This window comes from Notechis scutatus, chromosome 4, assembly GCF_049901735.1.
Source record: "Notechis scutatus isolate UNSWTSFEM ecotype Mainland chromosome 4, rNotScu1.2, whole genome shotgun sequence".
Lineage (NCBI taxonomy): Eukaryota > Metazoa > Chordata > Lepidosauria > Squamata > Elapidae > Notechis > Notechis scutatus.
In genome coordinates this window covers 5,122,589-5,194,677 of record NC_142012.1, presented here as the reverse complement: position 1 = coordinate 5,194,677, position 72,089 = coordinate 5,122,589, and the positions used below count along the sequence as shown (strand labels likewise).

General features: G+C 40.6%; 1 long non-coding RNA gene across 1 annotated transcript; it reads left to right on the top strand.

Moving 5' to 3' along the window:
• The first annotated feature begins 26,105 nt into the window (after positions 1–26,105).
• Positions 26,106–70,001, top strand: LOC148130635 (uncharacterized). The gene is made up of 3 exons (XR_015749581.1): positions 26,106–26,178; positions 29,026–29,177; positions 69,902–70,001. It is a non-coding gene; the product is annotated as an uncharacterized LOC148130635 (long non-coding RNA).
• The last annotated feature ends 2,088 nt before the right edge of the window (positions 70,002–72,089 follow it).

Genomic DNA, 72,089 nt, shown 5'->3' with positions numbered 1-72,089 from the left:
TTTATGTTTTATGTTTTGTATGTTTGTGTATTGTTTTTGAAAGGCAATAAAATTCTAATTAGCAAGAAATATAATTTGGATAATAGAATGAAAAGGAGAAGTTGGGATAAGATACGAAGTTGAACAGATAACGTAAATATATATATTACAATTTGGAACTATTTTGTATGTTCTATTGGTTTTCTTAGAAAAGATCTTTTATGTTATTATGCCTTGATTGTTTGTGTATTGTTTTGTAAAACTAATAAAATTTGTCTTTAAAAAAAAGAAAAAGAAAATATGCAATCATCTACCAGAACATAAAATGGAGGAGGAGCAAGTCAAAGAAGTAATGATAAAATGAGTTCAAAATTTTGGTTACAATATTGAGTTAGACAATTGGCAAAAGTTATGGGAAAGGAATAGAAAATTAACTTTGGCAACTTTATATAAAGAGAACCAATATAAAATGTTTTACAGATGGTAAAGGAATGAAGATACCCCTACAGAAAGTGAAATAATAAGGAAAATATTAGTCTGTGCTGGGATGGACAGACTAACTTTAGAAATCAAAGATAAGGGTGAGACAGTATTATGAAGTCTGGAGTAAAATGTATCAATGTCTAGAGTCAAAGAAAAAGAAAGAAAGGGTTGATGCTTTATAGGAATGAAAGTTAAAAGTTTTGTAAACCAAAGAGAATGAAATATAATGGACAAATATGAGACAATATGAATGCATGAGTATAAAAGACGGTTGTAAATATGTATATAAATGTATATAAATCTAAATAGAAATAATATGCAGCTAGCAGTATACTAATAACATAAGGGGAAAAGGAAATTAACTTACGGTATGTCTATCTCTATAACATAGCTTGTATGGACAAAATGGTGGCCAAGAAATTCACACTGTGTTCAATTGTGTTTAATGTTTATTCAATAAAATTTATTTATTTTTAAAAATGCAAATCTGTCATTTTTCAGATTCAAAGGAACACCATGATGAGGAGACAGGAGAAGGTATGTACGCTTTTATAGCCAAGCATTTAATTTGGTGTGCAATTTAATATTACTCCTTTAACTAATTGGGAACTTATGGTTTAATCTGGTGTGCTCTCCTTGTGCTCTTTTGCTCTTCAATAGAAATCAGATTTACATTCTTGCAATATAGGAAAGCTTTAAAAACGCTGCTATTCCAAACAGGATTTCAGGCAACTGTTAAGTATCTGTGGTCATGGAACACATGAAGAACACAATATTTTTCATATTTCTTATACTTTTAGGTTATATATGATTTTGCACCTAAACATTTTGTATTTTTGTACCATATCATTGTATTTTTGTGTTTGTAAGTTACAATTATTGATGTAGTGTTATAGAGGGTAAGAGGGAGGGAGGGAGAGAAGAGGGAAGGAGGGAGGGAGGAAGAAGGAAGGGAGGGGAGGAGGAAGAAAATGGAAAAGGAGGGAAAAGAGGGAGGGAGGAGGAAATGTAGAGGAAGGGAAGGAGGTCAATTATTTGAACCATTTCCTAGTTACATCCTCCTGACCCACCAGAACAGGTGGGGGGGGGGGGCAATGCATTTATGGGTGCCCCCTGTTAAAGAGGTCCATCTAGTGAGACAAAGAAGAAAGGCCTTCTCCATGGTGGTTTCTTCCCTGTGGACCATCATTCCTGCAGAAATAAGGTTGGCTCCCACCTTGACATACTTTCAATTGCTTGGTAGTTTGCTGATTTTCTTGCTTTGTTTCCTGTTTTTTTATGTAGTTTTTCAGTCTTTCATTTTCCTGGTGTTCCCTTCCCTTCAGATCTATTTCAAATTATTGAATTCGGACAATCCAAATACTTACAACAACATAACCATTGTTCCTCTTGTATTTCTTGTCCCTATTCTGTGTATATATTAATGTTGGCCGCCTTGAAAGGGTTTAGCATGTGAGGTGTTCATGTAGGAATATTTTGAATCAAGGATAGAAAGCCCCTTGGGAATGCCAAAACCAGGTCAGAGGCATCATTTGCATACTGTAATACTTAAACTGGATGTAAACAAGCATTTGCCTTCTCATAGGTTCGAAGAAAGAGACTGATGAAAAGAAACGACATGAACGACATGAACGACATGAACGAGGTACGTAAGAGTTTGCAGCTCACCTTCTATCCTAAACAGAATACTAATTACTAGTTTAGTTGTGATGGGGGCACATTGACACAGCAGTTAAAGCAGGGGTGGGATTCAAATTTCTTAACCAGTTCTGTGGGTGGCCTAATTTGTGGGCATGGCTTGGTGGTCACATGATTGGCCAGGCATGGCTTGATGGTCACATGACTGGCTGGGCGTGGCCAACTCAACATCACTTCTTTGCCCTAATGACATTTTTTTTACTAGAGTTTTATTTGGGTTTTCAAATACAAATAAAATATCTTTTTTTGGAGAACAGCATGCTCCCGGGTTATCACTTCTCCATACAGACATAACTCAATTACATATTCACCTTATGTATTCTAATCCATATCTTATAACTATATTCGCAGTTTTCTCAATAGTTTTCCCTTTTCCTTGCTTTCTGTAACCTTATTTTTAATTATCTCATTCCTTTCTAAGTTCAATTACATATCTTTTTCTAATTTTCAGTATCTTTGTAATCAATATTTTTATACTTTTGTCTGTCCGGTTTACAATTTCATATTTTCTTTTCTCATAAAACAAATTTTCCCCTGTAATTACTAGACTGGAGTGTAACACCTTTGTACTTTTAATTATTATCCATTCAAATCTTATTTAAACTTTGAATTATGCCTTTCCAGTTATAACATTGATTTTATAACACATAAGTATTATCAACTGAATTCTGCTTGGTACATTCCCTGAAAAATACAAACTAAGTTCTTGAAATATATATATATTTGTTTTCTTAAGTTTTCGCGGGTACTTACATGTATGGCATTCAGCTTTGTTCGGGTATTTTCCCATGTCATTGTAGTTGTGCTTTTAAAGTTGTAGCAACGTTTCGGCAGAATTTCATCTGCCATCATCAGGCTTCTATATATGATGAACACTATACAGAAGCCTGATGATGGTAGATGAGATTCTGCCAAACGTTGCTACACCTTAAAAGCACAACTAAATGACATGGGAAATACGAACAACGAATAATATATATATATATATATATATATATATATATATATATATATATATATATATATATGGATCTTGGTTATTCGGGTTTTCTCCCGCGTAAGATTGGAAGTATCTAGGCAACGTTTCGATGAAGTCTCATTCATCATCTTCAGGCTTGTGTCTTCGGCTCTGTGCTTCTCAGAGTAATGTGAGCTTGCAGCTGCTTCTTCCTTTTAACTGCTAGTGGGGGTGTGACTTGATTGGGTTGGGGCTTGGCTGTGTTCAGCCAAACCTCAGAAAACATATATATATATAGCAGCCATCCTTAGCAACCCCAAAGATAAAGTTGACCTGGAAAACCAAGGCATATACGAAGTCCCCTGTGCATCATGCCCAGCCACATACATTGGACAGACCAATAGAAGAATAAGTACCCGCCTGGATGAACACAAAAATGCAGTCAAAAAGCTGGAACACACTTCCTCACTAGTCCAACACATGGAAGCCACAGGTCATAGCATCAACTTCAATGGCACCAAAACCCTAGCCACTATAGAAAACCCTAGCCACAGAATCATCAGAGAAGCCATAGAGATTGAAAAAAGACCAGAAAGCATGAATAGAAGAGATGATTCCACCAGGCTGTCAATCATTTGGAAGCCTGCACTCACAAACAAAAAAATCTCCACACCACAAGCCAGGCAAACACCTGGGCACAAACAGATCCCCCCTGATACCTCCAGCTCAAACACATCCCAACCAGGCACCCAGATGAAACCCAGCTTCCTAACTAATGATAGCCGTCCATTTACCCGAAGCCAAGCTGCACTAAAGGCCTCCAATAAAGTAACACAATGCTGCCAGCCAATCAAGATACAAAAAGAGCCAAAAAACAGACAGAAGATATTAGAGACACCAATCAAGCAGAACACAGCAAACTCCGAGACCAATAAACACAGACCAAGACTCCCAACCAATCAGGATGAAGAAAAAACCATTCTGGCACAGCAATAGGCTGCCCCAAATTTAAATCTGAAACCACTGTAAAAGTCTGACTCACAGACGGACACAATACAGAAGCCTGCAGGTGGTGACCACAGACCACTTCTCAGTTCCTATGCTTTCTGGCTGATGGTTTGGTCACTCTTGAATGCTGGAGGTGCTTTCACTCTTGTGGTAGCATGAGACGGAGTCTACAACCCACACAAGTGGCTCAGGTAGTGCAGTTCATCCAGGATGGCACATCAATGCGAGCTGTGGCAAGAAGGTTTGCTGTGTCTGTCAGCGTAGTGTCCAGAGCATGGAGGTGCTACCAGGAGACAGGCCAGTACATCAGGAGATGTGGAGGAGGCCGTAGGAGGGCAACAACCCAGCATCAGGACCGCTACCTCCGCCTTTGTGCAAGGAGGGACAGGAGGAGCACTGCCAGAGCCCTGCAAAATGACCTCCAGCGGGCCACAAATGTGCATGTGGCTGCTCAAACGGTCAGAAACAGACTCCATGAGGGTGGTATGAGGGCCGGACATCCACAGGTGGGGGTTGTGCTTACAGCCCAACACCGTGCAGGACATTTGGCATTTGCCAGAGAACACCAAGATTGGCAAATTCGCCACTGGCGTCCTGTGTTCTTCACAGATGAAAGCAGGTTCACACTGAGCACATGTGACAGATGTGACAGGGTCTGGAGATGCCGTGGAGAACGTTCTGCTGCCTGCAAGATCTTCCAGCATGACCAATTTGGCAGTGGGTCAGTAATGGTGTGGGGTGGCATTTCTTTAGAGGGCCTCACAGCCCTCCATGTGCTCACCAGAGGTAGCCTGACTGCCATTAGGTACCGAGATGAGATCCTCAGACCCCTTGTGAGACCATATGCTGGTGCGGTTCACCCTGGGTTCCTCCTAATGCAAGACAATGCTAGGCCTCATGTGGCTGGAGTGTGTCAGCAGTTCCTGCAAGACAAAGGCATTGATGCTATGGACTGGCCCCCCCGTTCCCCAGACCTGAATCCAATTGAGCACATCTGGGACATCATATCTCACTCTATCCACCAATGCCACGTTGCACCACAGACTGTCCAGGAGTTGGGGGATGCTTTAGTCCAGGTGTTGGAGGAGATTCCTCAGGAGACCATCCACCACCTCATCAGGAGCATGCCCAGGCATTGTAGGGAGGTCATAGAGGCATGTGAAGGCCACACACACTACTGAGCCTCATTTTGACTTGTTTTAAGGACATTACATCAAAGTTGGATCAGCCTGTAGTGTTTTTTTCCACTTTAATTTTGAGTGTAACTCCAAATCCAGACCTCCATGGGTTGCTAAATTTGATTTCCATTGATAATTTTTGTGTGATTTTGTTGTCAGCACATTTAACTATGTAATGAACAAAGTATTTAATAAGAATATTTCATTCATTCAGATCTAGGATGTCTTATTTTTGTGTTCCCTTTATTTTATTTTTTGAGCAGTGTATATATATATATATATATGTGTGTGTGTGTGTGTGTGTGTGTGTGTGTGTGTGTGTATATGTATATGTATATGTATATATATATATATATATATATATGTATATGTATGTATAACAATAGTAAATGAAATAATTATTCTATTTGAGTTCAGCTCAGCCATTAATATTGATAGCAATCTTTTACATTTCTATTTAAAATATTTCCATCTTTTAACAAACATTAACTAATAATATCAGTTATCATTCACTTTAATCACCTATATTTCATATTTTACTCATTACTGTCTTTAAACAAAAAACAAAACAATAGTTATTAACAGTGGTCAATAAAATTATTATTCTTATTCAAATTCATCCTGTCAACTGATATTAATTTCATTAAAAGTCTTTCATGTTTCTTTTCAATTATATACTTTTTTTAAATCGTTGAGAGCCTTATTCTCATCCTCTTTGTTTCATTTAATTACTAACAAATATTCTATTGCATATCAATGCCAATTTTATCTGTCACTTTAATCATCTATCATGTTTTCTAACTCTTTTCTATTTCTAGTATAACAATGCTATCTCATGTACTCTTGCAGAATCCTCTCTTTAAGTTAAGTTTTAACCATTGTCTCTATGTCTTTTAAACAGGCTTATACCTTTAATTCTTGTACGTTTTTCCTGTTTCTCTATATTTTGTTTCTGTCCTTTATAACTTTTTTCCTTTCCAACTTCCCCCTCATCTTCTCCCTCTCCTTTTTGTTCCCTTTTCTATCTGATTCTCCCTTCTGTGATCCTCCCTTCTGTTTCTTCCTAATGTTATAGTTACTTTTCAAATTACTCCTTTTTTTGGTTGTTGCTTCAAGTCTTAAGTTTTTAACTCCCTTTCCCCCCTTTCCCTTTTTTACCCTGCTTAAAATTGCTTTGTCATTGAAGATTGCTTCTTCTTTGTCCCGCCCTTCTTGTTCTGTAAGCATTTCTTGTTGTTTTTCATAGTTCAAAATCTCCATTTCTAAAAATTGAAATACGAAGCCAAAAGATCCTCTTCCCTAAAAGGAAAAAGCAAAGGAAAAACATAAGTGTCAATATGTAACAATAGCAGTAGTGTAACAAAAACATTTTCATTTATGTATTCATGTTTTCAGTATCTGTTCTATTTTCATGATTAATAAAAACAAAACCTATACTAAAAACTGTATTTATTTATCTCACTTGGCAACAGAAATTCTGGACTGAATTGTAGTCATAAGTCAAGGGCTATCTTACATTTACATTTCCTGTATTCATTTCTCCTAATGTTTCTAACTGCTTTTGGCTTATTTTGGCTCCATTTCTGCATTTTTTAAAATAATTTTGTTTATTCTGAAAGAGATGAATTGCACGAGGGATCTCCATGTTGGGTGGAATATCCGCTGGAACCGCCTCTAAAATCTCAGCAAGATGAAAATAACCCAAGCCTGGATTGGATCCCTCACTTGGTGGTCACGCTTCAGTTTCTATGCTATGCAGTTGGAGGGCGGGTTTTTACCAATTACCGTTTCTTTGGGACCAATGATTTTTTAAAGATATTAGTAATGAAGTAATTAGTAATTAGTAAAACTGAATGTAAAACAAAATTCTCTCATTTTTATAGGCCCAAAGAAAGCTCATGAAGCAAAGAAACATCGACCACCAAGTATGTAAGCTCTAGCAGACCAGCCAAATTATATGCAAACCACAAGATGGGCAACAAATACATTTAATAAGTAATAAATAAAATAGATTTATTGGTGTAGCATACAATGTAAGAGTATCAGGAGGGAGCTGCTGGGAAGCATTCTTGTTGAACGGGATAAATATTGTGGATCTTTTAGAGTAAGATGAGAATTCCTACAGAAAATCAAGATAAAAAAAATCTAACAACCATATCAACATTCAGATCTATATAAAAATGGAGCTTGTCCCTCCCCCCCTCAACTCTAGAGAAATTCCATCTTTGGTCTTTAAAGAGTTTGCAAGGCATGAGAAACGTTGGTCCTCCTGGATTTCAAGTTTCTGCTCCTTCCATCCCAGAACAGGTGGAAGCTTTGGCCAGGAGAGTCTTTCTACAGCTGTGTCAGATGCATCTGTTCCAGGATCAGGGGGCCACTCAGGTGGTTACTGGTGCCTTGTTTGCCTTGCAATTGGACTACTCTAGTGTGATTTACATGAGGCTGCCCTGGAATTTACACAATAACAGAGTTGGAAGGAACCTTTGAGGTCATCTACTCCATACCCCTGCCCAAGCTATACTATTTCAGACAAGTGGCTGTCCAATCTCTTCTAAAAAACTTCAATGTTGGAGCATCCACCACTTCCAGAGACAGGCCATTCCACTGATTAATTGTTCTTACTGTCAGAAAACTACTCCTTTGTTCTAGGTTGGTTCTCTCCTTGATTACTTTCCATCCTGCCCTCAAGTGCTTAGGAGAATAGATTGACCTCCTCTTCTTTGTGACAGCCCCTCAGATATTGGATATTGTTATCATGTCACACCTACTCCTTCTTTTTGTTAAACTAGACATACCCAATTCCTGCAACCGTTCTTCATATGTTTTAGCCTCCAGTCCCCTAATCATTTTTGTTGCTCTTCTCTGCACTGTTTCTAGAGTCTGAACATCTTTTAAAAATCGTGATGACCAAATTGGATGCAACATTCCAAGCAGGGCCTTACCAAGCATTATAAAGTGGTACTAACACTTACGTGGGGTATGATGGCTCAGCAGTTGAAAATGTTGGGCTTGTCAGCTGGAAAGCTGAGAACCCCAGTTCGAGACCTGAGCACAGTGCAATGGGGAGAGCTCCTGTTCCTTGACCCACCTAGCAGGTTGAAAGCATACAAATGTGAGAGAATAATAGGTACCACTTCTGTGGGAAGGTAATAGTGTTCCCTGCAGCTTTGCTTAAGAGCCCTGCTGGCCACCTGACCACAGAAAATGACAACACTGGCCAAAAAACCTTGGCCAAAAAACAGAGATGGGCACCGCTCCCTTTAGTTGGACATGACTGGACAGTGGAAACCTTTAACTCCCCCCCCCTAACTAACACTCCCACTGATCTTGATTCAATTCCTCTGTTAATGTTAGGGCTGCATTGGAAAACCTCTTAGATGCTACACCTGATCCAGATTGTAGTGTTGCAGACAGTACTGGATGTATCATAGTGTGCTCATGAGTCTCCCTCACTTCACAAATTGTGCTGGTTGCCAGTTGGCTTCTGGGTGTAATTCAAGATGCTGGTTATCTCGTCCTACGTCCTAACTGCCAGTGGAAATTGCTGGTCATGTGCCTATGTTTCAGCCTGCCTGGGTGCTCTGGGTCTTGTCAACTAAGTAATGTCATCCATATTGCTGGCACACATTGGTGCTTTACGTATTTCTGAAAATCTGGCCTTGGATGACCGGTTGAACATTTCTGGGTTTTCTCCCTTTTTTAGCTTTCTCTGTTATGGGTTTCCCAAGGGTGCTGTTCCAAAAGGCAAATGGACTTTCTTGGTTTTTGAAACCAAGGCCAGAAGAAACTGAAAAAAACTTCTTAGGTGAAAAACAAAATGTAAAAAACCCAACAATCAAGAATATCCTGTTGCCTTTGGAAAAAGCACCTTTGGGACAACCATGACCTGGATGAATGAGAATCTCCAGAGAGATCCATTATGGATTGTTCTTCTGGTCAACCATCTCTTCTTTTCTCTGACATGCATCACTTCTCAGTGTTATTCCTTGTAAGCCACTGAGAGCTGTTCCAGAGTGAGCAGCTTTGAACCCTCATTCAACTAAATATATTCTCTCCTGCTTTGGTTCCAATTCCTGGTAAAGAAAAGAAAGTGAAAGAAAAAAGAAAAGACAAAGAAAAAACACGAAAAGGTATGTAAGCTCTTGTAACAGCTGGTCATTTTAACCAGAGTGCTATTATTTCAACTGTTCTGGATCTTATGGTTTAAATGAGAATATTTGTTTGTTTGTTTGTTTATATCCTGCCTTTATTATTTGTACAAATAACTCAAGGCAGTAAACATACCAGATACTTCTTTCTCTTCCTGTTTTTCTCACAACTGTAACCCTGTAAGGTGAGTTTAGCTGAGAGAAAGTGACTGGCTCAAGGCCACCCAGCTGGCTTTCATGCCTAAGGCAGGTGTCAACCCTGAAGCCGTTTTGAGGCTTCAGGGCTGCCACACTGGAGCTGAGGGATAGGGAGGGAGGAATACAGATAGTTGGGGTGTTGCAGTCAAAACAAAATACTTTTTCTTGGGACTGCAACCAGACTGCACCTTGATTGTTTGGGAAAAGGGACAAATTTTACTTTTAATTAGATGAAAACCACGGGAATGTACAGAGTCGGTTTTCACCAGGTAGTGCCAATATGATACATCTAAATAAAACTAATATTTGAGGAACCTACTTGCCTCCCAGTTATGTTTGCACTGGAACTCTGTCACCTGGCGATTGACCCAAAGTTACTCAGCCAGTTTTCATACCTAAGGCAGGACTAGAACTTACAGTCTCCTGGTTTCTGGTTTGATGTCTTCATCACTAGACCAAACTGGCTCTCTTAATAACCCATATTAAGAGTTTACATCATGGCAATCATGGTGGCAAAACAGCATTATTTCTCTGCCCTTATCACATCTCCCAGTAGCCACCTATTGATCCTGTTTAAAGTGACCCAGTCCCTGGAGAAACACGAGTCACAGGATCATCTGCAGGGCTGCTGTGAGAAATATTCCTGATATTTGGCAAATAAAGTTGCTTGGATCATGTCAGAGTGTCTAGACAGGTCCTGATGAGGTCCCTATGATACGGCCTTGTACTTACCTGGAACACATTTGACTCTGTAACTCCTGGGGAAGATAAATGGGATCCTCCAGTTTGTCCGCTCAGCCAAATGTTGATTAGATCAAAGTCCCTCTCAGATGGTTCCAGCTGCCCAGCAAGTGGCCTGGGTCTGGGTAATGTTGTGTATTCTGCAGAAGGGGTGGTACCTTCAGCCTTGAAGGAGTCTGTGGTGTGCCTTTCCTTAAGGGGCAATTGCTGGACCCCATCATTCTTGAACATTTTCATCCAGTCTCAAACCTTCCCTTCGCACAGAAAGCATTTGGGGTGATCAGGCTTCCACTCTAGAGGACCTGAAGGAAATCGATGATCTAGACCTGTTCAGTTGGGATTCAGGCCAAGATTCAGAATGGAGGCAGTACAGTCCCATATGTCGAAGAGCAAAAATGAGAATGGTGCATCCATCTTGGTATTTCTTGACTCCTCGGTAGCATTCATTACCCTTAAACATTATACCAAGTCCCCATTTGAGGGAAACTTCAGGGACTGGGACTAATGGTTTACTGGCACTGCTCTCCTCCTTCCTCTGTGGCCTGTGTTAAGTGGTGTTGCTGGGGGCAAGAGGTCAATTTTCTCTCCAGTTCTGCTTAACCTCTAGATCAGGAGTCTCCAAACCTGACAACTTTCAGACTTGTGGGCTTTCTGGCTGGAGAATTCTGGAAGTTGAAGTTCACAAGTCTTAAAGTTTGTACGTTTGGAGATCCCTGATCTAGATGAACCATGAGTGTGGTGATCCATGAGTTTGGCCTCTGGGATCATCGTGATGCTGATCATACCCAGTTCTGCATCTGAACACTGGGACAAGTGACATTCTAAAAGTCCTGATCCATGAAGGAGGCTTTGCAAGCCAGGATGGGGAGAAACAGGCTCAAACCCAGTCCTGACAAGACCATGTGGCTTTGTTGGTTTGACTTCCCTGGGTCCAAGGACATCCCTTCTTTGGTTTTTAATGAAGTGACACTTCTCCAGCCAGGACAGGTACATGAAGAGAGGTCCTCCTGAACTTCCAGCTCCTGTTCAAAGAGGAAGTGGAAGCCCTGGCGAGGAGATTGATTCCACAGGTTGATCTGGTATCCCAGTTGCACCTGTTCCCAGCCAGGAGGCTCCTTAGAACAATTATGCCTTCTTCACGTTGCAATTGGACTCTTGTAATGTGCTTTATATGGGGCTGCCCTGGAAGACCACTCAGATGCTACAACTATCCAGAATGCAGCAGCATGTGCGATGGTGGCCATGTCAAGCCAGAAATTGACATATGTGTAGCCATTCTGGTTAGGTTTAGTATATAGTATATATTATTTTTCTTACTTTCTCTTTGGTGGCCATGGGGAAGGGTTTTTGGCTTGCCACATTCCTAAGCAGGGAGGAGTGGAGATAAAGTTGTTTAGGCTAAGTGATTCTTCTTCCCGTGGGAAAACAAGCTGACTGTGCTCAGGCCCCTTGAGGTACAAATTTATGACATCAAGCAATGTTAAATGAATTCTATTGGAGAATGGGGGGTTGTTTCTAACTTTTAATATTGTGGGGTAATTGTGTCAGATCCGGAATTACAATGGACTTAGCCAATTTGATGCTTTCCTAAGTAAAAGAAATTGTCTTGGAAGATGGATTTTGTTCTTTTTTTTTTTAATGGATTTCATCACTTGAAAACCTGACACCCAATGTTTCATGAGCAGCATTGGTTGTCAGTGGTCTTCTGGATGCAGTTCAGGCTGCTGATTATAAAGCTCTTCATGGCCTAGACCCCAGCCACATGTCTTCCTATGTTTTGACCTGCCCAGTGTGGTCAGCTACAGTCAGTTTTCTCTGGGTCCTATCAAGCACTGCCATACAGATTCAGGATGTGTATCTTCCCAGTGATGGCTCCTGCCCCCCAGAATGAGATCACTGCTCACCCAGAAATCCATACTTCGGACATCTTATTTATGTTTCAAAAATTGTTGAAAATCTGGCCTTGGGTTAAGATAACTGATTGAACCCTACTTCAGCCAATCCACCATCACCCAAGACTAGGCACGCTCATCCCCAACTACCTCAATTCAAACTACAACTGGCCTTAAATGCAAGCTACTCAATGCAAGAAGCCTTGTGAATAAAATACCTGAATTTCTCCTCTTACTAAATACAGCTAAATTCGACATCATATTTGTCTGTGAAACATGACTCAATGCATCTCTCCCTGACTCCATTACCTCAGTAAGAGACTATCATGTTTACCGATCTGATCGTGAAATCCGTAGAGGAGGTGGTGTTGCTATCTTCTATAAAAAGTCCTTATATCTAAAAAACATCTAGGTTGCCCAAGAGCTTGCTCTTCCTGAGAAAATTGTCTGTGAACTGACTTTAAATATCACATTTCGATTCTTACTATGTTACAGAGCACCTGATAATGACATCGAACATGTAAACAAGCTAAATTCACTACTAACATGGGCAGCATCCTGCCCACACGCTTTTATCTTTCTTGGTGACTTCAACCTACTTCATATTAACTGGACCCTAAACGAATGTACAACTGAACCCATACATGCAACCTTCAACAATGCTGTAACAAATCTAGGACTGGAACAACTAGTAATCAACAATACTAGGCTTAACAACTGCCTCAATCTCATCTTCTGCAATAGTTTGAATTCAACTTACAGAATACAAATTAAAGAACCTTTTTCCAACAGTGACCACAACATGATTGACTTTTGTCTCAACATACGTCCACACAAAAATCATCACAATGACAAAATCCCCAATTATAACTTCAAAAAAGGCAGCTATGATCTTATAATCAACGATCTCTCTTCCCTTGATTGGCAATTTCTATTCACTGGATGCAATAATGTTGAAGACCATTACAACATATTCTTACTAGCAATCAAAAGAGTCATCAAACTATAGGTACCAATAACAACTCCCAAAACCAGGAAAAACAGATTACCCATAACAATAAGGAAGCTTCAATCCAAAAAGAGATCACTTTGGCGAAAAAACAAATCTGGTCACGTTGCCAACTTCAAAAGCCGATACAAAAATCTATGCCACCAGATAAAAACTGAATGCACTAATTATCACATTAAACAAGAGGAAAACTTTCTACGCACCAATTCCACCCGCGTTTTCTACAATTTTGTAAACAACAAACTAAAAGACTCAAGGTCCATCCCACCCCTGAAAGGACCTAATGGCAAAGACTGCAATGATGACACCATCAAAGCAAACCACTTTAACACATTCTTTGGCTCAGTATTTGTAAACAGCAATGGTTCAAGTCCAGTACTTTCTAGTCGAACCACAGACAACTATAATGATCTAATACATATCGATTTTACAGAAGACATTGTTGAAAAAGCACTGCGCAATCTAAAACCATCCCTATTTATTGGACGGGATGGAATATGTGCCTACTTCTTAAAAAAGCTATCCACTGCCATAGCCGAACCTCTAAGCATAATCTTTGAAAAACCTTTCAGGACCAGCTCCTTGCCAAAACTATGGTCACAATCCACGGTCATCCCCATCTTCAAAAAGGGAGACCCCAGCCTAGTTGAAAATTACAGACCAATCTCCTTATGATGCATCACCTGTAAAGTAATGGAATCAAATTATTGACCAATCCATCATCCTCCACTTAGAGACAAACAAACCTACTCTCTAATAAACAATTTGGTTTCAGAAAAAAACTATCCTGTAATCTGCAACTCTTACACTGCAAAAACATATGGACTACACAACTCGATCAGGGCAAAGCAATAGACGCAATCTTCATAGACTTCTGTAAAGCCTTTGATTCAGTGGTACACGACAAACTACTACTAAAACTAAAATCTTACGGTATCTCTTGACACCTGCATAACTGGATAGAAGCATTCCTGTCAAACAGACAAGAAATGGTCAAAATTGGGAGTGTCCCATCAAATTCTGTGCCTGTCAACAGTGGTGTCCCCAAGGCAGTGTTCTAGGACCAACTCTTTTCATACTCTACATAAATGACCTCTGTGATCATATTAAGAGCAACTGTGTTCTCTTTGCTGATTATGTAAAGCTATTCAATACCACAGACAATACTGCTACCCTTCAAAAAGAGCTTGACTATGTATCAGAATGGTCAAACAAATGGCAACTTCAAATCTCAAATAAATGCTCTGTCTTACATATTGGCAAAAGAAATCAGAAAATAAAATACAAGCTGAATACTCAAGACCTTTTTGATGATCCAAACTCTGTCAAGGATCTTAGAGTACTCACGTCAAATGATCTAACTGCTAGAGCCCACTGTAAATACATAGCCAAAAAGGCATTAAGAGTTGTTAACCTAATCTTATGTAGCTATTTCTCTGGTAATATTACACTACTAACTAGAGCATACAAAACATTTGCTAGACCAATATTCGAATACAGCTCATCAGTCTGGAACCCACATTATGTATCTGATATTAACAAAGGTGAGAAAGTCCAGAAATATTTCACAAGAAGAGTTCTCCACTCCTCTACTCATTGTAGAATACCTTATGCCACCAGACTTGAAATTCTAGACCTAGAAAACCTAGAACTACACTGCCTTTGGTCCAATCGAGGTATAGTATATAAAATCATACATTGCAATGTCCTACCTGTTAATGAATACTTCAGCTTCAACCATAACAACACAAGAGCACACAATAGATACAAACTCAAGGTTAATTGCACCAAACTTGATTGCAGGAAATACGACTTCAGCAACAGAGTGGTCAATGTCTGGAATACTCTACCTGACTCTGTGGTTTCTTCCCCAAACCCAAAAAACTTTAACCTTAGACTGTCTACTATTGACCTTTCCTAAGAGGTCTGTAGGGGGCATGCTTAAGCGCACCAATCGTGCCTACCGTTCCTGTCGTATTGATTCTTTTTATTTTTCTTATAAGTATCCATCTCATGTATTCAAAACTATGTTTATTCTTATACCTGTATCTTGTAAGCGATTGACAAATCAAATAAATAAATAAATGAAAATAAACCCCTTTGTTTCTGTTTTTGTTGTTTGTTTGTTTGTTTTTTCCATTAGGGCCTGGTTTTCCATCAACTGTCTTTTCTTTGCTTTTTATATGTTACTTTTATGATACCCAGAGTTGTTCCAGAGCAGGCAGTCATGAAATTGGAATATTAAATTAAACTCAATATACTCTGGCATTTTCTAGCTCATACCCCTGATGATGAAGGAAAACGAAAATCAGAAAAACCATCCAAAGGTATGTAAGCTTTTGTAATGAGACATCTCTTTTAGGCAGAGTGCTACTAATATTATTTTAACTTTTTGGGGATCTTATGTTTTGAAACATAATTAGCTGCATGGCTTTCTTGAAGTTCTGGTGTTGCTTCACCCGCCCATCAGCCCTCCATCACCTAGTTGACTGTGGGGATGCGTACCAAGCAATGGGAAGGAGGCCCGTGTAAGAGAGGAAGGGACATTCTGGGACCCCTCTAATCAGGAGGAGGAATGGAGACCCCCTGCTTTCTGACAGGAGCCTGGGATGCTGTCAACTGTCTCTTCAGAGAGATAGCAGAGGTGATCCAAGGGCAGATCTGCAGATAGCAAGCAAATTGCCTTGAAGGATTTAGGCAGGAATTATTTCCTAGCCAAGAGAGGCTGAAACAGTTTTTAAGTCCAGAAAAGACCAAACGCTATTGGCCTCTCAATGGTGTTTATTTATTTATTTAGCGTACATCACTTGTTAGCCAGGAATCACCAAGGTGGCTGCCTGTCTCTGTGAAAGGAATTTTTTCGGGCAGTGCAGTGTTATCTTTACCTGAATGCTGGTAGGCAATCAGGGGATGCACGTTTCTTGTCCCACTGCATTTATTTGCTCATGGGAATTGAGCTGCCGAGCTGCCAACCTCAGTGGTGCGCAGGCCCAGAGTCTTACTACGTGAGGCACTGCTGCAGCCCCCTACGACTCTCAATGGTGTGTCCGGGGTCCAAAGTGTGGCCTCTTCCTTGGTAAAACCTTGGATGAGTCTTCTGCCAGCATCATAGGTCCATCAAAGAGTAGAGGGAGTTTAATCTACTCCTAAGATGAACATTTCACACACTACACAGATGATTTGAAGGTGGTAGAAACTTCTAATATAATTTACTGGATTGCCTGCATGGATTGCCTCTGTGACTATTTAAGACAGTCACAGATGGGGAGGAACCAGACTGTGAGAACACCAGTGAGTGATTAGACAGGGAGACCCAAACTCATTGATAGCCTCACATTGCAATGAACAAGAACATGCATTCAGTTTAGCAGCTACTACGATTGTGGGCTAGCCTGCCCAAGGCCCCTAGAAGGGATAGGGTTGTTGAATACCTTTCCACCAAGAGTAAGATTTGTGTCCTCGGCCCTATCTTAGAAGTTAAGTTAGTGACACGATTGTTAAATGAATCTGGCTTCCCCACTGTTTTTGCTTGTCAGAAGGTTACAAAAGGGGATCAAATGACCCTGAGACACAGCAGCGGTCACAAATATGAGCATCTGAATTTTGATCATGTCCCCATTTGGATGCTACAATGGTCATAAGTGTGAAAGATGGTCATAACTCGCTTTTTTTCAATGTATTGTAATTTCGAACGGTCACTAATGCAGCTGCTGTAAGTCATGGACTACTGTGTTTAATAAAGAACAAATGCCTCACTTATTTTGATGGTACATTAACAACTATAGCGACTAAAGTTGGATGTAAAAACACACTGTATTATTTTCTAGGTCACAAATCAAAACATCCACCACCACCCCCGCCTCCACCCAGTAAGTGAGTTTTGGAACCAATCCTTTCATATATGAAATGCTACTAATATTGCTTTAATTGTTAAAAAGCTTGTAACTAGATGTATTTGCACCTCTAAGCATCTTTCTAGCCCTGGTGCAGATTTACCCTCTGTTAGGGTTTTCATTTAATGAATTCAGTTCCTTATTCATTGCTGCATACCATTTTTCTTTTTTCCTTATTAGGATACTTTTTAATTTCTTCTACAGAATTAGGAACTTGATTAATCTGGCACACTGTGTTAGCCTGGTACCTATCAGGCGGTCTAGATACACGTGTAGTTCTTCTGGGAATTACAGGGCTTACAGGAGGACTTTGTTGAACTACTACCTGTTCATCTTCCTCATCCTGTTCAGCTATTGAGTCTGTTTCTTCCTTTATGGGCACTATTTCATCCTGTATTTGTCTCTTTACTTTATTTTTAAAGTTACAGGGATAACTAATGGGATTTCTATAGGATTCAATAATTACATCTTTATTGGCATCCTGTTCTAATTTCTCCCATCCTTCATGTTCTAGAAATTGGGCACTAGCACTACATAACACTTTAGATGTGCCTTTCTCCCAAAATCTATATGCCCTATGGTTTGCCTGATAACCAACGAAGAAAAATCTTTTAGCTCTATGTTGCCCTTTTTTTCTGAGTTGTGCAGGAATATGCACCCATGCTGGTGCACCAAATGTGTGCAGGTAACTTAGATCAGGTTTCCTGCCATGCCATCTGGTGAATGGAATTTCACCTGTTGTTGTATTAACAACGTTGTTCAATATGTTATTAGCACACATTGTAGCCTCCCCCACAAAGAATCAGGTAACCCAGAATCAGTTAACATTGTTCTAACCATTGCCTGTAGTGTTTGGCCTCTTCTTTCAATAAAAGCGTTATGTTCTGGCCTGTATGGAGCAGACTTCTTATGCTCTATTCCAGCTACCTTAAGTCTGTTCTGGAATTTGTTATTAATAAATTCCGTGCCATTATCTGTCACCAGGGTTATCAGTTGTCGTTTAGACTTTCTTTCAGCAAACCTAAGCCAATTGAAAAAATGTTGATATGTTTCAGTTTTGCTTTTCATTAAATAGCAAAACCCATATCTAGAATAATGGTCCATAATGCTCAGTATATATCTAGCACCCCCATACTGGGTTTCTTTGGACCTATTATGTCTGCAAATACTACTTCGCCTTTCTTTCCACTGCACTGCTGCAATCAGTCAACCCCTCATTCTTCAGTAAACTTGTACTTTTTACATATCTCACACTGTCTCCACCTTCTCCGAAACTACTTATGAATTTCCACCCCTAACTGCCTTCTCTTCAGATTCCCCCCCCCCCCCCTTTGACTATTTCTCCCCCCTCCCTTTTTTTTCATACACCCCCCCCCCCCCCCTGCACCAACTCTCTTTATTCTTTTAGCGCTCTGGAAGGAACCCTGAACAAAGAGCCAACCCACAGGAAGGGCCCCAGGCAACCTGTTTGTGAGTTCGTTCTGTCTTCCCATCAGTAACACTAGTTGGTCACTTTAATTCCTGGTTCCAATTCATAAACAAACACGACACGTCACCGAAACGAACTTTCCACCCCCCCCCCTTATCACTTAAACACCCTCCACACACCCTTCCATCACGAGATGGTTGTGGGGATGTGTGCCAAGCAGTGGGAAGGAAGCCCCACCGAGAGAGGAGACGTTTGAGGGAAGGGAGGATCTGGACCCTCTCCAAGCAGAGGAGGAATGGAGACCCTTTGCGAAGCCTGGGATGCTGTCAGAGGAAGCACACAGGGATGCATCATAAACATTGAAGTCCTTGGTGGTAATACTAAATATAAGTTTTTCCTTTGTTTGTTTTCCCCAAAACCAGGTACTAAAACCCAGATAATACGATTCCTCACAGGACACGAGTGTGCCACATTATGTCTTATACTTCTCTTCTTCTTCATTGTCTTCACTTTGTGGATGGCCCTTCTGGGTAAGTTTCTAACATTTCTGCAGGTTCCACACAGGATCATTTTCTACTCAGAACAAAAACTTGCAGAGTTGGCAATTTAGAAAGAATGGCTGCGGTGTCTTTATGGCATGCAGCTATTTGTGCCTTGAGTGCAACATAAAATACCAGCAAAAGAAAATCTCAGCCAAAATCGGTACCGGTGATGTTCCCACCATCTCTCTGGAATTCCCCAGGTACAAAGAGCTGAAGATGTAGCACAGGTACCTCTGCCCCCTTCTCAGGGATTGAGGGCTAGATCTGGCAAGGGTAAAAGCAGACAGGCTGAAACTTGTTTGGTCCATTAAATGGGTGTCAGCCTCTTCTCATGTGCCAAAGGGTGAGGCTCTGAGCCCATTTCCCCATCCAAGTGGGAGAAATTGGCACAAGAATGACTATTATTTTGGGTTGCTGGTGAAGGATGGTGACCAAAACACATCACTGTGGCAAACAGAGACGATGATGATGGCAAACACCGAAGAACCATGGGGAGTAAAGCATTGGTCCCAAGTCTTCCAAGAGCTGATTCAAAATATTAGATGAAAGGCCAGTCATTGAGGAGCATGAAAAACATGCCCCCTGCTTTGTTTTTCCTGGATGGACATGGAGATGGATGGAAACTAATCAAGGAGAGAGGAAACTTAGAACCAAGGAGAAATATCCTGACAGGGTTGACATTTTAATTTTAATTAGTGAGCGGTTCAATTTCAATGTAGATGGCCTCTTTGAAAGAGGGGTCAAAGGTAATGTCACAGCAAGGCAAGAGTTAAAAAGAGAGGTCAAAGAGGCCATCTATGTTAAAAATTGAACAGCCCTCTCTCAACAGAGGGACACAACAGCACCCATCTCCAGTTCACAACACAGCCCTTTCAGCAGTTCCAAGAAGGTTCCACATATATTTGACTATTCTGATGACCCCAAGGACACAGATAAACCTCCAAGAGGCCTCAATGACTTTCAGAGAAAGTGCAAACAGCCAGATGAGTGCAGGGCCTTCCATTTTCCACCATTCAGGTAGAACTGAAGAAGCTTTCTGGATGAGAAGCAAAACATCTTCAAGGAAAAACAAAGTCCAGTTGCCTCTTGAAAAAGCACATTTGGAACAACGATGATGGTGACTATACATTGAAAAAAACCTAATGCAACTTTGGTGTAAAACAATACTTTAACAACAACAGTGTTCAGCATTAAAAGTGTTTCCTTCTTTCAACAATCATTTTCAAGGTAACCGGAAGGAGATTGAAGAACCAAAAGCAATTTATTTGTTCCCAATTCAAGGACACCCAATGAATCACTCAAACCCATAGATTCCAATTTAAGATGAACTAGTATTTATCTTGGGTGTGCATGTATCACAGTATTATCTCACAGCTAAAGTCCCTGTATATTAAACTTCTCTTTCAGTGTGGCAAGAAAAGGAGAAACATGAGCCTCTTCGCAAGGCAATGAAGAACATTAGGAAGTTCATGATTTCACAGAATCCTGACTTTAAGGTACTTAATGGTAAGTTATGTTACAGTCTAAATGTACAAACCTGTCCTGAGGCCACCTGGCATCTTCCTCTCTCTCTGTCTTCCTCCCACCTTCCCTCTTTTGCCTGCTTAGTTTATAGAATAGAATAGAATTCTTTATTGGGCAAGTGTGCTTGGACACACAAGGAATTTGTCTTTGGTGCATAAGCTCTCAGTGTACATGAAGAAAAAATAAAATACATCCATCAAGAATCATAAGATACAACACTTGGTGATAGTCACAGGTTACTAATAAGCAATCAAATCATACTAGGAAACAAATGAAACAATATAAATTGTAAAGATACAAGCAACACGGTTATAGTTATAAGTTAGAAGAGATAGGTAATAGGAAGGATGAGAAGAAGAATAGTAATACAGTCTTACTAAATAGTTTCACAGTGTTATGGGAATTAGTTGTTTAGCAGAGTGATCGCATTTGAGGAAATAGCATTGGAAGAAATGACTGCAATGATGACGCTATTAAAGCCTACCTCTTTAACACATTCTTTGGCTCAGTATTTGTAAACAGCAATGGATCATGCCCAGTATTTCCTAGCCGAACCACAGACAACTACAATGATCTAATACACATCGATTTTACAGAAGACAATGTTGAAAAAACACTATGCAATCTAAAACCATCTCTATCTATTGGACAGGACAGAATATGTGCCTACTTCTTAAAAAAGCTATCCGCTACCATAGCCGAACCTCTAAGCATAATATTTGAAAAATCTTTCAGGACCAGCTCCTTGCCAAAACTATGGTCACTAGCCACGGTCATCCCCATCTTCAAAAAGGGAGACCCCAGCCTAGTTGAAAATTACAGACCAATCTCTTTATGGTGAGTCACCTGTAAAGTCAAAGTGGAATCAATTATTAACCAACCAATCATCCTCCACTTAGAAACAAACAACCTACTCTCTAATAAACAATTTGGTTTCAGGGAAAAACTATCATGTAATCTGCAACTCTTACACTGCAAAAGCATATGGACTACACAACTCGATCAGGGCAAAGCAATAGATGCAATCTACATAGACTTCTGTAAAGCCTTTGATTCAGTGGTACACGACAAACTACTACTAAAACTAAAATCTTACGGTATCTCTGGACACCTGCATAACTGGAGAGAAGCATTCCTGTCAAACAGACAACAAATGGTCAAAATTGGGAGCATCCTATCAAATTCTGTACCTGTCAACAGTGGTGTCCCCCAAGGCAGTGTTCTAGGACCAACTCTTTTCATACTCTACATAAATGACCTCTGTGATCATATTAAGAGCAACTGTGTTCTCTTCGCTGATTATGTAAAGCTATTCAACACCACAGACAACACTGCTACCCTTCAAAACGACCTTGACTATGTATCAGAACGGTCAAACAAATGGCAACTTCAAATCTCAACAAATAAATGCTCTGTCCTACATATTGGCAAAAAAAAAATCAGAAAATAAAATATAGGCTGAATAGTCAAGACCTTGTTGAACATCCAAACTCTTTCAAGGATCTTGGAGTACTCATCTCTAAAAACCTAAGTGCTAGAGCCCACTGTAACTATATAGCCAAAAAGGCATTAAGCTAATCTTACGTAGCTTTTTCTCCGGTAATATTACACTAATAACTAGAGCATACAAAACATTTGCTAGACTAATATTGAATACAGCTCATCAGTCTGGAACCCACATTACGTATCTGATATTAACACAGTTGAGAAAGTCCAGAAATATTTCACAAGAAGAGTTCTCCACTCCTCTACTCATTGCAGAATACCTTATGCCACCAGACTTGAAATTCTTGACCTAGAAAATCTAGAACTGCGGTCCGATCTAAGTATAGTATATGGAAGCATACATTGCAATGTCCTACCTGCCAATGAATACTTCAGCTTCAACCATAACAAGACAAGAGCAAACAACAGATACAAACTCAAGGTTCTTCGCACCAAACTTGATTGCAGGAAATACAACTTCAGCGACAGAGTGGTCAATGTCTGGAATACTCTACCTGACTCTGTGGTTTCTTCCCCAAACCCCAAAAACTTTAACCTCAGACTGTCTACTATTGACCTCACCCCTTTCCTGAGAGGTCTGTAGGGGGCGTGCATAAGCGCACCAACATGCCCACTGTCCCTTTCCTATTGTTTCTTTTATTTTTTTATTTTTCTTATATGTATCCATGTCTTCATAACTATGTTTTTTAGTTGTACCTATTATCTTGTAAGCAATTGACAAAAATAAATAAATAAATAAATCTGTCCTTGCGTCTGGTGTGCAGTGCACTATAGAGTCGTTTTTAGGGTAGAAGTTGAAACAGTTTATTTCAGGATGTGGGGGGTCTGCAAATATTTTCACAGGCCTCTTTTTGACTCGTGAAGTATTCAGGTCCTCGATGGAAGGCAGGTTGGTAGTAATTGTTTTTTCTGCAGTCCTAATTACCCTCTGAAGTCTGTGTCTGTCTTGTTGGGTTGCAGAACCAAACCAGACAGTTATAGAGGTGCAGATGACAGACTCAATAATTCCTCAGTAGAACTGAATCAGCATCTTTTCTTTCTTTCTTTCTTTCTTTCTTTCTTTCTTTCTTTCTTTCTTTCTTTCTTTCTTTCTTTCTTTCTTTCTTTCTTTCTTTCTTTCTTTCTTTTCCTTCCTTCCTTCCTTCCTTCCTTCCTTCTTTCCTTCCTTCCTTCCTTCCTTCCTTCCTTCCTTCCTTCCTTCCTTTCTTTATCTCTACCTCTCTGTTTCTCATCCATTGAGAGTGGGATAGGGGGTAATGCAACCATTATTGCTCTCCTTGACCTTTCAGTGGCCTTCGATACCCTTGACCAGGGTATCCATTTGTGTCAGCTACAGGAGTTGGGCTACCCCAGACAGAGCCAGTCTACAGCTTGGGGATTCTCCTGCACTCATGACTCCTGCTCAAAGAACAAGTGGGGGTGGGGGGGAGTCAGGGCTAGGAGAGCCTTTGCCCAACTCCCTCTTGTGCACCAGTTGCAGCCTTTTCTGAATTGGGAGTCCCGGCACTTAGTCACTCAAGCCCTGGTCAACACCTCTTGGGACTTGCAATGTGCTCTACCTGGAGCTACTGAAGAGCATTTGGAAGCTGCATAGTGTAGTGGTGCGGGTCATTGTTCAGACCCCCCACTGCTTGCAAACAGTGTTACCCCACTGCTTTGCGAGCTTCACTTTGCTTCCTGGTGCAATTCAAGGTGCTGCTTATTACCTTTAAAGGCCTGCATGGTATGGGTCCAGGCTACTTGAGGCCCCATTTCACCCTGGTGATACTGGCCCACCCCACTCGTGCTGGCAGAGAGGGGGCATGCTATGGATCCTGTCAACCAAGGAATTTTGGCTGCTGGGCTCCAGAAGAATAGCCTTCTCTGCCTTGGCTCCTGTCCTCTGAAACATCCCACCTCCTGAAGTGAGATCGGCTCCCACCTTCCTGACTTTTCATTAGAGCCTTAAGACTGGGCTCTGCCAGAGGGCTTGGGGACCCAATAGGGGAGCTTCATACTGGATGTGGTTCATTAATTAAAAAACTAATCCCACATTCCCTCCATCTCATGTGTCCAGGTCCCTCCTTTGCCATCTTGATAATGATTCATTAAATCTGCCAAGTCAATGGACAAAATTATGTATTAGATAAACAAATAAACTTGTAAAATATATTAGCCATTCATCTTACCACATGGTAACTCTGAGTAGCTCATGATACTAAAATAGTGAATTATTCTGTAGCCTTTATTTCCACCCACCTAGCTAGATTAGCAGCAGAATGGAAGCAGAATGGAAGGATTAAACATTCAGCTGCTGCTGCAGATATTCCTCATGTACTCCTTCGGTTTCAGAAAACTAGCCACATGTATTTCCTAGAGTCAGGAAGCTGCCAGACTGAAGATCCAGAGAACCATGAACTAACATCTTAACAGAATAATAGAGTTGGAAGGTACCTTGGAGGTCTTCAAGTCCAACCCTCTGCTCAAACAGGTGACCCCAGACCATTCCAAACAAAGAGTTGTCCAATCTCTTATTAAAAACCTCAAAGGAAGAAAAGTCACAAGGGAAGAAGAAAACAACAACACCCTTCCAGGATATCCTTATCAGCAGAGACTATGATGGCAGACTAGAAACACCAGTCTATCGAAAAACCACCTACATCAACCAAATGCTCCACTACCAAAGTAACCAACCTCCCACAAGAGAAGCTGTAGAGGAACACTGTTTAGATGAACACAAACTCACTGCAGCAACCTGAACATCTGGAAAAGGAAACAGATTGTCTATACAACATTTTCCAACAAAATGGATATCCACGCAAATTTACCAACAGTGCCTGACCACTCAACCCACTATTGCACAGTGATGCAAGTACATCACTGCCATATATCAGAAACATCTCAGAAACAACCAACAGGCTACAACAATCACACAACATCACCTAGCACAGAAACCAACTAAAGTCCTCCAAAACTTCCTAAGGAAACCAAAAGACCCAGCAAGCACCAGAAGAAAAAACAGGAGTCATCTACAACACCCAGTGTGTAAAGACTGCAACAGCCAGTATGTAGGACAAACAGGCAGCAGGCTAGCAAAACGTGTCCATGAACCCCAACCAGCAGTCAGAAGACCTGATGAAAACATCCACAACACATGGACAGACTTTTATTCTGGTTTCAACTGGGATTCGCTCTTCCCATCAGCCTTCAATCACCCAGATTGCTGTGTTTTATCATTCCCCTTTTTCCAGGGCTGAGAGCAAGGGACTGGCCCAGGCTCTGTGCCTAAGGCAGGATTAGAATTCATAGTCTCCTGATCCCTTAACCCCTTCAGCAAACTGGCTCTCTTGCCTTGCTGTTATATTATTGACTCCTGCAGATGTTGACATTCTCACAGTGGAAAGAGGAAATTGACACACTGCTTTCCAGAGTGAGCTTCACAAAGACACCTACCCAGGACTCCCTTGCCCAGTGAGAAACCACACAGCATTGGTGGCAAAGACTGGGCTTTAGCTTCGTCAGAGAAAGTAAAGAAAACATATTTTGCCTTTTGGAACAGAGAAAAGGAACTTTCGAGGGTTCCTTGGTGCTCTCGAGCTTGGTGGTTTTTTTTTCAGACGTTTCATGACCCAAACTAAGTAACATCATCAGTGCCAGCACGTGTGTGCTGCTGATGTTACCAGGATTGGATAATGAAAGGTCTGCAAGAAAACCATCAAGCTCAGAGAGCACCAAGGGCTTCTCATTTCAAGTCTGAGCTACAAATATTCTCCTTTAATTGAAGTTCTTTTCCTAGCTGTGTGATCCTACACATGTCTTCCGTTGCTTGTTTTGTGGTGGTGTGGTGCTACAAGATGGGTTCTTTGGATAGAGGAGAGAAAGTATTACTCAAATCTAAGTAAGTTTTCTTTCTGCATTCATTTCAGATGTTGATATAATCCTGGAAGCTGAAAAGTTTGCGGCACAACTGTTGCCATGGGCTACAAAGCTCGATGAAATTGAAGCTGAGATTAGTACGTTTCTCACAGGTTTTACAGATAAGTATAGTATGTGAAGGGAAGAGAGGCCACTCTGAAACTGGGGTGCTGGTGGTGGGGTGGTCTCTGGAGGGCAACATGGTGTGGTGTCTATGAGAGGGTTTCCTGCTTGGGCAGGGTGTTGGTCTACAAGACCTCCAGGGTCCCTTCCAACTCTCTCATTCTGTATATATATGAGGTGGGGAGCTTTCCAGTTGTGGCAATATGATCAAAATCCTGCCTCTTTGTGGAGACTTCAACACCACCTGCATGTGAAAAGGGGGAGGAGCTTTGAATAGACCTTGCTTAGCAACCCCAACTGGGAGCACCAAGCACAGCGGTCACTCAGCAGAAGAATCACATGACCAGGATGGGCTTACCCCCTCCCTTCCCCTGAAGTGAGATTGATGAAGTGAAGTGAAATTCAGGAAACATCTCCTGAGATTCTGATTTGCTCCTCATCGGAATCGGAGCGGAATCCGCGATCATGCATGCTTTCGCTCAAGCTCACTTGCTGGAGGGTCCCGATCAGGACCAGAACCACCCTGTAGGGGTGGTGAAAAAGGGGGAAATAGCCTGGAGGATTGAGGGGAGCCGCAACTCCCCTCCCTAACAGGGAAAACCCCTCTCAAAGACAAGCTGCAGCGGTGGTCTCAAAATGGCCACCACAAAGACGAAGAACACTCCGGGAAAATAAGTTTTGTACTGGAGCAGAGAAGTTGCGAGCAGAGTGTGAACCAGGAAAAAGACATTGTTTTTGAGTTACCCCGGAATTAAAATAAAGTGCTATCTTGGAGGAAAGTGTGTGGAAGCGGCAACCAGAGAAAGTGAGAAGGAAACTGGATTTTATGAAATTCATATTGAATTACTGTATTGGATTAATTTGGAGGAGAAAATTTAAAGGAAAATACTTTAACACAACAAAGGTTTAGAAATTAAACTGGATAACTATTGAACTACTAATGCTAAAATTGAAAAGAAAAGAAATAACAGCTAATGATTGAAATTCATGAACTTAATAAAAGTATTAAATTTAATAAAGAAAGTTAAAGGCAAAAAGACTCAAGACCGCCACCTGATGGCACTGGAATATTTTAGTATGTTTTTAAAAGTGTCTGGTCTTCTCAAGAGTTTGGATTTTGGAACTTAAAAGAAAGTAAAACGAACTTTATTATTGTCATAGAACCACCTGGTTACTTGAGAAATAGGTGGGGCCAATTAGAAGACCTGGAGCAAAGGGTCAAGAGTATAGATTGTTGAAAATAAATTGGCTGAAATAATATACTGGACTCTGGAATTGAATATATCTATTAAAGAAGAAGATTTTAGCTATTAAAGAAGAGGAAAGAAAAATAGAAAAAAGTAGAAAATATAATGGAGGAACTTTTTGTTGATGTAAGACTGGATTACAAGATACAAGATTGGATTTGCAAGACATAAGGGACATGATAAAAATTAAACTTGAAAAGTGTAGTTACATATTACAGAAATTAGAAATGGTGACTCAGCATACACAAGAACAAAGTAAACCAGAGGGGGAGGAGTTTTACTAAGAAGAAGCCAACTTTGAAGGACAAATGGAACAATTACTTGTGTGTGTGTGTGTATCTTTGGTTATTCGGGTTTTCTCCCGCGTAAAATTGGAAGTATCTAGGCGACATTTCGATGAAGTCTCATTTATCATCTTCAGGCTTGTGTCTTCGGCTTTGTGCTTCTCAGAGTAATGTGAGCTTGCAGCTGCTTCTTCCTTTTAACTGCTAGTGGTGGTGTGACTTGATTGGGTGGGGGCTTGGCTGTGTTCTGATTGGTTGGGGGTTGGCTGTGTTCTGATTGGCTGGGGGTGTGTTCTGTTCAGGTGGGGGCTTGGTTGTGCTCAGGTTAGTCTTAGTTGCTGGAGGATTTGAGCTGGTGAGCTGTGATCCTGTTGTTTGGCTTTGCATTCGTGGTCGTGCCACATCTTCATGGTGGGTGTCAGTTCACTTCATGTATGGGTCGGAGGGGTTTGAAGCGGATAGTGATGCAGCTGTGGTACGGCTTCTGATCCGTGGTCGTGTCTCATCTTCTGTGTGGGTGTGAGTCTGCTTTCTACGTGGAAGTGTGGTGGTAGCATCTTGTGTGGCCCTCGTGGGTGTGGGTCTGGTGTCATTCTTCATGTTGGGTACTCGTTTGTTAATGAGGGTGGGTTTCCAAATGGCTGGTAGGTGGGAGGTATCATCTCGTTTATTCATGCTGTGTGGGCGTTTTTCTATATGGCTTCTCTGATTATTCTGTTGTTGAAGTGTTTGGTTTTGGTGATAGTTCTGGTATTTTTAAAGTCAATCTCATGTCCTGTGGCTTTGAGGTATTGGACCAGGGAAGAGGTTGGTTCTTCTTTTTTGATTGAGTTCTTGTGTTCTTCAATGCGTGCACTTATTCTTCTGGTGGTTGGTCCGATGTATGTGGTGGGGCAGGCGGTGCAAGGGATTTCGTATACTCCTTGGTTTTCTAACTCGATTTTGTCTTTAGGGTTTTTTAGGATGGTGGATATTTTTCTGTTTGTGCAGAATGCTGTTTTAATGTTGTGTTTTTGGAGGATCTTGCTGATTTTGTCTGTAGTGCCTTTTATATATGGGAGGAGGGCTTTGCTGTTCTCTTGTTCTTTGTCTTGGATTTTGGTTACCCACCTATCCAAAAAGAAACCACAACCAAAAATAATTAAATCAAGGAAATTAACTACGTAATTTTTAAATAGAAAGAAAAAAACATATAGCTCAATCTAGAGTATATCCTGACCCTAACCACAGATTAATCTGATTGTACTTTTTTCCTTTCTCTCTCCATGTCATAATCCTGGTTGGTTCAAAGCTAAAATTGAATACAAAGTGAATCATAACTGGGTGGCATTTAAAGGACACCTTTATTCGGTAACTGAGAAGATGCTTCCCCAGCATGAATTCTTACGTTATTGTGCAGACGAAGAAGGTGAATTTATTTCAGATATAAGTGAGGAAGAGGAGGTAAGTAAAATATCGTTCCCAGGTTTGATAGTTGCTAAATGAAATTGCATGATTGCAACTGTCCTTACAATCTTACTCCAGTTTTTCTTTGCTTTACAGTGTTAAAAGGATACAGGTTACCAGATTTGAAATAATATTTCACTACTTGCTGTTTAGTTTGGATGAAAGAATGGGTCTTGCTGAGAAATAGAAGACTATTGGAGTTAGAAGGTGATGATCTGAGGGTTGGGAGGCATGGATACCTATGGTACAATAAAGTTAAACCGAATATCAACTTTAAAAATCATTATGTTAGGCGAGATATTTTTACAGCATAGAATAAATGCAAATTTAGGTTCTTCCTGAAAATACTTTTATGGCTTTCAACATAAAAAACATAAATCTACAGTAATATGTGATGTTCTCTCAAATTTTCATCAGGGAATTGTAAAAAAAACATCTAGAGAAGATAGAAGGATATGCTTGTCAATGAGTTCCCAATTGTTAGAAAGATTTAAAGTGGATAAAATATTTTATTATTTTTATGTATTTATGTTCAATAACTAAATTATGTAAAAAATTTAAACTAGTAATTAATATCATTTAATTTATTATGTTGAATATATTGTAAAACTGAGTTTGAAATAGGACTTATCTACTGAAGATGAACACATTGCTAATATGTATATATATTTGGTTGAAATAAGAGGCAAAAGAAGAAATGAGAGAATGTATGATAAAATGGGTTGATAAAATCAATTGTTGATTGTGATATGTAAATGGAACAATGGGAAAGGACTGAAATTTGCATTATGCTCTAATCTTAAATAGAATTTATATTTCTTGTAAGATGATGCATCATTGGCATTTGTCACCAGAGAAACTGTCTAGAACAGTTGCTGGCTTGGGAATTCTCGGAGTTGAAGTCCACTTGTCTTAAAGTTGCTAAGACTGAGAATGGTCTAGAATGTGTGAATGTGCTTCAAATCTTTACTGGCAATATGAACAACATGAAAGGATATTTTATAATATTTGATGCAGTAGTGGGATTCAAAATTATTTACTACTGGTTCTGTGGGCGTGGCTTGGTGGGCATGGCGTGGCTTGGTGGGCATGGTGTGGCTTGATGGGCATGGCGTGGCTTGGTGGGCGTGGCAGGGGAAGGAGGATACTGCAAAATCCCCATTCCCTCCCCACCCCACTAACCTGCTTTCCAGCTCCGTTTCCTGGGCTGGGCAACCAAAGAAGATCCAACCGATCAGCTGGGACTTGGGAGGCAGATAATAGTATTGGCCGGTTCTCCAAACTACTCAAAATTTCCACTACAGGTTCTCCAGAACTGGTCAGAACCTGCTGAATACCACCTCTGATTTGGTGGATTGTTTTTCCCACACAAAACTAAATGTCTATGGAGATTCTCAGTCATCCAGGTCATGGTTGTTCCAAAGGTGCATTTTGAAAAGGTACTGGTAACTGACTCTATTTGATTTTTCTTGACGCTGTTTTGCTTCTCATCCAAGAAGTTTCTTCAGTTCAGGAATATGTAAGGCACTGAAGAAGCTTCTTGGATGAGAAGCAAAACTTCTTCAGGGAAAAGCAAAGACAAAAGGCTTTTTCAAAAGCCTTTTGAAAAAGCACATATGGGAAATACAAAACTGCCTTTATGAAGAATCCTAATTTTAAAAATTGGGAAATTGATGGTTATATGGAACAAAGGAGATGATGTTAGACTTCCAGAAGAAGAGAGAGGAACCCGCCCCACTTTACATTGAGGGGGGCTGTGTGGAGACAGTTTTCTCCTTTAAATTCCTGGGAGTTGATGCTATGACCTGTGGCTTCCATGCGTTGGACTAGTGAGGAAGTGTGTTCCAGCTTTTTGACTGCATTTTTGTGTTCATCTAGGTGGGTACTTATTCTTCTATTGGTCTGTCCAATGTATGTGGCCAGGCATGATGCACAGGGGACTTTGTATATGCCTTGGTTTTCCAGGTCAATTTTATCTTTGGGGTTTCTAAGGATGGGTGCTATTTTTCTGTCTGTTTTGAAGGCAGTCTTGATGTGATGTCTGTGTAGTATCTTACTGATTTTGTCTGTAGTACCTTTTATGTAGGGCAGGGCAGCTGTTCCATAGGTATGTTCATCTTCTGGGTCTCCATTGTGTCTCAGTGTGTTTTTGTGGATCAAGCCGGTGATTTTGCTTTTGTGGAAGCCGTTGGCTGTCAGTATTTTAGTCAGGGTGCATAGTTCAGTCTTTATGTGTGTCTTGTCTGCCAGGCATTTGCTTCTAGCAATTAGTGTTTTAGCCACGGAGTTTATCTGTGCTGGGTGGTGGTGGGATTGGGCGTTGAGGTAGCGGTTGGTGTGTGTTTTCTTCTGGTATACGGTGTGTCCTAGTGTGCCATCTGTTTTTTTCGTAGATTAGTACATCTAGGAATGGCAGTTGTTTGTTTGTTTCCGTTTCCATGGTGAACTTGATTTTGGGGTGTGTGCTGTTTAGGTGTGTTAGGAAATTGTTTAGGTTTTCTTTTCCATGGGGCCAAATCACAAATGTGTCATCGATGTATCTTAACCATAGTTTGGGTTTGTGGATGGCATTGGCCAGGGCTCTGGATTCAAATTCTTCCATGAACAGGTTTGCAATGACGGGTGACAGTGGTGATCCCATAGAGGCTCCTTCAATTTGTTTGTATCTTTGTCCTTTGTATATGAAATATGTGTTGGTTAAGCAGTGTTCTGTTAGTATCTTGACGACGTTTCGGCGAGGTCCCACTCGCCATCCTCAGGCTGGTATTTTCGGCTTTGTGCCAGTGCAAGCAGTGTGTGATCGGAGCTGCTGTCTCTCTATAAATACTGGTGGGGGGGGGGGCTGGTGTGCTGGGCTGGTTGACTGCGCTGCTGCCTCTTGATTGGTTGATGGAGTTGATGTTGGTATAATGGGCTGTGTGATGTCCTTGTGAGTTTTGTTGTGGAGATATCCTGGATCTTGTGCTGTAATCTCCTGGGTCGTTTGTTTTGTAGTGATCTTTTTTCCATTAGCCTCCTGTGTAGTAATGGCTTGGGTAATGGGTTGTGTGATGACAGCCTCTGGCACTGACCAAAAAATAACCAACATCCTAAGAAACCCCAAAGACAAGATCCAGCTAGAAAACCAAGGAGTTTATGAAATACCATGCAACAATTGCCTAGCCACATACATTGGACAAACCAACAGGAGAATAAAGGCACGCATCGCAGAACACAAAAATGCAGTCAGAAGAGAAGAAAATACTTCCTCCCTCTTCCAGCACCTTAAAGCCACAGAACATGAAATTAATTTCGAAGGAACCAAATAAATTTCCAACACTGAACACTCCAGCAAGAGAATATTCAGGGAAGCCATTGAGAGAGAGAAACACCCCCATAACATGAATAGACGGGACAATACCTCCCGCCTACCAGACATCTGGAAGCTAACCCTCACCAACAAACGAGTCCCAGCCATGAAAACCAACACCAGACCCGAAACAACACGGGACACCACCACCAATCCCCCTCATCAGACCCAGGCCCAAGCCCATCCTATAAACGAAGGACAATCACCATCCAGAAAACAGACCATGGCTGCCTCGCCAGCTGTCGCACCACCCAACCCCAAAACCAAACAAGCTGACACACGCCAAAAACACAGACCCAGGCCCCAAACTCAAAGTCAGACTAAAACCCAGAATGCTACATCACAGCCACCCGCTCAGGATATCACATCAGAAAGCTCAGGAAATTACACCACAAGAACTCAAGAAGTTGCAACACAGCAAATGACCCAGGATATCACAGCACAACACCAAGCATACCACAGCAATAAGTCTCACAAGGTAAACACACAACCCATTATCCAAGCCGTTAGAACATGAGAGGCTAATGGAAAAAAGATCACTACAAAACAAACGACCCGGGAGATTACAGCACAAGATCCAGGATATCTCCACAACAAAACTCACAAGGCCATCACACAGCCCATTATACCAACATCAACTCCATCAACCAATCAAGAGGCAGCAGCGCAGCCAGCCAGCCCAGCACACCAGCCCCCACCACCAGTATTTATAGAGAGACGGCAACTCCGATCACACACTGCTTGCACTGGCACAAAGCTGAAAGCACCAGCCTGAGGATGGCGAGTGGGACCTCGCCGAAATGTCATCAAGATACCCTTAATCTTACATGGGAAAAGACCCGAACACACCTAGACCTACATACCTGTACCTGTGAAAATCTACGAATATATATATATATATATATATATATATATATATATATATATATATATATATATATATATATATATATATATATATATATTTGTTTTCTTAAGTTTTCGGGTACTTACATGTATGGTGTTCGGCTTGGTTCGGGTATTTTCCCACGTCATTGTAGTTGTTCTTTTAAAGTTGTAGCAACGTTTCAGCAGAATCTCATCTGCCATCATCAGGCTTCTGTATTGTGTCCGTCTGTGAGTCAGACTTTTACAGTGGTTTCAGATTTGAATTTGGGGCAGCCTATTGCTGTGCCAGAATGGTTTTTTTCTTCATCCTGATTGGTTGGGAGTCTTGGTCTGTGTTTATTGGTCTCGGAGTTTGCTGTGTTCTGCTTGATTGGTGTCTCTAATATCTTCTGTCTGTTTTTGGCTCTTTTTGTATCTTGATTGGCTGGCAGCATTGTGTTGCTTTAATGGAGGCCTTTAGTGCAGCTTGGCTTCGGGTAAATGGACGGCTATCATTAGTTAGGAAGCTGGGTTTCATCTGGGTGCCTGGTTGGGATGTGTTTGAGCTGGAGGTATCAGGGGGATCTGTTTGTGCCCAGGTGTTTGCCTGGCTTGTGGTGTGGAGATTTTTTGTTTGTGAGTGCAGGCTTCCAAATGATTGACAGCCTGGTGGAATCATCTCTTCTATTCATGCTTTCTGGTCTTTTTCAATCTCTATGGCTTCTCTGATGATTCTGTGATTAGGGTTTTCTATAGTGGCCAGGGTTTTGGTGCCATTGAAGTTGATGCTATGACCTGTGGCTTCCATGTGTTGGACTAGTGAGGAAGTGTGTTCCAGCTTTTTGACTGCATTTTTGTGTTCATCCAGGCGGGTGCTTATTCTTCTATTGGTCTGTCCAATGTATGTGGCCGGGCATGATGCACAGGGGACTTCGTATATGCCTTGGTTTTCCAGGTCAATTTTATCTTTGGGGTTGCTAAGGATGGCTGCTATTTTTCTGTCTGTTTTGAAGGCAGTCCTGATGTGATGTCTGTGTAGTACCTTACTAATTTTGTCTGTAGTACCTCTTATGTAGGGCAGGACAGCTGTTCCATAGGTCTGTTCATCTTCTGGGTCTCTATTATGTTTCAGTGTGTTTTTGTGGATCAAGCTGGTGATTTTGCTTTTGTGGAAGCCGTTGGCTGTCAGTACTTTAGTCAGGGTGCATAGTTCAGTCTTAATGTGTGTCTTGTCTGCCAGGCGTTTGGTTCTGGTAATTAGTGTTTTAGCCACGGAGTTTATCTGTGCTGGGTGGTGGTGGGATTGGGCGTTGAGGTAGCGGTTGGTGTGGGTTTTCTTCTGGTATATGGTGTGTCCTAGTGTGCCATCTGTTTTTTGTAGATTAGTACATCTAGGAATGGTAGTTGTTTGTTTGTTTCTGTTTCCATGGTGAACTTGATTTTGGGGTGTGCGCTGTTTAGGTGTGTTAGGAAATTGTTTAGGTTTTCTTGTCCATGGGGCCAAATCACGAATGTGTCATCGATGTATCTTAACCATAGTTTGGGTTTGAGGATGGCATTGGCCAGGGCTCTGGATTCGAATTCTTCCATGAACAGGTTTGCAATGACAGGTGACAGTGGTGATCCCATGGGAGCTCCTTCTATTTGTTTGTATCTTTGTCCTTTGTATATGAAATATGTGTTGGTTAAGCAGTGTTCTGTTAGTTCCATGAGGTGTTTAGCTGGTTGGTATTTATTTTTGATGATTTCAAGGGTCTCTTTTATCGGGACTTGAGTGAATAGTGAAACCACGTCAAAACTTACAAGCAGATCTTCTTGCTCCACGTGTAGATCTTTGATCATTTCCAAGAAGTGGTATGAGTTTTTACATGAGAAGCTGCTGTTTCAGCATGGGGCTGTAGCTCTTTTGCTAGGTGTTTAGCTAGGTTTTGTAGTGGTGCTCCTCTGGAGCTGACTATGGGTCTGAGAGGTATGCCTTCTTTGTGTATTTTTGGGAGGCCGTATAGTTTGGGGCATCTGGAAGATTTCTCTCTGGGTATGATCGCGTGTTGGATCTCTTTGCTTATGTGGCTGGTTATAATTTTCTTCTTGGTTAATTTTTCCAGATATGTGGTTGGGTCTGTGTTTATGGGTTTGTATGTGGAGTCTTGGAGTAGGTCTGTCAATTTTGTTTCGTAGTCTTTTCTGTCCATTACTACAGTGGCATTCCCTTTGTCTGCTGGGAGGATGATTATGCTGCTATCTCTTTTCAGGGTTTGTAGTGCTTTGATTTCATTTTTCTGTAAGTTGCTTTTTGGTGGTTTGCTTGTGCATAAGATGTTGGTAACTTGGTGTCTTATTTTATCAGCTTCATCTGTATTTAATTTAGTTAGGCTGGATTCTACTGCACATATGATGGATTCTGTGGGGATTTTTGGGGTGCTATAGCATAATTGAATCCTTTGGTTAGGACATCGGTTTCTGTTTTGGTGAGTTCTCTGTTGGAAACGTTGTGCACTAATTGTTTCAGGTGTTGTTGTGAGTTGTTGGGGTTTTCTTGTCATGTTCTAATTTCTTTAGTTTTTTCAATAATTTTTCTTGTTTGTAAATGCCTTCAGAATCAGCTCTCCAAGTTGTAAGTTGTTTTATCTTGTCCCAAAGTAGAGGGTGGATTTTGCTGCTCAGTTCCAGGTGTAGTGCTAGCAAATCTTTGTTTAACTGATCTAATCGGAATCTCTTATTGTGGAGCTCGTTCTTTAGTAAAGCCATTTCAGTTCTTTTCAGGATACGTTTAGTGGCTGCTGTGCTTTGATGAAATGTTAATTTGAAGCAGGTTGGTGTAGTATTGTTGTCTCTGCAGCTGCGTAGGAATTGGAGGTCACATAGTATTCCTGCTCTTTTAATTTCCAGTTTCGTAGGTTTTGATCTGGCTGTTTATTTCCTCCCGTAGAGGTTTGATATTTGTTTTCTTAAGTTTTCGGGGTACTTACATGTATGGTGTTCGGCTTGGTTCGGGTATTTTCCCACGTCATTGTAGTTGTTCTTTTAAAGTTGTAGCAACGTTTCAGCAGAATCTCATCTGCCATCATCAGGCTTCTGTATTGGGATGTGTTTGAGCTGGAGGTATCAGGGGGATCTGTTTGTGCCCAGGTGTTTGCCTGGCTTGTGGTGTGGAGATTTTTTTTGTTTGTGAGTGCAGGCTTCCAAATGATTGACAGCCTGGTGGAATCATCTCTTCTATTCATGCTTTCTGGTCTTTTTCAATCTCTATGGCTTCTCTGATGATTCTGTGATTAGGGTTTTCTATAGTGGCCAGGGTTTTGGTGCCAGCTCAAACACATCCCAACCAGGCACCCAGATGAAACCCAGCTTCCTAACTAATGATAGCCGTCCATTTACCCGAAACCAAGCTGCACTAAAGGCCTCCATTAAAGCAACACAATGCTGCCAGCCAATCAAGATACAAAAAGAGCCAAAAACAGACAGAAGATATTAGAGACACCAATCAAGCAGAACACAGCAAACTCGAGACCAATAAACACAGACCAAGACTCCCAACCAATCAGGATGAAGAAAAACCATTCTGGCACAGCAATAGGCTGCCCCAAATTCAAATCTGAAACCACTGTAAAGTCTGACTCACAGACGGACACAATACAGAAGCCTGATGATGGCAGATGAGATTCTGCTGAAACGTTGCTACAACTTTAAAAGAACAACTACAATGACGTGGGAAAATACCCGAACCAAAGCCGAACACCATACATATATATATATATATATATATATATATATATATATATATATATATATATGTATATATGTATATATGTATATATGTATATATGTATATATGTATATATGTATATATGTATATATGTATATATGTATATATGTATATATGTATATATGTATATATGTATATATGTATATATGTATATATGTTATGTCCCACCTTCTAAAATAAACAGTTAAGGCTGAAAGCAGCAGTCCTTGTAAAGAAAGGCAGCAAACAGGAAAATGTTATGTCCCACCTTTTAAAGTAAACAGATAAGGCTGAAAGCAACAGTCCTTGTAAAGAAAGGCAGCAAACAGGAATTTTCACAGATAGCTCCAATAAGTAAAAGTTCCAACGAACTAAATCCAAGACTCAACAAGATTCTTCAGATCAAAATCCTTCACAAAATAATTCCAATAAGTAGAAGTTCCAACGAATTAAATCCAAATCCCAACAAGATATTTCAGATCAAAATCCTCCAAACTGTGCTCTTCAGTTCTCCTTGCAAATAGACACTTTGTTCCGGACAAAGTGCAAAGTCATATCTCTCCCTTTATAGAGTAACTAATTAGTCTAATTGCTGGTCTGCTCTCCTACTGTATCCTCGTTGGTTCCTCCTTGTCAGAGACGTCTTGTCCTGACATCTACCCAGCAATCATCCAAATTATCATCTTCTTCACCTGAAGATATCATTGGTTCCTCATTATCACCCGTTCCCGGCTGACCACCTAATTGAAGGGTGGAGGAGTTTGAAGGTTCAAGCCGATCTTGCAAATCAAATGCATTCATCTCCTCCTCATCGTTAGAACTTGCTGATTCATATAAGTCCTCCTCGCTGGAGCTGTCATTCAAAAAACCTGTAGCAGATGCCGGAATCACAACATGTATATATGTATATATGTATATATGTATATACGTATATACGTATATACGTATATACGTATATACGTATATACATACGTATATACATACACACACACACACACACACACACACACACACACATGCACACACACTTATTTAATTATAACAAAAATGTAAATACTTAATGATAACAAAATAAAACGTTCTGGGTTGGAAGCCTCCCCCCACCTGGCACCTTCAAAAGAGACAATGTGTGTGTGTGTGTGTGTGTGTGTGAGCTGAGGGGCCTTGGGGCAACTGCCACTGGGAGAAGCAGAGGCAGAAAGAGGGCTTTGCTCTCCTTGGCAGGGCAGTGCCCCTTGGCTGCCACTCCAGGGGCTTCTCAGCAGGATTCTGCCTGCAGAAGGACTGCCATTCTTGGTGATTAATTGGGGGTGGAGGGGAGAGAGAAAGCATCTCTCGCATTACCTGGGGAGGAAAGGAGACGAAACAAAGCTCACTCTTTCACTTTAGACCTAGAAAACTCCAAGGAGTTTGTTGAGGTAATTCCCCGTTAGGAGAATGAGCGCATACAGGGAGACGTAGTGAGAGTAGTGAAGAATAATACACACACACAGCACACAGACACACTGTACAGTAAATGTAGGTTTTTACTTCCAATAAATGTTTAAGCAAAGTTCAAGATAAGCAGTCCCAGTCATTCACAGGTAAAGCAGTCAGTGTTCAGTTCAGGGATAATCCAAATATCAAAGTCCAGTATCAAAAAACAGTTCCGTAACAGACTTACATCAATGATCAGTAACAATCATTAGGAGGAACAGCAACTCTCTCCAACAGAAGGAAACAGAGACTCATTGAGACTCTTTTCTGAGACTAAAACAACCCAGGTTTCTGGCTCCATCTTATGGCCATTTGCGGAACCACACCCAACTACAGTTTTAGTATTCTCTTAAAGACATAGTATTAAAATGTCTATCCTAGTTTATATATTTCCAACCCAAATAACTATTAGGTGTACCCCTTTTGGGTAGGACAATATATACAACCTTACATTCTAAGTCCATAATCCTCACAGCAAGCCTTATGTTTTTAGAGCCTTGAGCCTTTGTAAAATGATCCGTTATATTGTTTTCTGACATACAGTATTCTACCTTAATCATCTTACTTTGCACACATTGTCTCACATTTAAATATCTTAAATCTGTGTGTTTCGTTCTTGTCTTAACAGCAAGATTTGAAACCATCTGTGTTGCTGATTGGTTATCTTCATAAACAACAATAGAATCTGTTGCATCAATTCCCATGTCAATTAGTAGTTGCTTAATACAAAACTAAATCTGTACATAATAAAGATAAGCATGAGAATTCAGCCTCCATTGTTGACCAACTTAGATGTTTCTGTCTAATAGACCTCCATCCAATCAACTTTCCCAATAATACAACAGTACCCAATGTAGATTTTCGTGTATTTATGTCTGTAGCAAAACTTGCATCAGCATATGCAGTTAAACTCAGTTCATCTTTAGGCTCCAAATACAATGCATAATGCATTGTTTGTTTCAGATATCTTAACACACGTTTAGCAGCTTGCCAGTGCCTTTCAGTCAGCTCAGCATTAAATCTTGCTAATTGTTTAACACTGTATGCTATATCTGGCCTTGACCAATTACTACCAATCAGTCCTTGATTGGTAGTTTATCTTATAAACTACCAATCAAGGACTGATAAATGTTCTTATCAAAAATAGGACTTTGAACATCACTATGGCTAAACTCCTGGCTCATCAGTGTTTTAGCTGGCTTACAAAGTTCCATTTTAAAACTTTTTAGTAATTGGTTAATTAGTAATTGCCTTTGAGATTTTGTATCCTCCCCTAGCTCTATCTATCTTTAAACCAAGATATTGTTTGATTTCTCCTAACTGTTTTATCTTAAATTTTTTCTCTAACAGTGAGATTATTTTAGTGGCTTCTTGTTCAGTTTTGGTGATTAATGCTATGTCATCAGTAAGCAATAGCAACAATGAAATTACACCATTACTTTATCTTTTGAACAAACATGGATCAGCCATGCCAGCTACAAAACCTATCTTAGTTAATTCTTTAACTATACATTGGTTCCACTCATATCCTGATTGCTTCAAGCCATAAAGACTCTTTTTTAATTTCCAGCAATCAGTTGTATTATCATTTTGTTATACCTAAAGGTTTCTTTAAATAAATAGTGTGTTGCAATGGTGCATGCAGATATGCCGTTTCTACATCTAAATGATTTATAATGTATTTCTCCTTAGCTGCCCACACTAATGCTGCCCTTAATGTAGTAGCCTTCAGACTCGGTGCAAACACCTCATCGTAGTCATTTGCTGTCTGATTGAACCCTTGTGCTACTAACCTGACTTTATGGGTAACAGTCCCGTCCTGTCTTTAGCTTATATATCCATTTACATTCTGTGGCATGTTTACCTGGTGGTAATCTAACATTTTCATATACCTCTAACTTTTTTAATGATTCCAGTTCCTTATCCATTGCTACCTGTAAGCAGCCTGATCCTTAGCAGGATACAGTTTCAGTTCACTATAGTTACTTGGAACTGTATTCAGTTGGCATACAACACTAGCCTGATATCTATCAGGTGGTCATGTTACTCGGGTTGAATGTCTTGGTAATGTAGGGCTTACTGGTGGACTCACCTGTGACACCTGAACCTGTTCTTCTACCTCCTCCTGTGCCTGTTCTACTACTTCCTCCTGTGCCTGTTCTTCCTCTTTAATGGCTATTCGTGGTTAACTTATTTCATCTTTAGGGACTATTTGGATGTCAATAATAATATCATTGCTGGATTCCTGTTCCAGTTTATCCCACCCAACGTGCTCAAGAAATTTTGCAATAGTACTACAATAAACATGAGCTGTGCCTTGATCCCAAAATCTAAACGATCTATGGTTGGCCTCATAACCTACAAAAAATAACGTTCTAGCTCTATTTTGCCCTTTCAGTCTTACTTGTGAGGGAATATACACCCATGCTGGAGCTCCAAATGTGTGCAGGTAACTTAAATTTGGCTTTCTGCCATGCCAACGAGTGAATGGCAGTTCTCCAGTTGTTGTGTTAACTACATTGCCTGTTGAACTTCAGTGGACACAGTGTTCCATGTGGCAGGGACCCCAGTCTTCCTGGTCCCCATCAGTTGGCATTATTTAGGGAAAAGGCCTAGGATAGTGATGGCTAACCTTTTCCACGTTGTATGCCAAAAGTGCTTGCGCATGCGTGCACTCGCCTACCTGCACCCATGATGCAATGAGCGTGTGACTACCATGCCCCCCTGTGCATGCACACATGACTGCCTGCACGTGGACTCCGTGCCTCTGTGCATGCGTGCCTGACCCCACTGCACCGTACACTTTCGCACATGCGCACACATCTTCCACGCGCACATCTCCCCTGCACATGCATGGCAGATACCCAACAATCAGCTGGCTGGCAGGGGCACGCATTCATGCACAGTGGGGCTCTTCCGGGCAACCTCTCGTGTGCCACTTCCAGCACATGCGCCATAGATTTGCCATCATGGGCCTAGGAGAATGCCCCCTTTACCCAACCTTATAGGATGGCTAGAGGTCCATAGGGAAAGGAGATCCAAAAGATCACCTGACCCTAGGGCACATAAAGCTTTAGAGGTGATGAGCGGAACCCTTTAATTGCACCCAGAAAGAACCTGAAGGTCAGTTCAGCTCACGCATCGGCCAATCCATTGCTGTAGGTGCTGCTGCATTCAGAACCAGCCCTCAGTTTCTGGGTGGTCTTCAGAGGCAGGTCCAAAGGGGAGAGACCAAGGAATCACCACAAATAAAGCTTGTTATTTTCTAGTTGCTAAATTGTGTCCAACTCTTTGCGACTCCATGGACCACAGTATGCCAGACCCCTCTGTCCTCCACTGTTCCCTGGAGTTTTCCAAATTCAAATTCTATCTAGACACTACCTATCTCATCTTCTGCTGTCCTCTTCTCCTTTTGCCTTCCATCTTTTCCAACATCAGGGTCTTTTCCAAGGAGTCCTCTCTTCTCATTAGGTTGCCAACGTATTTGAGCTTCAGCTTCAGGATCTGTCTTTCCAAAGAATAGTCAGGGTTAATTTCCTTCAGCATCAACTGATTGGACCTCCTTGCATCCAAAAGACTCCCAAGACTCCAACACCTCAACTCGAAAGCACCAATTCTTCAGTGGTCAGCCTTTCTTATGGTCCAACTCTCACAGCCATGAATAAAGCATCCTGGTCCAAAAAAGGATGCAATTGGCACCCTAGATGAATCTGTGCAAAGCCTCCCCCAAATCATAACTGCCACCTGGTCTTTGAGTAGGAGATACACGTCTAGGAGGACCCCAAATGTATGTATCAGCTCAGTCCAGGAAAGTGCCATTCTACTTTCCTGGACTGAGTAAAGAAAGCCAAGGGATTTTGGACACAAATACATACATTAATTCAGAAGATTTTAAAGATTAAATTGCAATTGAATCCAGATACTTTTCTTTTGGGACTAATGAACCTGCAACTTAAAAAAGAACTCTATTTTTTATATGACAAGTGCAGCAAGATTATTATATGCTCCAAAACTGAAACGTTTGATCATTCTCATAGTGAAGAATTAGTGAATGGAACTTGCAAAGATGTCTAAATTAGCTTCTTTGATCACAGAAGAAACAATGTCTACATTTATGGCTGACTGGAAACAACTTACAAACTTTTTGCATGAAATAGAAAAACGGCACTTACACTTTTGGTTTTGATCTTTAGAAAGAAATAGATAATAGGAAATAATGATCATTTTTATAATATAGAGTAACAAATAATTTGTTGTGCATATATGGTGCATTATATGTGGTGCAAAGGAAATTGGAAGCTCCTTTCTATTCCTTTTTTATTCTTTCTTTCTGCACTTTTCCTTATTCATTTTTCCTTCCTTCCTTTCTTTTTTCCTTATTCATTTTATTTTTTAAAAACAAAATTACAAATCTCTATTTACATTAACAGCATAATGTCGTTAATAATACATAACTTTGCTTTTATACCTATACATCAATTCTTATTTCTATATTTTACCCATTTGTGCCACCTATCCCAAACCACATAATAGTCAGATTCATCCTTGCCTTTTAATTCCGCTGTGAATTTATCCATTTCCAGACAGTCCATTATTTTTTGTATCAGATTCTCTTCGGATGTTATCTTTTCTCTTTTCCAGTCCTGTGCAAAAGCTATCCTCGCCGTTGTTATAATATGTATAATGCTGTATTGGATAGACTTGCTAAATTTTCCCTTAATTATTCCTAATAAAAATATTTCTGGTTTATGTTCTAATTGGTGTTCTGTAATTTTTAGTACCCATCTTTATATCCTCATCCAATATTGTTTTATATAATTTTTTTTATTTTAAGACAAACATACACAAACAATACATAAAAAAAAACATAAAACCATCTTCCATTTTGTACATACAGTGTCAGTTGGTTTAGAATCTTTTGTGCGATCCTTTCATAATCATTGTTCACAATTTATATCAGTCTCACATTGTCAAACTAACATATGCTTATCTATTTATCAGTTATTAATTATCCTGCTATTTATTCCATCAATATTATATTATGCTGTCATCCAATGGTTATATATGTCTACATTATATTTTGTATCAGCCTTTTAAACTTCTATAGCAAAATTATCTATTCTGTTACCTAACCATGTCTTTTTATCCAACCATTGATAAAACAAATCCCATATCATATGAAATATCTTGTCTTTTTGTTCTCTAATTTCAAATGTTAGTTTACTCATTTCAGCACAGTCTATAATTTTTTTAATAACTTCCTCTTGCATAGGTATTTTGTCATTTTTCCAGTTCTTCACAAATACAATTCTAGCCACTGTTAAAACATTTACAATCAAATATTTCAATTCTTTATTGTATATGCCCGGTATGACTCCCAATAAAAAGATCTCTGGTTTAAAGTCCATATGTTGTTTTATCATTTTTTCCAACCATGTGTGGATTTTAGTCCAATATTTCTTTGCCTCCGAACATGTCCATCACATATCATAATATGAACCAGGTATCTGATGACATTTCCAGCATTTATCCAATGTATTCTTAAACATTTTCGCAAGTCTCATTGGGGGTAGGTGCCACCTGTAAAACATCTTATACAAATTTTCTTTATATGCAGTTGACATTGTCATTTTATAATTTTGAGACCACAATTTTTGCCATTTTTCTAAATCAATCCCATATCCAAAATTTTCCCCCAAGCAATCATTGTTTCTTTAACTTGTTCCTCCTCCAATTTAAATTCTAATAGATGTCCATGAAGTTTTTTAATTAACTTTTCATCAGTACCCATCAAAATTTTATCTAAATCAGTCAATTTATCATAAATACCTTCTGCTTTAGAGTCTTTATCAAACTTAGATTGTATTTGCAAATATGAAAACCAATTCATTCTTACATCTTGTTCTTCCAACGCTTGCATAGATTTAAGTTCACCCTTTTCATTCAATATCTCACCATATCTAACTGTTTGTTCCTTTTTATATATTATCAGATAAGAAAAAGCTTCAATAGTTGATATTCATGTTGGAATTTTTAAGTAATATTGTCTTTTTATCTTCTCCCAGTTCAAAAACAACGCCTCTCGAATATAATGTCTTCTAAAATACCCCTGTGTTTCAGTTCCCTTATACCAGAGAAAGGCATGCCATCCCAACAGCAAGTCATGGCCTTCTAAAATCAGTAATCTTCTGTTCCTTAGTGTTATCCATTCCTTTACCCACATCAAACTTGACACCTGGTAATATAGCTCCTAATTGGGCAAGGCAAACCCTCCTCTTATTCTTGCATCTTGTAACAATTTTAATTTTATTCTTGCCTTTTTACCCTGCCAAATATATTTCAACACAATTCTATTTAAAAAAAACTCTTTCCCTTGTCGAATAGGAATTGTCTGGAATAAATATAAAACTCTAGGCAATATATTCATCTTAATTGTAGATATTCTCCCAATCAATGATAGTTGCAGTTTTTCCCATTTTATCAAATCTGTCTCAATCTGCTGTTTGAGTTTAACATAGTTATCTTCCTTCCATGTACTACATCTTGGTGTAATATGTATCCCTAAATATTTAACCTTGTTCGTGACCTGTATTTTTAAAATTTCTTCCAACTCTTTCTTTCATCTTGCTAACATATTCTTTGTTAATATCTTTGTTTTGTCTTTGTTTATTCTCAAACCTGTTACCTTTCCATGTTCTTCTATTTTTTCTATTAATTTGGGTGCTGTTTCCAATGTGTCTTCTAATATAAACACCAGGTCATCTGCAAAAGCTTGCAATTTATATTCCTCCTTTTTAATTTTCATTCCTTTTATTTCTCTTTCTTCTCTAATATTCCTCAACACTTCCAATGTTAACACAAATAGCAGAGGCAACAATGGACAGCCTTGCCTTGTCCCTTTTCCTATATCTATAGATTCTGTTAATTCTCCATTCACCATCGTCTTTGCAATTTGTTCATGGTATATTGTTTCAATGGCTTGAATAAATTTCTTACCAAAGCCCATTTGTATCAATTGCAGTAAAATAAATTGCCAACTCACATTGTCAAAGGCTTTTTGTGCATCTAGAAACATCAAGGCCATTTGCTTCTCAGGTGTGCTTCATAATATTCCAGAGTATCCAAAATAATTCTCACATTGTCTTTGATTTGCCTCTTTGGCAGAAATCCATTTTGACAAAAAAAAAAAAAAAACCCCCCCCCCTACCCCCCCCCCCCCCCCCCCCCCCCCACCACCCCCCCCCCCCCCCCCCCCCCCCCCCCCCCCCCCCCCCCACCCCCCCCCCCCCCCCCCCCCCCCCCCCCCCCCCCCCCCCCCCCCCCCCCCCCCCCCCCCCCCCCCCCACCCCCCCCCCCCCCCCCTCCCCCCCCACCCCCCCCCCCCCCCCCCCCCCCCCCCCCCCCCCCCCCCCCCCCCCCCCCCCCCCCCCCCCCCCCCCCCCCCCCCCCCCCCCCCCCCCCCCCCCCCCCCCCCCCCCCCCCCCCCCCCCCCCCCCCCCCCCCCCCCCCCCCCCCCCCCCCCCCCCCCCCCCCCCCCCCCCCCCCCCCCCCCCCCCCCCCCCCCCCCCCCCCCCCCCACCCCCCCCCCCCCCCCCCCACCCCCCCCCCCCCCCCCCCCCCCCCCCCCCCCCCCCCCCCCCCCCCCCCCCCCCCCCCCCCCCCCCCACCCCCCCCCCCCCCCCCCCCACCCCCCCCCCCCCCCCCCCCCCCCCCCCCCCCCCCCCCCCCCCCCCCCCCCCCCCCCCCCCCCCCCCCCCCCCCCCCCCCCCCCCCCCCCCCCCCCCCCCCCCCCCCACCCCCCCCCCCCCCCCCCCCCCCCCCCCCCCCCCCCCCCCCCCCCCCCCCCCCCCCCCCCCCCCCCCCCCCCCCCCCCCCCCCCCCCCCCCCCCCCCCCCCCCCCCCCCCCCCCCCCCCCCCCCCCCCCCCCCCCCCCCCCCCCCCCCCCCCCCCCCCCCCCCCCCCCCCCCCCCCCCCCCCAACCCCCCCCCCCCCCCCCCCCCCCCCCCCCCCCCCCCCCCCCCCCCCCCCCCCCCCCCCCCCCCCCCCCCCCCCCCCCCCCCCCCCCCCCCCCCCCCCCCCCAAAACCCCCCCCCCCCCCCCCCCCCATCAGTATGAATAAAATTATTTAAGTATCTTTTTAGTCTTTCTGATAAAATTGAAGCAAATATTTTATAGTCTGAGTTCAATAGAGATATAGGTCTATAATTCTTAACTTGCTGTAGGTCTGTACCTTCCTTTGGTATAAGTGTAATGTATGCTTCTGACCATGTTTTTGGTATTCTTTTCTTCAACATAACTTCATTCATAACTTCTAAAAGATGAAGATTCAATATTTCCTGAAAAATCTTGTAAAATTCCACTGGCAAACCATCTGGACCTGGTGCTTTCCCAACATTCTGTTTTTTTTAAGGCTTCTGTTAATTCCATCATTGTTATATTTCCTTCTAACATTGTTTCAATATTTTTAGGTATCTGAGGTAGGTTCGCTTTCTGTAGATATCGCTTAATTTTTTCTTCTTGAATATTCTCTTGAAAGTACAGTGTTCCATAGTAGTCTTGTATAATTTTTTTCTTCTCCTCATTTCATACCTTGCCTGTCAGAATTTGGTTTAGTTGTTGTAGATCTGTTTCAATCTCGTGTTCTTCTAAATCCTTTCTGAATTTTGTCTGAATTTGTAGATATGACCACCAATCTATAATTATATTATATTCTTTTAATTCTTTAATTGTTTTTAAGTTTCCCTGGTTATCTAATAATTCTTCATATCTAATCATTTTCTTTGTATCCCTTGTGTTTGGATATAATATTGCTTCCATGGGTGAAACCCAACTCGGTAATTTCATATAATACTTTCTTTTTACTTTTTCCCACGTTTGTATTAGTGATTCTCTTATCAAATGTCTGTGGAAGTATGAATGAGTCTTATTTTTTTTGTCCCATAGAAAGGCATGCCTGTTTGTAGATCATGGCCCTCAATTGCTAAAATTCTTTTATTTTTTAAATTTATCCACTCCTTTACCCACATTAGAACTGCCGCCTGACAATACAATTCCCATTTTAGGAGCCCAAGCCCACCTCTACTTCTACTATCCTGTAGCATCTTTAAACTTATTTGTGCTTTTTTACCCAGCCATATAAATTTCATAACTATCTTGTTCAGTTCCTCAAAAAAAATCTTATCTAATTTTATAAGAATTGTCTGGAAGTAATACAATAGTTTCAGTAAGACATTCATTTTTAGCATTGCTATCTTTCCTAATAAAGATAGTTGTAATTTTTCCCAATTTGTTAAATCTTTCTTTATCTGTTGGATTAATTTCTTATAATTGTCATCTTTTATAGAAGAACATCTCCCCGTTAGCCAGATTCCCAAGTATTTGATCTTTTTTACAATTTGCAGTCCCATCTTTCCTTCTAGGTTTTTTTTTTCTGTCAAATTTTTGGCTAGTATTTTTGTTTTTTCTTTGTTAATTTTTAATCCTGCTACCACCCCGTATCTCTCTAATTCTTGTAATAAATTATCCTCTGTCTCAACTGGTTCTTCAATAAAGAACACCAAGTCATCCGCAAATGCCTGTACATTATATTCTTCTCTTTTAATCCTCAATCCTCCTATTTCCATATTTTGTCTGATCTGGGTTAAAAGCACCTCTAGTGTTAAGATAAAAAGTAGAGGTGACATTGGACATCCCTGCCGCACTCCTTTCATTATTTTAAAACTCTCAGTTCTCTCTCCATTTATGATCACCTTGGCTTTGGTTTGAGTATATTGTACCTATCATTTTTCTAAAAATTGTTCCAAATCCCATATCCTGTTGAATTAAAAACAGCCAATTAAGATTGTCAAATGCTTTCTGAGCATCCAAGAAGATCAGTGCTGCCTGCTTTTCTGGGTGGGCCTCATAATATTCTAGTACATTTAACACTATTCTTGTATTATTTTTTTATCTGTCTGGAAGGTAGAAAACCATTCTGGTCTGAATGTATAATTTCATTCAATACTATTTTCAACCTTTCAGACATTATTATAGTAAAGATTTTATAATCCATGTTCAATAGCGAGATTGGCTTATAATTTTTAATTTGTTTGTGAACCATATCTTCTTTGGGGATTAACAAAATATATGCTTTGGTGATGATTTGGGTAATATAGCATGATCCAATACATCATTGTACCGATCCAATGTCACCAGCTCAAAACACTCATACAAGTATTTGTAAATTTCTTCAGGAAGTCCATCAGGCCCCAGAGTTTTGTTGTTTTTCTGTTTTTGCACTGCCATACCCAGGCATGATATTCCCTCTGAAAAAAAAATCAGGGCCGGCCAAAAGAGACCCCCACCACCGCGCGCCAAGAAATCGCTGCCCAGCTCCCTTTTCCTGCCGCTCAGCGGCCTCCGCCGCACCACCCGCCCACCCGGGCTCCGCTCGCACCGCCCGCCCGCCCGCCCGGCTCCGCTCAGGTATCCGTCTGGGGATGCCAGGAGTTGCTACCGCCGCACGGTTCACGCGGGCTCTGCCTTTCCCTTCCTGAGGCAACGCGGGACTGGAGCCACGCAGAGCCGCGCCGGCGGTAGCAACTCCTGACTCGGGACCTCCAAGGGGAGGGGAAGGAGGAGAAGAAGGGGGGAAAGGGGGCGATTCCCAAAAATCGAAATTCCAATTTTAATCGAAGAATATCATGTCTGCATACCCTATTCTATAGCTGTTATTTCTTTATTTAACATATCTCTCTGTTCCTCTCTTATTTCCGGTAGACCATTCTCTTTCAGGTATTGTTCTATATTATAGATGCTTTACAGATAATCAGAGTTGGAAGGGACCTTGTAGGTCATCTAGTCCAACCCCCTGCCCAAGCGGGAGACCCTACACCATTTCTGCCAAATGGCAGTCCAATCTCTTCTTGAAAGTCTCAACTGATGGCGCTCCCACAACTTCCAAGGGCAAGCTGTTCCATTGGTTGATTGTTCTCAATGTCAGAAAGTTTCTCCTCGTTTCCAGGTTAAATCTCTCCTTGTTCAGTTTCCATCCATTATTCCTTATCTGGCCTATAAGAGCTTTAGAAAATAGCTTGACCCCCTTCTCCCTGTGGCAGCCCCTCAAATATTGGAAGACCACTATCATGTCTCCCCTGGTCCTTCTCTTTACTAGACTAGCCAAGCCCAGTTCCTGCAACTGTTCGTTGTATGTTTTAGCCTCCAGTCTCCCAATCATCCTGGTTGCTCTTCTCTGTACTGTTTCTAGAGTCTCAACATCTTTTTTATAATGTGGTGACCAAAACTGGATGCAGTACTCTAGGTGTGGTCTTACTAAGGCTTTATAGAGTGGTATTAGTACTTCCCTTGATCTTGACTGTATCCCACTGTTAATAGAATTTAGGATTGCATTAGCTTTTTTTTAAATTAAAGTTTTATTTGGGTTTTCACACACACAAAATACAGGTAAAACGTCTTTTTTGAAAATAGCATGGTCCCGGGTTGAACTTCTTTATACAGACACAAACTCAATTTCATGCTCATTTTTGTGTTCTATTCCATATCTTATTACTATTCTGCACTTTCTATATAGTTTTTCCCCCTCTTTTAATTTTCTCAATTTTATTTTGATTATCTCATCTCAATTCAAATCATTATATTTATACTTTTGTCTGTTGTGTTTCAATTTCATATTATCTTTTCTCATTAAACAAATTTTCTCCTGTAGTTACTAATTGGAGTATGACACTTTTATATCTTTTAATTTTATCCATTCAACTCTTATTTAAACTTCGATATATACCTTAAGGTTATGCCATTCAATATAATACATGATACATAACTTCCAATCGAATTCTGCTTGGTACATTCTTATAATACACACTATATTCTTTAAAAAAAAGATTGTAAATATATGTAATTAAAACCCTCATTCCATTCCAATTCAGTTCTATCATTAATATTCATTAAAGTCTTAACATCTTTAACATTTCTTTTCAATTAAATATCATACTTCCTTAAAGACACGTATAAGACACGTATAATCTCCATACTTAATTTTTCCCTTATTTCACTTCACATATTTTTGTAAATCATTAAATATTCATTTTGTTACATTTATTTATTGACAAGCATACCACTAAGTTATGATAACTATTTTATCAAACATTTTAATCATACATTATTTCATATTTTCTGAAATTATTTCTATTTCTAATATGACAATACTATCTTATGTACCTTTGCAGAATCCCTTTTCAATTAGATTTTCACCCATTATCTCTAAATAGGCCCTGTTTCTCTATATTTTGTTTCTGTCCTTTATAACTTCTTTTCCTTTCTTTCTTCCCTCTCTTCTTCTCCCTCTCCTTTTTACCCCCTTGTCTCTCTACTTCTAATTCTCTCTTCTGCATTTCCCTCTTCTGTTGCTTTCTAATTTTATATTTATTTTTCACTCTATTCTTTTTTTGGGTTGTTTTTCCCAATCTTAAACTTTCCATTCTCTTTCCCCACTTTCCTTTTTTTCCCCCACCTAAGATTACTTGTTCATTAAAGATGGCTTCTTCTTTGTCCCAATCTTCTTGTTCTGCAGGCATTTCTTGTTGTTTCTCATAGTTCCAAATCTCCATTTCTAAGAATTGAAATATAGAAGCCAAAAGAACATCTCCCTTCTTGCGCATCTTCTTTGTACTTAATAAGTTCCATTTTCAGTTCTTCTAAAAGTGGAGCCATTTTAAACACTTTTAAACAACCACCCGATTGATTTTAGTCATTCAAATGCAGTAACCAGGAATCCAGAAATCACCAAGTAATCCAAATAGTCCCAAGCTGTTTCTTCTTATTTCTTTTTTCACTTTCTCTTCCTGGGGTTTTACTATTTTGTTGCGATGTTTCAGTTAAGATGTATCTTTTGGAAGTCTTGTTGAGATTTTACTGTAAGTTCTTTTTAATTCCAGGCAGTCTCCTCCCTTCCAGATCCGGCCCTTTTATTCTTTTTCTCTCCTTTCCTGTTTTCAAAAGCTTTTAATTATCCAGAAATCTTTATTATCCCGTTGACTTTTTATTTTCAGCATCAAATGCCTATTAATGTCAAAATGGATTTTTTTTCCAATTTCTTGCTTAAGTCTCTTAGCTGTCAGTATAGGAAGAGGAGAAAAAAAACAACCAAATCCTTTCCCTTTTCTCTCTCCTTCGCTGCTTAGAAATCTTCTTTGGGAACAGTGTTATTATTTTTTAATAGTTTAAATTCCAGGGTACCTTATTTGTTGCTTTTGCTATTTGACCCAGTCAACCAAAACTTTCTCTTCTTATCTTCCTCCTGCACATTCTTTTCCAATCGAGTTCTTCTTTGTGGTGGCCATTTCTGACCACCACTACAACCACCTTTGGGAAAGGGAGTAATGGTCAGCTGAGGAGGAGAGATGCGGCTCTCCTCAACCCTGCAGGCAGTCTCCCCCTTCTTCACCACCTCTACGGGGTGGCTTAGACCCAAAACCAGCCGGCTCAGGGTGCTCCAGCGGCGAGCACGGATCGAAACCGTGCAGAGTCGCGGTTTTGGTCTGTTGCTGAAGAAGCTCAAACCGGAAGTCTCCAGAATTGCATTAGCTTTTTTGGTGGCTGCTGCACACTGCTTGCTCATATTTAGCTGGTTGTCCACTAAGACTCCAAGATCCCACTCCCAGTTCCTGCTATTGAGCCTGGTTTCACCCAGTCTATATGTGTACTTTTGGTTTTTCTTGCCAAAGTGTAGGACTTTACTTTTCTCTACATTGAATTTCATTTTGTTAGATACGGCCCAGTGTTCTAGTCTGTCAAGATCCATCTGGATCTTGAGCCTATCTTCTTGGGTGTTAGCTATTCCTGCCAGCTCAGTATCATCTGCAAATTTGGTAAGTTCCCCTTCTATTCCCTCATCTATGTCGTTAATGAAGATATTGAAGAGTACTGGGCCTAAGACGGAACCTTGTGGCACCCCACTGCTTACTTCCCTCCATGTAGACTTAGACCCATTAAGGACTACTTGTTGAGTACAGTTTGCCAGCCAGTTGCGAATCCATCTAGTGGTGGTGTTATCTATTCCACTTTTTTCTAGCTTACTAAGAAGTAGGTTGTGGTCTACTTTATCAAATGCCTTACTGAAATCTAAATATATTATGTCCACAGTATTTTGCTTCCCTCCATGTAGACTGAGACCCTTTATTTACCTTTTCCTCTTTGTACAATCCTTCAAAATAATTCTGCACTATTCTTTTCTTCTCTACCATTTGATATTGTAAATTTCCATTATCATCTCTCAGCTCCTATATCAGCCTTTTCTCCCTTTCTATTTTTAAGTTATGGGCTAACCATCTCCCTGGCTTGTTAGCATGTTCAAAAAAAATCTGTTTCACTATTTTTAAGTCCTTTACGCTTTCTTCCTGACTTATAACATTTAATTTGTGTTTGGCTAAAATCATTTCCCCCTTCACTTTCTCATCCTGTGGTGTTCTTTGTAGTCTAATTTCTAACTTTTTAATTTCCTCCTGTAACCTATTTTGTTTCTGCCATCTTTCTTTATTTCTTTTTGCCATATAGGCTATTGTTATTCCCCTCAAATATGCTTTCGCTGTATCCCATAGTGTCTGTAGCAATGTTTGTTGAGTTGTATTTTTCTTAAAGAATAGTTCCATTTCTTTTTTAATTTTTGATACATATTTCTTTTCTTTTACAATTTGGGAATTCAATGTCCATCTTCTCCTTGTTTTTTTCCTTCCTTTCCAAATTATCTTTAGGGGGTTGTGGTCTGCTTATACATTTGTCATAAGCTCTATTGTTTCTAGCTCATTTCCTATTTCTACATTCATCCATGCATGTCTAATCTGGACCATGGCTTATGCAGATTCGAATAGAAAGTATTTTTTTCCCTGATTTAATCTCCTCCATTGATTCAACAAATTTAATTCATATCATATCATATCATTTGTATCATATCAAAAAAGATGATGGCAGAGTTTTTCTTATTTTTTGTACTGCTAATGTAGTCTTTTTTTTAAATCTACCACTGCATTATAATCCCCCACTATACAAATATTTCTCTATCCAATTTCTAAAAATTTTTTCATGTAATTTACTATAAAATTCACTTTGGATTTCATTTGGGGCATAAATTGTAACTAATAGTATTTGCTTCTGACATATCTCTAATTCAATTATCAAAACTCTTCCATTTGTATCAGCATATTTTTCTACTGCCTTAATTCCTTCTTTAATATATACTGCTATTTTTCTGTTTCTGTTCTGCCAGGGCTGTGAATAATGTTCCTAATTTTGGGTATTCTAAACATTTCCGGTATTGTTCTTTAATGTATACTTCTTGTAGGCATACTATTTCTACTTTTCGTTTTACCAGTCTTGTTAATATTGGTTTTCTTTTGGTTGGTGAATTCAGTCCATTAATATTTAACAATATTAACCTAATTTCTTCTTCCATCATCCTACTTGCGACTTGGTATCTGTCTTCTATTAATTCTTATGTCCCTTTGTGGGCGTGTTCTTAGTCTTATTCCTTCTTTCTCTCCTTGCTTGATTTCTTCTTTACTTCCTCCTTCTTGTTCTATTTCTCTTAATTCCTGTTGCTGATCCTATTTGTTTATTTATTTATTTATTTATTTTTATTTGTCAATTGCTTACAAGATAATAAGTATAAGTAAAAACATAGTTACGAATACATGGATACATATAAAAAATTAAAAAATATAAGAGAAACAACAGGACAGGGATGGTAGGCACGTTGGTGCACTTATGCATGCCCCCTACAGACCTCTTAGGAAAGGGGTGAGGTCAATAGTAGACAGTCTAAGGTTAAAGTTTTTGGGGTTTGGGGAAGAAACCACAGAGTCAGGTAGAGTATTCCAGACATTGACCACTCTGTTACTGAAGTCGTATTTCCTGCAATCAAGTTTGGTACGATTAACCTTGAGTTTGTATCTATTGTTTGCTCTTGTGTTGTTATGGTTGTAGCTGAAGTATTCATTGACAGGTAGGACATTGCAATGTATGATTTTATATACTATACTTAGATCGGACTGAAGGCAGTGTAGTTCTAGATTTTCTAGGTCTAGAATTTCAAGTCTGGTGGCATAAGGTATTCTACAATGAGTAGAGGAGTGGAGAACTCTTCTTGTGAAATATTTCTGGACTTTCTCAACTGTGTTAATATCAGATACGTAATGTGGGTTCCAGACTGATGAGCTGTATTCGAGTATTGGTCTAGCAAATGTTTTGTATGCTCTAGTTATTAGTGTAATATTACCAGAGAAAAAGCTACATAAGAAGGTTAACAACTCTTAATGCCTTTTTGGTTATGTAGTTACAGTGAGCTCTAGCACTTAGATCATTAGAGATGAATACTCCAAGATCCTTGACAGAGTTTGGATGTTCAACAAGGTCTTGACAATTCAGCCTATATTTTATTTTCTGATTTTTTTTTTGCCAATATGTAGACAGAGCATTTATTTGTTGAGATTTGAAGTTGCCATTTGTTTGACCATTCTGATACATAGTCAAGGTCTTTTTGAAGGGTAGCAGTATTGTCTGTGGTATTGAACAGCTTTACATCATCAGCGAAAAGAATGCAGTTGCTCTTAATATGATCACAGAGGTCATTTATGTAGAGTATGAAAAGAGTTGGTCCTAGAACACTGCCTTGGGGGACACCACTATTGACAGGTACAGAATTTGATAGGACGCTCCCAATTTTGACCATTTGTTGTCTGTTTGACAGGGATGCTTCTATCCAGTTATGCAGGTGTCCAGAGATACTGTAAGATTTTAGTTTTAGTAGTAGTTTGTCGTGTACCACTGAATCAAAGGCTTTACAGAAGTCTATGTAGATTGTGTCTATTGCTTTGCCCTTATCGAGTTGTGTAGTCCATACATTTTTGCAGTGTAAGAGTTGCAGATTACATGATAGTTTTTTCCTAAAATCAAATTGTTGATAAGAGAGTAGGTTGTTTGTTTCTAAGTGGAGGATGATGGATTGGTTAATAATTGATTCCATGACTTTACAGGTGACACAGCATAAGGAGATTGGTCTGTAATTTTCAACTAGGCTGGGGTCTCCCTTTTTGAAGATGCAGATGACTGTGGCTTGTGATCATAGTTTTGGCAAGGAGCTGGTCCTGAAAGATTTTTCAAAGATTATGCTTAGAGGTTCGGCTATGGCAGTGGGTAGCTTTTTTAAGAAGTAGGCACATATTCTGTCCAGTCCAATAGATAGAGATGGTTTTAGATTGTGCAGTGCTTTTTAAACAATGTCTTCTGTAAAATCAATATGTATTAGATCATTGTAGTTGTCTGTGGTTCGACTAGGAAATACTGGGCATGATCCATTGCTGTTTACAAATACTGAGCCAAAGAATGTGTTAAAGAGGTTGGCTTTAGTAGTGTCGTTGTTGCAGTCTTTACCATTAGGTCCTTTCAGGAGTGGGATGGACCTTGAGTCTTTTAGTTTGTTGTTTACAACAGTGGTCCCCAACCTTTTTTGTACCAGGGACCAGTTTCAAGCACAAACACTTTTTCAAGGACCGGGGAGTGGGGGGAGAATCCGAGTTTGGTGGTTTGCTTGCAGACGTTTCATTACCTGACTAGGTAACATCTGATGTTGTTACCTAGTCGGGTAATAAAACGTCTGCCAGCAAAACCACCAAGTTCAGGGAGCGCCTTGGCCCTGCCTCCCTCAGCCCCATCCCTCAGGTGTCTCCCTCCCTCCCTCAGGTGTCTGCCTCGTTCCTCTCTCAGTCGCTCTCTCGCTGCTCCACCAGCCCAGGAAGAAACTGCTTCAAAGAAGCGGGGGAGTGGCTTTTCCTGTCGCCGCAGCTCCTCCGAAGCGTCCGTTTACCCCACCCCGCCTGCCCGTGCGTGGTTCAACCCAGTGCTCCATTCTGCCTGCCTGCCTGCCTGCCTTCGTTCGGAGCAGCTTCGGCTGATAAAAAGAGGCGAATAGTTATTATGCTCAGCCGAAGCTACTCCCAAACAACCAGGCAGGCAGGCAGGCAGAACGGAGCACTGAATTGAAATCTTGGCGGCGGGCGGGGTGGGGTAAACGGGCGCTCGAGGAGCTGCGGCGACAGGAAAAAATCCACCCGGCTCTTTGAAGCAGTTTCTTCCTGGGCTGGTGGAGCAGCGAGAGAGCAACTGAGAGAGGAATGAGCGGGGAGGAAACCAAGCTGCTGAGCCAGAGAGCAGGACAGGCTTCGGTTGCTTCCTCCCTCCCCTTCTTTCATTTGTGTCCTTGATCCCGGTCCCAGCTGCATTCACCGAAGGCGAAGAAAGCCGCCATTTTTTATTTTTTTTTTCTTTGCGGCCCGGTACAGAGTGCTCCATGGACCGGTACCGGTCCGCGGCCCGGTGGTTGAGGACCCCTGGTTTACAACATTGTAGAAAGCGTGGGTGGAATTGCTGCGTAGAAGGTTTTCTTCTTTTTTAATGTGATAATTGGTGCATTCAGTGTTTATCTGGTGGCATAAATTTTTGTATTGGCTTTTGAAATTGGCAACATGACCAGATTTGTTTTTCCGCCAGAGTGATCTCTTTTTGGACTGAAGCTTCCTTATTGTTATGGGTGATTTGTTTTTTCTGGTTTTGGGAGTTGTTAATGGTACATATAGTTTGATGACTCTTTTGACTTCAAGTAAAAATATGTTGTAATGGTCTTCTACAGTATTGCATCCAGAGAATAGAAATTGCCAATCAAGGGATGAAAGATCGTTGTTTATAAGATCATAGTTGCCTTTTTTGAAGTTATAATTGGGGATTCTGTCGTAGTGATTATTTTTGTGTGGACATATGTTGAGACAAAAGTCAATCATGTTGTGGTCACTGTTGGAAAAGGTTTCTTTAATTTGTATTCTGTAAATTGAATTCAAACTATTGCAGAAGATGAGATCGAGGCAGTTGTTAAGCCTAGTATTGTTGGTTACTAGTTGTTCTAGTCCCAGATTTGTTACTGCATTGTAGAAGGTTGCATGTGTGGGTTCAGTTGTACATTCGTTAAGGGTCCAGTTAATATGAGGTAGATTGAAGTCACCAGGAAAGATAAAAGTGTGTGGGCAGGATGCTGCCCATGTTAGTAGTGAATTTAGCTTGTTTACATGTTCGATGTCATTATCAGGTGCTCTGTAACATAGTAAGAACCGAAATGTGATATTTAAGGACAGTTCACAGATGATGGTCTCAGGAATAGCAAGCTCCTGGGTAACTTGGATGTTTTTTAGATATAGGGACTTTTTATAGAAGATAGCAAGACCTCCTTTACGGCTTTCACGATCTGATCGGTAAACATGATAGTCTCTTACTGTGGTAATGGAGTCAGGGAGAGATGCGTTGAGCCATATTTCACAGAAAAAATATAATGTCGAATTTAGCCATATTTAGTAAGAGGAGAAATTCAGGTATTTTATTTACAAGGCTTCTTGCATTGAGTAGCTTGCATTTAAAGCCCAGTTGTGGTTGGAATAGAGGTAGTTAGGGGCGTGCATGCCTATTTTTGAGTGATGTTGGATTGGATGGGGTGGGGTTGGATGCGGAGTTGTGGGGTTTTTCTTTGCTTCTGGTCTCCAGTTTGTCCTTGCTACTACTTTCTTCTTCCACTCCCACAATTTGATCATACAAATCTTGTGCCTTATCCAGATTATCTGTCCTAATCCTCTTATTCTGCCATGATACCAACATCCCTTCTGGAATTAACCACTGAAACATTATATTTCTCCTAATCAATTGCGTTGCAAGAAATTTATAATCTCTTCTCTGTTCTCTTACTTTCTTTGGGATCTGTTTTAAGGTTTGTATCTCTTTGTCTTTATATATTAGAGGTTCATCCCTCATTATCTTATACAGTATATTATGTCTCTTGCTTTTTTTCCTAGCAAATCTAACATGGACTTCTCATGGTAGTCTATTGTGTCTTGCATAATTAGTATGAATTCTGTAGGCTTCATCAATTTCTAGCAGGATCTCTTGACTGTCTCTCTGTAATGCTTGTGCAATTAGCTCTGCCATGATGGTACTCAGATCTTCCTCTTTGCTTTCCATAATTTTCTGGAACCTCAGGTAGAACGCTCTGTGATCCATCTCCAAATGAATTATTTGTTCCTCTAATTCCTTGTTCATTGTCATCATTTTTTGGTCCACTAATTCCAATTTCTTCTCATTCTGTTCTGATCTAATTTCCACCACTGGTAATTTTTGTTCATTCTTCTCAATGGCTTGTTGTATTGTATCTACTTATTCTAATTTATTAATGTCCCCTTTCATTTCCATATGGTTCTTTGACATATTTTCCTGCATCTTCATCATGGTTTCTTGAATCGCCAACAGCGTTGTTTGTATTGATTGTGTATTAGATGTTGCACTTTGTTTTTCCACACCCCACATTCCCTCAATCGTCTTTTGGCCAGCTGGAGATGAAATTATCAGTGATGGGTTAGATGTTGTCTTCTTTGCTGTTTTCAGAGTTCTTGTTATGGCGCTTGTCATATTTCTTAGACTTCTGTTTACTTCTGCCCACACTACCATCTACTTTATATTTTATTTAAGAATTAATTTATATTAGTCTCTTTTCTCTGCTAATTTCTCTACTTATTATTTTAATTGTCTTCTTCCATTTTGTAATTAAGTCCAACCTCTTAGATTCTCCTTATTATTTAAATAATTAAATCTTTTAATTTCACTATATCTCTACCTATCACAGAACGTACAAATACCACAAATATTTACTTCTCAGTCCAATTTCCTCTTGAAACTCTTATCTTATATATATTACTTAATTCCTTTGAGTCTGTATATTAAGCGTTACTAATTAATTCTATTGAATAATAATTATCTTAAGTAATAATTCATTAATAGTTCAGTAAATGGAATAATGATTCAACAGTAATTTGTCAACAGCATATAATACAACAGCTTAATAGGTAGTCCAATAATCTTACTTAGTCATTCACTGTCAGCACCGTCAAACACTGTCTTTCAATATAGTTCTGTTATCTCGAGTGTTCCCCTCTCCTCCTCCTTCAAATCTCAGCTTTACTTTCCACTTTCCTTCTGCTACTTTCTGTTCCTTCTATCACTCTTATTCTTCTCACTTTCAAATTGGATCTCCAGTTCCGTCTTCCAATCTCCTTCTATCTGATGTCCGTCCAATCATTCCTCTTTCACCACCTCATCATTCCACCGTTTCCTTCCTTTTCGTTTCGCTGCCCAGGGTCTCATGTTTTCTCCTTTCAATCCCTTTCCTTCCGATTCCTCCTCTGCATGTCCACTTGTCTTTCCTCTCCTCCTCCTGAAATCCTTCACTCAAAGTTCTGCATCCTCTCTTTTCTCAGTCTTTTCTGTCTATGTTTATTTTTTGATTCACTGCTCATTCCGCCAAATTGCTGCCAGTTCTTTGGGGATTCCCTCCCGCTGGAGTAAATATTCCTTTTTCAGTAAATATTCAGGACTCAGTTTTAAGGCAAATGACCACCATTGTGCCTCTGGGATTTTCAATCAGGTATAATGACATAATCTGTTAATAATATCCTCACTTCCTTATCATCTGTAGCTAGTAACGGCCTTGGGTCTGACCTCCTTGTATGACAGGCACGTTCACTTCGAGTTTAAGGAGTTTCCTTTTGTGGCGGTGGGTGATTGCCTTTCACCATGCCATCGTCCAGGCTTCCCCTCTATTCTGTGTGACTCTCCAGGCTCTTCATGCCCCTGAAGGGTCCCCAAAAGTAAAAAAGTCGGGATCCAGGAATGGAGACCGTTCTCCTTTCCCCTTTTCACTGTGATGTCACCACCGGAAGTCCTCCTTCCTTTCTTCCTTCCCTCCCTTCTTTCCTTCCTTCCCTCTCTCCCATACTGCTTAACCAATACATATTTCATATACAAAGGACAAAGATACAAGCAAATTGAAGGAGCCCCTATGGGATCACCACTGTCACCCGTCATTGCAAACCTGTTCATGGAAGAATTCGAATCCAGAGCCCTAGCCAATGCCACCCACAAACCCAAACTATGGTTAAGATACATCGATGACACATTGGTTATTTGGCCCCATGGAAAAAAAAATCTAAACAATTTCCTAACACACCTAAACAGCACACACCCCAAAATCAAATTCACCATGGAAATGGAAACAAACAAACAACTACCATTCCTAGATGTACTAATCTACAAAAAAAAAACAGATGGCACACTAGGACACACCATATACCAGAAGAAAACACACACCAACCGCTACCTCAACGCCCAATCCCACCACCACCCAGCACAGATAAACTCCGTGGCCAAAACACTAATTGCCAGAACCAAATGCCTGGCAGACAAGACACACATAAAGACTGAACTATGCACCCTGACTAAAGCAGTAGGCTAGCACCAAATTTAAAACAGAAATGGCTGTGAAAGTCTGACTCACAGACAAACACAATACAGAAGCCTGATGATGGCAGATGAGATTCTGCCGTGATGTTGCTACAACTTTAAAAGCACAACTATAATGACGTGGGAAAATACCCGAACAAAGCTGAATACCATACATACATACATACATACATACATACATACATGTGTGCGCGTACAAGCGTGCACATATGCAAACATGCACTGATAGGCTGGGCACACATGTAAACTTTTAACTCTTGTTTCTAGCCTTATCCTGCTTATCTTTATTGTCCTGCTTAAGTCTTTTCAGAAACTGCCTTCTTACATTGTAACCGCTGTTAATGGTTCTTGGCAGTATGCCCAGACTTTCTGTAGCCAAAAACTTCTCTGGAGTCCCCCGCCCTTGCTGGTGCTTGTATTTCAGGGCTTGACTTTTTTTAAAGGGGAAGGGTTGTTTTAAGCTTTTTACACTGCTTTAGTTCTTGCTGGCACTGTCTTTTTGGGTGTACTTCCAATGTGGCTGAATCCCCTCCTACCCACTCCTTCCCAACTCTGTCCCCAATTAAGAGTGGGAGGGGGTAATCACAGGCCTGTTTCTTCCCTGGATCTGTAATCTTCTCTAAATGGAGTAATCTGGCTAGTCTTTGGCTTCTTCGTTTGTTTATTACAAAAAGGGGGGCTTTGGGAGATCTTCCCCACCAGCTGGTATATTTAAGTGGTGCAAATGGATCTAAGGATTGCTTCTCCTGGATGGAAAAGGGTGCTTTGTCAGTTCACTGGGCATAGGAGTCTCTTGTCTATGGAGATTCTCAGTCACATGGTTGTCCCAAAGATGCATTTTTCAAGAGGCAACTGGACTTTCTTGGTTCCCAGAAAGTCTAATTGCCCCTTGGAAAAGCACCTTTGGGATAGGAGTCTCTTACATAGCTTCGGAGTGGCAAGGGCACATGATTGTTCATTGATAGTCAGTGTCAGGGTTCCAACAATTGCCCCAATAAAAGCAGGAATCTCAAGCTATTTAGCAAGAAGAACACAGTCATTTATTAGGAGTGCCATTACTGGTTCTACCTAGTTGAAGCCAACTCTAACATTACCCAGTTCACGTCCTGCCTCTGACCCTGGTTTCCCCCTCCCCTCCCAAGGTGTCATCAGTCACATTCCCCAATGAAGCAGCTTTGTGGGTCGAAGAAGTCACTCCTCATTGGCCAATGTGGGTTCCATTGTAATGGGCTTCACTGGAATCTATTTTGTCTGAGACTTGTATTCCTTGTTGCAGCTGCTAGGCACAGCATCCCCTCCCCCTCTTTACGGCAACTCAGGAGTGGATCAGGAAGTTGACATTCAGCCTCCATCACTCCTGGAAGGTGACCTGTGCAAGGCAAAAACAATTTGAGTACAGGTACATCCCTTAAGGCTGTGACTCCCCACCCAGGCTTGTATAGTTCCTTTCATGGAATCTGTCAGACTATATTCATGAACTGGAAAAGAGCATGATAACAAGGTCAGCCAATGAATAGGCATAGCAACTAAGTCAGCCAATGAGGACTGTTTGGAAACTGAAACTAGAAGTACTAGGCATGGCTCTATATTAATCTCTGCAGCTCTGAAGTTATGTTAAGCTCTGAGTCTGTCTATTGAAAATGAAACTGCTTCTCTCCTCTGCTGTGTGTCTTGCTTGCCTGCTGAACTAAAGTGAAACTGATATCTGTTTCTGAGCTCCTGAGTTGCTGTTCTGCTCTGAACCTGTAACATGTCTGCTTCTTTTTGAGTTTGATCCATGTTGGACAAATCTACAGCTGGTATTGTAAAATTTACTTTATATGTTTATAAAGAAGTTAAATGAAGCCCCCAGCCATCTGTGTTTACTTCCCTGGCGCTGAATTTACGCTTCAATACTCTGAACAGAATCTCCACTTGGAGATCCACTTGGAGATCCAGGCGATCCACTTGGATGGTGCTACTTTTTACCCAGTATGCCTCTGATATAGGGTAGCCCTTCCACTTGACTAAGTATTGGAGTTGGCCCCTGTGCACCTAGAGTCGAGGATACACTGCACATCATAATGGGTTTGACCCCTGTTAGGAATGATAGTCACCTAACAGTTGGCAATATATAAACCAGGATAGTCATTTAATACTGTTGTATGTTTAAGAGAATGCTGTAATTGTGATTGGCTGAGGTTCCTTCAACGGCCATAAGATGGAGCCAGAAACCTGGTTTGTTCTTCTTGCATTTTCCTTGTGTTTTTTGCCCGATCGTCATTCTGTTGGATTGCTGTGAGTCTTGCAACTGTTAGCAAACTCTGTTTACTGAATTTGTTCATGATACCGGTAAAGAAAAAGACTTCGTTTTTGGATTATCCCTGGACTGATTGTTTTGAATACTAACTGCTTTAACCGTGTATGATTTGGACTGTTTGTTGGACTTTGTTTAGCCGTTTACTGGAAGTAAAACCTACATTTTACTATTCAGTGTATCAGTGTGTTGTTTGTGTGTTATTCAACACCACTCTCACTAAGTTTCCCTGAGTGCACTCATTCTCCTAACAGGGAATATCTCAACAACCCCCCATTACCACTGGGTCTGGGTGTTCGTGGGGTGGTGGTCGGAGGGTTTTAAGAGGCTGCTGTGGAATACTAGATGTATTTTCCCCAGCAGCTGGGGTATATTCATTTTAATTATTGCTATTTTCCCTATTAGTGATAATTGCAGATTTTCCCATTTTTTCAGATCTAACTTATTTTGCTGTTTCAAATTATAATAATTATCATACTAAGTATTTTATGTTCTTAGTGATCTGAATATCCATTCTTTCCATTAACTCTTTTCTGTTTTTCTGCAACATTTTTCACTAATATCTTAGTTTCTCCCTATTTATTTTCAATCCTGCCACTTCTCCATATTCTTCTATTTTTCCAATTAACTTAGGTCCTTTTTCTAATGGTTCTTCTAGTATAAAAAACAAATCATCTGCGAATGCCTGTAATTTATATTTTACCTTTTTATTTCCATGCCCTTTATATCCCTATCTTGTCTAATGTTTCTGTTTAATACTTCTAATGTCAATACAAATAGCAATGGCGATAAGAGACATCGTTGTCTTGTTCCCTTCTTAATATTAACCTTTTTAGTCATATCTCCCTTTACCATCACCTTTGCAGTTTGTTTATGATATATTGCCTTAATCATCTTGATAAATCTCTCCCCAAAGTCCATTTCTTTTAATTGTGCTAGCATAAATTGCCAGAATAAGTATTCAAAATTATTCTCATATTGTCTTTTATTTGTCTCTTAGGTAAAAAACCATTTTGATCTGGATGTATACATTGATTTAAGAATCTTTTTAGCCTTTCTGCTATTATTGAAGCAAATATTTATACTCCGCATTCAATAAAGATATCGGCCTGTAGTTTTTTTATTTGTTGTTAGTCCGAGTCTTCTTTCAGTATGAGAATAATGTATACTTCCACCCATGAATTTGGTACTTTCGCCTCTATCAATAGTTCATTGAATACTTCCAACATTGTGTCACAAAAAAAATTCTGTAAGGTTTTGTATAATTCTGCTGGTAGCCTATTCGGACCTGGTGTTTTGCTATTCTTTTGTTTTTGTATTGCTTCTATTAGTTCCATCATCATTATCCTTTCTTCTAATGTTAGTTTAATCATTTCTGGTATTTTTGGTAATTCTGCTTTTTCTAAGTATTATTTAACTTTCCTTCTGAAATTATCTCTTGATCATATAGTTTTTCATAATATTTCTGAATTATTTCCTTTTTATCTTCATTTCTATAATGAAGAATTCCTTTGTCATCTATTAGTTGGTTAAACAGTTTTATTGGATTATGATCTGCCCAAATGCTTGTTTCAATATTTATTTCTTGTATATTAGATAGAAAGAACAAAGAATGTTCCTGCCATGTCACTAATATTCCCTCTTGTATCAGCCATCTAAAACTCGCTCCTTTTTTAATTAAGCACTTGTCAAAAACTGATATTCCTTTCTTAAATCTCTAACTCTTCTTGGAATTTGCTTTAGAACTGTTATTTCTTGCCCTTTGTATTTCAAGGGATCATCTCTCACTTTCTGCAGGATTTCTGTTTTTGTGGCTTTCTTCGTCTTAATCTCACATGGACCTCTCTAGGCAATTTATTTCTCATCGCATATCAAGTATGTACTCTAAATATTTCGTCAATATCAGCCAACATTTTTTCTTTGGTCACCTCCAAGGCCTCTGCCAGCACATCTGCCTTTATCTCTGTTACATTTTGACCTTTTTCTTCCTCCATATTTTGAAATCTCAAATTATAATCTGCCCAATCCATTTCTAACAAGATTATTGTTTTTTCTATATTTTAGTAGGCCAATGTAAGTCTATAATCAAGTTCTCCCACCCTTTTTTTCTGTTAAGTCTCTCTCTTCTACTTTTTGCATACATTCCTCATTTTTCACCATCATTTGTTGAAAATTCTCTACTTTTTCTTCTATTTTCCCTGCTTTCTCTTCTACTCTCCCTATTTGTTCTTTCAAGTCCTCATGGACAGCTTGTATCATTGCTTTTATCTCCGCCTGCATCGAATTGATCTTCTCTTGCTGTAACATAGTGTCCAAAGACCTCTGCCAGGCAGGGCTAGAAGTCGCAGAGGAGGATGCTGAAGATGGTGCAGACACTGTGTTCTTCATTTTAGAATATTTACTTTTTATAATCCACCATAGGTTCAGGTATAGTTCAATTATAATCCAAGGGAGGAATAAAAATATAAGTTTTAATCCAAATCCAAATTTCTTGTTCTTCGGGTTCTTCTTACCTTAATCCAATTTTTTATTGGTAGTAGAAGGAAAGAATAAAAAAGAGAAAAAATTCTTTTTAAAATTTGTAATCCAGATTGGCCCACCAACCCTCAGTATTCAACCATCAATTGTTATGTTTCCAAAAAGAGAATTCACAGAGCAAATTGAAAAGCACACACACACAAAAACAAAAAGTAATCCAAGAGAAGGGGAGACTTTTGATATTCAGTTGTCAGTTGTCTAGTTTATTTTCATTAAGGTCCAAGAGCTGCACTTTTAAAGCAAAAGGTTTCAGTGTTCTACTCTTTATCTTTATTCTTCAGACAAAACAGGCTTCATATCTTTTCATTCCCATTCAGCCAAGGTCATATATTTCCCCCTTTCTCTTTTCTATCTTCTATTTTTCACTTTAACCTGCAGGTGACACTGTTGCTCTGCTTTCTCTTTTCTCTTCCTTATGTTATTCCAATATAAGTTATAAATCATTGTATTTTACAGTTAAAAACAAGAGTCTAATCATCAGTTTTTACACTGTCCAGTATTTTTAGTTTTTTCAACAAGTCGACTCACGTTTTCAATACCAATATCCTTTCAGGAAGTCCATAGTTAATAGTTTCCTTTTTCAATTGGCTCGTAAAAAGCTTTCCTCAGTGCTTTCAGGGGTGGAGTAGAAAAAAACCCACTTCCACCTCTATCTTTGAGTTTCACTTTCACCCCACTGTTCCCAAAGGGGCTCTTTCTCCCACTGCTTTTAAAGTTTAAATTCAGTTAAAATCCTCACCCAGAATGATCACACCTTCTTTCAGACTTCTCTTAAATCTGGCAGCTGTCCCAGCTTTGTAGCAGCTTGCAATGGCCATTCCCCCCTGTTGTTGGCTTTGAAGGCTTTCTCCAGATCAATCAGGGAATTTGCGGATTCCCTGGGATGGATGGAGGATGCTTTCTTCAATTTTCATCCCTCCAAGACAATTCAGGTCCAGCTGGGCCACCTGACAGCCAGGATATCAGCGCCCCCAGGAGTTTCCTGGAATGCTTGATGTGTTGCCGCGATGTCAGCTCCACCCTCCACGGATCTCCAGGGATTCAGCTTGTTTTCCAAGTAGGGATTTGGGAGTTCTGGTTTTATCCCGGTGCATCATCCAGGACTTTGTGTCAGGAAATTCTACTTCGGCTGCTTTAGGGAAGTTATCCCACCAATACTCATCTCTCTCGGCTTCAGCTCCTGAGGCAGAAATCCCTAGCATCTCCATCTCTGTGGTCTGGAGCAGTTGCACTTGGAGTCTGGTGGGATTGCTGGTTCCAGGAGATCCCTGCTGGTGTCGGGAGCCGAAACGGCCTCTTTCTGGGTTGCCTGGAGCAGGCTCTTCTCAGAGGGTCCTCCTTCTGTCATCGTTGCCTGAGGGTCCCTCCACACTCCCCAGGAGTCAAAGAACTCAGGGGTCCCAGTCATTTTTTTTAATTTTTTGAGAGTTGGCTTGATGTTAGGGTTCCGACAATTGCCCCAATAAAAACAGGAGTCTCAAGCAATTTAGCAGGAAGAATACAGTCATTTATTAGGAGTGCCATTATCGGTACTACCTAGTTGAAGCCAACTCTGATATCACCCAGTTCACATCCTGCCTCTGACCCTGGTTTCTCCCTCCCCTCCCAAGGTATCATCAGTCACATTCCCCCATGAAGCAGCTTTGTGGATCGCAGAAGTCACTCCCCTGTCAGCCAATGTGGGTTCTTTGGGAATGGCCTTGACTAGAGTCTATTTTGTCTGTGACTTGCATTCCAGAGATGCGAGGCACATCTTCCCCTCAACTTCTGCATGGCAACTCAGGAGTGGATCAGGAAGCTTCATGAGTTGACAGTAAGATTTTTTTTTAAAAAAGAGGTAGGGGTGTGGATCATCCCTCCAATTCATTTTAGTTTTCTGTCATGATAATAAGGCTTAGTAACATGGCTTGAAGTTTATTTGGATATCTGTGGCATGTACTAATTTTATTGTGATCCTGACAAGCTTGGGAGGGCAGAGGCTTGAACCTGGGTCCCTGTCATATGTAGAAATTACATATTCCCTATATACTTTGGTAATTTGTCTCTTTAGCTTGGCATTTTGTAACCCAAGTTAATAGACTAGAATAACAGGGTTGGAAGGGACCCTGGATCCTCCAGTCCAATCCCCTGCTCAGGCAGGAAACCCTATAGCATTTCAGACAAATGGTTATCCAATCTCTTCTTTAAAGCTTCCGATGTTGGAGCATTTACAACTTCTGGAGGCAAGTTGTTCCACTGATTAATTGTTCTAAGTGTCAGGAAATTTCTCCTTAGTTCTAGGTTGCTTCTCTCCTGGATTAGTTTCCACCCATTGCTTCTTGTCCTGCCCTCAGGTGCTTTGGAGAATAGCTTGATTCCCTCTTCTTTGTGGAAGCCTCTGAGATATTGGAACACTCTTATCATGTCTCCCCTAATCCTTCTTTTCATCAAACTAGTATGCCCACGCCACTTTCTGGAGAGCTTAAATGACCTCTCTGCTAAAGGGTTTCAATTTATGGGCAAGAGTTGGCTGCGGATAGTTATTGTTGCATTTTAACTATTTTAATTCCTCAAGGTGCTCTGGCACCCTGCCTGATTTGTAACTCCAGATTGCAGGAATTGCTGATGAAAAGGAAGGTATTCTGACAGAATGGTTTAGGTTTCTATGATGGTTGTGGCTATCACTGATCTTCAGTGTGTATTCCCCCATTTTTAACCTAATGATTGGTATTTAGGGAAGTTTTTTGCAAGCAAAGCAGCTTTTTGTATTTTTGTACAGGTAATCCTTGATTTACCATTTTTAGTGACCATTCAAAGTTACAATGGCACTGAAAAAAGTGACTTATGACCATTGCAGCATCCCAACGGTTACGTGATAAAATTCAGATGGTTGACAACTGTCTCACATTTATGACAGTGGTAGTCTTTTGCAACCTTCTGACAAGCAAAGTCAACTGTTAAGATTCACTTAACAGCCGTGTTATTAACTTAACAACTGCAGTGATTCACTTAACAAACGTGGCAAGAAAAGTAGTGAAATGGGGCAAAATTCACTTAATAAATTTCTCATTTAGCAACATAAATTTTGCTCTCAATTTTGGTTGTAAGTTGAGGAGAGGTGAGGCCAGGCATGACAAGGAATGGCTGGGAGGGGAGGGGAAGTGAAGGGTTAGGCGAAGCTGGGTGAGGCAAGGCACCCCACAGTGTGAGTGACATTGAGTTGGCCATTTCCACCCAGTCACATGACCACCCTGCCAGGACCGCCCAGCCAGTCATTAGGGCAGAGAACCGGTTGTTAAATTATTTGAATCCCACCACTGACACAAGCCAAATGTTGAAAAGCAAGGACGTCATTCTGGTTAACAGCAGTTCTCTGTCGGGGGGAGTGGGTTGGTCTTCCTTGGGCAGTTAGACTATGGTGGGCAGGGAGCACTGCCATCAGCTTCAGGCTTCCCTTCCTCCTGGGAGGTGAAGGTTAGTAGGTTAGTCTGCTGTATTGTGTTCACTGTAGCTACTTACCGTTGACCTTAAATAAGCACGACAGGAAGAAACCAACTCATTTGAGCTGTGGTGCTGGGACAGCAAAGGTGACTAACAAGCAAATACTAGAACCAATAACACCAGACATGTCACTAAAAGCATGTCCTGCATTTACATCAGATTGTGTTCATCGTGGAAGCACTGAAGATGGTTGCTGATTTTATGGGGGGACGAACTAAGGCCAGACCGAAGGATGAGGGAAGACTTACGGGCTTAGGAGGAGATGAGACCAGGATTCAATGAACGGTGGAACAAAGCAGCTCCCTGTTCATCTCTCACCATTTATAGGTGCAAATGTGGAATGGCCCATAAACTAGGTTTGATCACGGCTTCCATGGCCCTGCTAGTCCACCCAAATGCCTCCTTGGTTCCTCCTGGGTGTTCCATTGTTTCAGGAACCTGAACTCTTTGTGATTGTACCATATGGACTGCATTGCTGCTGCTGCTATATATTCCTCCACTGATGCTTCTGGGGAGGCTCTGATTCTGAATGTCCTTCAGGTGAGAATCTCTCCGTCATTCACTGTAGATGATGTCTGGATTTTTTCTTTCAGCTGTTCTTAGAAGAAGCACTTCAAAAAAAGAAAGGCCCTTACTATATTGGATTGCTCCGTGAGATGCATTCACGGATATGGACATGGTATCAAAGTGGAAATGAAGCTCGAGTACAGTAAGTGTCTAATTCACATTTGTTTTTTATAGCCTGAAATGTCTTTGAATCTGAAAGAGGTGGCAGAAGATGCAATGTGTATGATCATAACTCAGTATTCAGTATGTAACTTGAGGACCCAAGCATACAATAATGGTGTTTGGATGATGTTGTCATCAAACCTGTGTCATTATTTGGGAATCAATACAGATGGCTGTAGATGGATTGGGATATCAAATCTCTCTCACACTCTCTGCATATGTATGTATATATATGTATGTATATGTGTATGTACACGTATATGTATATTGCGTGTGTGTCTATATATTATCTATCTATCATCTGTGTTCTGTCCTCACTACACTTTAGTCTGTGTGCTACTCGACATGCAGCTAAACTCACCTATCCTCCAATATAACAGACTGTGTGCAAAGATCTGAATTGTTTATTGAAAGAACAGGATATGGTGAAACTGGGGAAAATACAGATACATACAATGAGAATCAAATACAAGATAGACAGTATTAAGTTACTGCTGAAAATAAAAAGCAATAAATACAAGCAATTGAGATCTCACCAGCGATGCTGTGTGTGTGGGATGTAAGTTTGTCCTTGGATGACCATATGCCACAGATTAAGATGGAGGTTTCCCTGTGCTTCTCCAAATGCTAAAAGAAATAGAGTCTGGCTTCCCAGCGTTCAGTTGGTTTGAGAGTGCAGGCTGATGGGTAAATGGTTGGGATCAGCTTCAAGCAATATACCTGGGGCATATTTGTCTCTCTGGCCACTAGATGGAGCTAGAGATCAACAACAGTATATAAAGGTCATATGTTGTGGCATGACAATCTCTCTTGGACAGAGACAGAGAGAGAAAATAGTTTATAAGCTGCCCAGGATCACCTCAAGATGAAATGGGAGGCAAATAAATAAAACAAACAAACAAATATAAATATTCATGTGATGGAATTACCAGCAGGTCACACAATAGACACACAGAGCAGTTACAAGTTATCTTGATATCCCTCAATCCCATGGGGACCACAAGGAGGGGAGGAAAACAGCAACATCCAAGTACCACAATGAGCCAGCTCAAGGGGATGGACAAGATCCATGCCATCAACACGTATGACCTAAGAATCCTCAGATAGCCTGCCAGTATAATGAGCTGGCCAAGGAAGAACATAAAAGTGGTTTGGCTCTAAGTTTCTGTTCCCAAGTGTTTGTCCTCCATAAGTAGTGTGCACCCCATCCAGCAATACTCACAAGTCCAGAAGCAGCCAAGTGATGGACCTGCTCATTGGATAGCATTGTCTCCCATTCAGAAGAGAGCTCTGGACCTGGTTGGCCACCTCAAATGGAGGAAGCCACCTTGCTTGGCTTCATCCTCCATATGTTTATCCCATCAGAATCCTAACAGTCTCCAGGTACGAGGTTTCCACAGCATGATCCCCCTGGCTTGGGATGGAGATGTAAAGTTTACTTATCTTTAGCATTGTGTTGGCCCTAGAGATGACACAATAGATAGAGTTCAATTCTTTATCTGTTTGCACCCAATGGACAGAATCTTGCCAAGCTAAAGCTACAACCTTCTAACCCACTAGATTTCATCTGAGATTCTAAGCTGTAGCTACCCTGAACCTCATCCCCACTTCTTCATCAAGGACTACTCAGCCTCTTAATATGGGCCTCTTCCTGGGAAAATTCTGTATAGCCAAATCTCCACTCCCACCCCCACATACACACACACCAGTACTGCAGGTGCATATATTCCATCACACATTGGGATGACACTGAGCCCCAAACTGATGGAGGACCTTCCCCAATGCTTTCTTGCAGGGAGATAATAATGAGGAAAGGACTAAACTCTACATTGCCCTACAAATGAGTACCCTACCCACTCCTCCCGCTATCACCCCCAACTAAAATCACCAGCAAAGAGGAGAATAGAACCATTCCAGAATTCTCCCCAAGCCTCAATTCCTGAAGAAACCAGGGAGGTGCCAAAGTCCATTTTTTAAAAACAGCTGCCTAGAAATATGTAATCTTTTGCCATGGCCTGTTCAAAAGGATGAAAGGGCAGAAGTCACCAACAT